Source organism: Bacillus rossius, chromosome 10, assembly GCF_032445375.1.
Source record: "Bacillus rossius redtenbacheri isolate Brsri chromosome 10, Brsri_v3, whole genome shotgun sequence".
Taxonomy (NCBI): Eukaryota; Metazoa; Arthropoda; class Insecta; order Phasmatodea; family Bacillidae; genus Bacillus; species Bacillus rossius.
Window position 1 is genome coordinate 12,404,410 of NC_086337.1, and position 71,222 is coordinate 12,475,631.

The window sequence follows — 71,222 nt, forward strand, 5'->3', positions numbered from 1 at the left end:
TTGTTGTACCCCTGGCTGCACTGCTGCAGCGGTGTCCAGGGGTTGACGCCAGCCTGGGCCATGTACTGGCCGAAAGTGGCGGGCGGTGGGTACCGGGGGGTCGGGGGGCCCAGGGATTCTGCCTGGGGGGGCCCTGGTGGCCTGAGAGGCCTGACTGTGGAGGCTGGGCTTGCTGCTGCTGTGCAGCCCGCCTGTTATCCCGCACGTCGCGGCGAGACTGTTGCTCGCGCCTCTTGCGGACGTCGGGGGGCAGGTGACGGCGAGTCTCCTTCTTATAGGCCTCGCAGCCTCTGTAATTCGCGCTATGCTGCTGTTTGCAGTGCGCGCATGTCTTATATTCTGGTTTGCCCCCATTAGGGCAGTCGGGGGCACGGTGTGGGCCGCTGCACCACCGGCACACTGGGGCTGCGTGGCAGGCCTTGCCAACGTGATTGTAGCGCTGGCAGACGCTGCATTGGGAGGGGCCTGAGAGGCGACGGTAGTCGTCGACACGCGCAAGCATGCCGGAAAACTCCTTGAGGGCGTAGATGCGCTCAGAGTCGCAGCTCTGAGGCACCTCAATCACGAGTGCATCGCACTTCTCGCGGCGCTGCAGGTTCTCCAGGAACCAGTGGTTCTGGACCGGCAGATTCTGGGCGCTGAATTCCTCCTGGAGAAATTCGGAAGGCGTGTGGCGGTGAACCCCGCGCAACACGAACTTCTTGGGTACCTCGTCCCTCTGAAGGAGGACCGAGTGTTGGGCACCGATGGCCTGCAGTGCTTTGACTGCCCTTTGGTAGTCTGGGACTGAGGCCACGTTAACCTGTATTTCGTCTCGCCCGCGGTTCTGACAAGTGAATTTTTCAGCCACTGCCTGTTTCAGGGCAGTGTACACACGCGGTTACTGGTGCCCCTGATCAAGGAACACGAACAGGGGCTTAATTCTGGGCGCCCGCTTGGCGGCCTCGGTCGGTGTTGGCTGCTGAGGGCGGGGGGCGGTGTACGCCTCGTCATCACTGCCCGCACCGGACACCTCCGCGTACAGGCGTTTTGCTCGCTTTCCAGCGGCGACTGTCCAGCTGCTGAATTCGTCACTTGTGCTCGGCCCGGAAGGGGCCTCGCCGACTGTCATTTCGACAGCTTCGCTTGTCATTTCGTCCTGGTCACCTGACACTTGGGTACACCCACTGACCGTCCCCCGGGGCTAGTTAGCCGGGTTCAGGCTAGGCTGCAGGGGATCTAACTCCCCGAATGTTCCCAAGCTCGTCTGACGTCACTTACGCTACTTACTCTTTACCGTTACTGCCTGTGCGCATTTAGCACACAGGCACCTTTCAAGATTGCTGGGTAGCACTAAGAAGTGCTAACCACAGCTTGGGCAGTGAGCGCTGTGCTGCACTAGAAGCGAGCCACAACTGAAGATCTGGTAGAACAGCTCCGGGACACGTCCGTCCTCGACCGAAGCGCAGCTGGAACTCCCCGAAAAACCAAAATCGGCGAGCAGCTTTTTTTTTTCCTAACCTAACTAAAACTAAGTGTATTTTGTTTGGGAGGGTCTGGGTTAGGGAAGACTCTAGGTGCGTCCCAGGCCGAAGCCTTTACGCCTATTCATGATGGGTTTAAGCCATGCAGACAAGGGAGCATGCATCGTGTGCTTGTTCGGGGATTGGCCAGCCATGGCTGCGATTGGCGCCATGACTAACTCCCCTATCTTAATACTAGACTATAACTAGATAAGTTTGGCCCAGGTAAAACCTCCATAGACAGAGGGAAAACCCTGGGCACTTTCATGTGGGATGCAAAATTTCATGCATTAATTACGAGCAGGTTGGTTACAGGAACAGAAGGATGGTTCAGGAAGAAGAGTTGGTCAGAGTAGAAAGAGTCTACCATGCGGGGGTTGGGCGCTTGGACGGTTGTGTCCGCTTGTGGTGTTTAGGGGCACTGGTTTTTTTTGGGGGCGACTTAGTCGTTTCCCCCCAGCTGCCAGCCAGCTGAAACTTTATACTATTTTGTATTCTAAATCTAAATGACATGTGTTGTAGCGCATGTGTGGGCATTAAATGTTTTAATTACGTTAATTATCCGCGAGCTGAGACAAGGGCCTTACTCCGGAGAAACTATAGCTTCAGGTCGCCTGTAGCCTGTCAATGGCTGTCGGCATTTAGAGAAATTAGTTCGTCCGTCATTGCTTAACACACTATACCAGCATCTACGCATCCAGAGCTACGAGTAATTAATTTAAATAGTGTATCCGCGAGTTGGCGCATCAGGAATCACTCAGGAAGAGGGCACAGCCCATGTCGCCTGTCGCCAGTAAGGGCAGTCGGTCGGTTAGGGAAACTACCCAATTCCTTCATCGCGAGCCCTGAGGCCCCAACTTACTACGCTTTAACTATCTACGAAGTTGTGTGCGCTTAGTGTTAGCTGTAGTGTGTGTAAGAACTGCCAGCATACTTGTGTGAAGTGCACTAGGATATCTGTGTAGTTTGAAATCGCGACTTGCCCTCGCTATGTTAAAGGATAGGGCAGAATTTTCTCGCCAGTCCGCAACCATTTGGTCGGGGTCTGGCTTTTTCGGTGAAGCGGCGCGACCTTAAACCGTCTCGGGGATTTTGGGTGGCGAGGTTGGTTCCCTCCCCCCACCCTGGCTTGAAAAGTACTGCTGTTGACCTGAAGAAGGAAGATGAAGATGGCGCAACGTCAGGCTTCCTTTCGCTCCGTGCGCCCGCAGTTCGAGCCGGTTTACTGTCTCGTCTGCCCACTTCTGTTTTAATTGTGGCTGCCTGGGCAGCTGTGGCTGGGCTGACGAGTGAAGTCGCCCGCCCCTGGGGGCGTTTGCACCCCTGGTTAATAATAACCCAGGAGTTCCCAAACTTTAAATGCGGGCCGCAAGGCTCAAGCACCCAACTCCAGCATGGTTGATTTTTCAGCCCCTCCAACTCTTCTTACCTGGACCCTTCTTCCCTCTTGTCCAGTAGTTACCTGCTTGCTTAATGCATGTTATTTGATCCCCGCATGAACCGGCCCAGGGTTTTCCCTGTGTCAATGCAGGTTTTACCTGGGTCACATTAGCTAGCTTTTAAGCTAGGCGACCAATGGGGCGTCAGTCATGGCGCCAATTGCAGCCATGGCTGGCCAGTAAACCCCAATAAGCACACGATGCACGCGCCTTTGACCTGCATGGTTAAAAACCTGCATGGTAGAGTGTATAGGCTTCGGCCTGAGACACACTTAGGTCCTCCCCTAACCTGGACCCTCCCCTACTTACTTAGAATTAACTAAGGCTAGGAAATAAAAAATTGAAGCTGCGTTGAGCGTGGCCGGGTGGCCGCGTAGGCGCGCTGTGATTGGCCGCAGGGTCCGGCCAATGACAGGTCACTACGGTGGTCGGTGCGCGAGTACCATTTTCGGTCGCTTAAACTTAATTATTTCATCCGGGTCATATTGTCCGAGGGATGAAACAAGTGGGTTTTGTTTTGTCGCACATTTATCGTAAAATGTTTGTGTAGTTCGAATGTAGAAATCGTGTAATGTCTTTATGTCCGTTTCCCTATGTAGAGCCTCGACTGGGCAGTATCTGGGGGCATCTGTGGCGATACGAATGCATCTGTTTTGTATTCGCTGTAATTTTAGTAAATGTGTTTTTGCTGCTGTGGCCCATACAGGGGCTGCATATGTAATTATGGGTCGAATGAGGGCAGTATACAGGGCCAAGCAATTGTACACAGTGCCTCCCAGGCGCCTAATCATTATTGGGTATAGTGAGCTCATTCGTCCATATGCTAGCCCGCACTTGGCATCTATATGGTTTCGCCATAGTAGTTTGCGGTCCATAATGACTCCTAGGTATTTAGCTGCGTCCTTGTGCGGTATATTTTCGCCAAACAAGGTAAGCTGTGGCCTGTTGTTTGGTTGCGGTAGATTTTTTCGTGTTAATACTACTACCTCAGATTTTGTGGTATTTATTTTAGTGCGCCATTTTGTGCACCACTGTTGCATTGTATCTAGCGCGGTTTGCAGTCTAGTCGTAGCTAGGCGCAAATTATGTGATCTGCTGTACAGAACCATGTCGTCTGCATAGCAGCCTAACTTCACGAGGCGGTGCTCTGGCTTGGGTATGTCGCTTACATACACATTAAATAAGACTGGGCCTAAAATGCTGCCTTGTGGTACACCAGCATTTATGCGCTTAAGTGTCGATTTAGTGCCTTCCGTGGTGACTCTAAATGTTCTATTGGCCAGGTATGATGCTATTAATTTTACGTAGCAGTCAGGGAAGCCTGTGTCATACAATTCGTATATTAAGCCTGCGTGAAAGACTCTGTCGAATGCTTTTTCAACATCTAGAAATGTAGCAATTACATAATCATCGACATTGTATGCGCTTGTTATTTCCTCAGTGAGGCGAACTAGTGGTTGTATTGTAGAGTGCGCTGCGCGGAAACCAAACTGCTCATTGGGCAGAATGTTGTGTTCGCGAATTTGTATATTTAGCCTGTGTAATATAATACGTTCGGCTACTTTTGACAGCGTACTTAATAGACTTATTGGTCTGTAGCTTTGCGGGAGGGATTTGTCTTTCCCTGGTTTATGAAAGAATATGACGTTTGCGTCTTTCCATTGCGTGGGGAAGTGCTGTAATACTAGTATTGCATTAATACACGCAGCTAGGTATTCCAGTGTTTCGTCTAGGAGTTGCTTTAAAACAATAGCTTGGATGCTATCATTTCCGGGGGCTTTACTGGGTTTCATTCGCTTAATGACCCTTTTAATTTCTTGTGCGAAGGTGGGAGCCGGTTCCACAATCACTGGTTGTTGTAATTTAGTGCGTAGTTCCCTGTATATGTGGGCAGTGAATTGCCTATCGCAAGGCTGGTTATGCAGCTGGAATGCAGTATACAGTGTCTGTACGAAGGCTTCTGCCTTGTCCGCTGGTTTAAAGGCGATTCCCGTGTCAGTTTGGAGGGGAGGAATTTTCTGTGACTTATTTAGTATGTGTTTCGTCATAGTCCAGGCGCTATTGTCCTGGATTTTAAGTTTAGAAATTTTTTTTCAAATGTGCGGTCGCGCCAGAGTTCTATTTCTTCCGATATTACTGTCTGTAATTCATTTATTCGGCGCTTGGTTTCGGCCTGTCTGTGTCTCGTGTACCGTCTACGTAGGCGGCTTTTTTGTGCTATTAATTGCGAGATGTATGCTGGCAGCTCGTCATGCTCTTACCTAATCTTTTTTTCTGGCATGCACGCGGTTATCCCGTCCTGTATTTTTGTTGTGAGGTCAGCTATCGCTGCCTCCAATTCATTGCCTGTTGTAATATTCAGCTCTGTCGCGTCAGGCAATGCATGGATTAAATGATGTTTGAAAGCCCCTCCAATCGGCGCGGTGATAGTCTTTAGTTTTGCGGGTCGTGTTGGTTTCTGTGTTCGCATTGTCAAATAGAATGTGAACTGGGAAGTTGTCTGAGGACATTTCATGTACCACTTTCAGCTCGAAACCTGTATTAAAAACCTTATTAATAACTATGTCCAGTATGTCAGGAAAACAATTTATTCGGCCTGTGTCATGAGTAGGCTCTGAGGGAGCATGCACATGGTAATTTCTGTTAAGTTGATGCGTATAGAGCAGTCTACCGTACGCTGTAGTGCGCCTGCAGTTCCACTCTATATGCTTAGCATTTATGTCCCCGATAGCCAGGAAACACGGACCTACATTGTATAAAGCCTCCAGGTCTGCCACGGTAAGTGATCGGCCTGGTTTAGCATATATGGATATTATTTTGACTTGTTGTCTATTAATGACCAGGTTAATGCCTACAGCTTCCAAGTTAGGGAACTGTGGGAGCTGGCATTCTGTATGTTTAATGCGCCTATGTACAGCTAAAGCTACGCCTCCACGTCTGGCGCCGTTATCCCGATTGTTCCTATAGATGACATAATTTAATATAGTAAGTCGGTCTGCCTGTTGCAAAAATGTTTCGTTAATTGCCGCGATATCAATTTTAAAGTTATTCAGGTGATAAATAAATTCTGATATTTTATTTATAATTCCACGTGCATTCCAGAAAAGGATTTTGTATAGACTATTAATATTGCCAGCCGATTGTGTTTGGTTCGGACCGGAATTATTTGCTGCCATTGAGGCGAGCAGTCAGGAGCTTTACGAAGCCTATTGTGGCCTGTATTTTATCTGGCAGCTCCATTTGCGGATTGCACCATATGGCCATGAGTTGGCACATTGGCATGATGGTCGCTGCCAGGTTGGGGTCTGACTTGAAGGTCTCAGATTTCTCCAAGACCTGCAGGAAGTCCTCCAGTACTGGTTGTTTTGGTGTGGGCGAGGGGGTGGGCTGGGGTGCCGATGACGTCCCAGAAGTGGCTTCGACTGCCATTGTGTCGGCAGGTGTTGGTGAGGCCTGCTGCGGCTGAGCAGGAGGGGCCTTCTGCGGCTCGCTGCGCGTTTTGGCCGGTGTCTGCGGCGCGGGAGGCGCAGGTGTGTTGCGTGGCTGGCGTGAGGCGGCAGACTGGCTTCGAATTGCAGCCCCTGCCCACGTGGTTGAACCTCTGGAAATTGCTACATTGGTTCGGTCCTTCCGGGTGACGGTAGTTTTCTACACGAATGTGCATACCCGCGAATTCGCGGATGGCAAGGATCTGATCGCTGTCGCAAGTCTGAGGGACTTCGACCACAAGCTTGTCGCATTTTTGTCGCGTGTGTCTGTTCTCCAGGAACCAGAAAGACTGAACGGGCAGTCGCATGTCCTGGAATGTTTCGGCCACGAATTCGGCTGGGGTCCCCCTGTGGACTTCCCTGAACACGAACTTATTAGGGATTTCGTCCTTCTGCAAGAGGACAGAAAATTGTGCACCGATGGCCTTAAGGGCCCTAATTGCCGACTGATATTCGGGCACACTCGCTGTCTGGATTTGGAGCTGGTCGCGGCTGCGGTTATACACTGTGAATTTGTCCTGAAGGGACTCCTTCAGGGCGCAGTAGATCGCCGGGTAATTGTGGGTGGCATCCACAATCGCGTACAGCGGCTTGATCTGGTTACATCCGGGTTTGGCCGCTGCCTATACGGGCTGGTTGGTCGCGGCTGCGGGCGCAGGAGGCGGAGGGCCCTCGAACTGGCCATCCATTGCCTCATGGTGCCGCTTGAGGCGCTTGTCCGGCACTGTTTGCCACTCGCCGTCGCCAGTGTCTCTCGGTATGGCCGCTGATGGTGTTGTCTCCATGTCGTCAGTCAGTGTCAGTGACAGCCTATCTGCACTTGCCTCACCCACTGACCGCGCACAGGTAACCTTTTGTGGGCTGTGGAGCACTAAAAAGTGCAAGCACAGCTTGTAACTCTCTTCAACTCTTCACTCCACACTGTGGCTTGAAGGTCTCGCAAAGCTGCTCGTCAGGACGTCCTCTCTCCTCGGAAGCCGGGCGCCGAATGTCGGCGAACAGCTATTTTTTTTTTCCTAGCCTAAGTTAATTCTAATTGTGTAGGGGAGGGTCCAGGTTAGGGGAGGACCAAAGTGTGTCTCAGGCCGAAGCCTATACACTCTACCATGCGGGTTTTTAACCATGCAGGACAAGGGCGCGTGAATCGTGTGCTATTGGGGTTTACTGGCCAGCCATGGCTGCAATTGGCGCCATGGCTGACGCCCCATTGGTCGCCTAGCTTAAAAGCTAGCTAATGTGACCCAGGTAAAACCTGCATAGACACAGGGAAAACCCTGGGCCGGTTCATGCGGGGATCAAATAACATGCATTAAGCAAGCAGGTAACTACTGGACAAGAGGAAGAAGGTTCCAGGTAAGAAGAGTTGGAGGGGCTGAAAAATCAACCATGCTGGAGTTGGGTGCTCGTGCCTTGCGGCCCGCATTTAAGGGTTGGGAACTCCTGGGTTATTATTAACCAGGGGCGCATGCGCCCCCAGGGGCGGGCGACTTCACTGGTCGGCCTAGCCACAGTTAAAACAGAAGTGGGCAGACGAGCCAGTAAACCGGCTCGAACTGCTGGCTCTCGGAGTGAAAGGCAGCCTGACATTGCACCATCTTCATCTTCCTTCTTCCAGTCAACAGCCAACGACCTTTCAAGCCAGGGTGGGGGTAAGTCGTTCAGGCGAATGAAGTATCTTGCGAGTCGGACCCTCTTGCCCCCCAAATTCCCGGGTCGGTTGAAGGTCGCGCCACCCAGGCTACCACTGGCTCCAACAGGGCCCCAACTTGAAGGCGCCGCCATCTCATCCTTCAGAATTCCGATGCTGTTCAGTTCCGTTGCGCGCGCGGCAGTCCACAGCTCCGCAAGTTCCAGCCCGCAGTTCGTCTATACTTCGCATCCAGGGCACATCGAACTCCCCTGCGGTGCTTTCGCCGACGAAGCTGCTTTCTGCCGCGCGCCGAGCTACATTCAGGCTATTTTTCTCCCCGACAGCCGTGATAACGACTCCACAGGCCGGCCATTGGTCCGCGGACTGCTATTGGTTATTCACAGCCACCCCAGCGAGATTGCAACACTCGAGCTGGGCTCCCGTATCCGCCACCCGCGGGACGCGGTTGGTAGCAGTTGGCGCTGCTAGGCCGCCCCCAGCACGCACACAAAACACACGCACTGCCAGCCTTCGGTTACCCAATAGGTCGCAGGGAACTCCCAGCCAACAGCCTGCGAGAGAGATGCGCACGCCCCGAGAGACGACCGCCGACGCGAGCAGCTATTTTTTTTTCCTGACCTAATTAAAACTATGTGTATTTGAGAGAGGTCTGGGTTAGGGAGAGACTCTAAGTGCGTCTCAGGCCGAAGCCTATACGCTCTATACATGCAGGGGTTAGCCATGCGGGAGAGGGAGCATGCATCGTGTGCTAGGAGGGGAATTGGCTAGCCATGGCAGCAATTGGCGCCATGACTAACCCCCTCCCTGACTATTCTAGACATGGGGGGTTGGGGGCTTGCACATTGCTGTGCGCATTGTTTGGGCAGTACTGGTTGTTTCGGGGGCGACTTTAGTTGTTTACCGCCTGGCTGCCAGCCAGCCAAGTGAAGTGAAAACAATTTAAATTTAACTATATGACCGCAGCTCCCAGGTTGCCCCAGTAGCCGCTGCCATGTATGCCCGACCCATTGTGCTGCCAGCCTGGGCATGTCAATCATTGGCTATTCCAATGCTGCTTATTTGCACCTCAGGGCGTGGTCAGACACACGGTCAAACACCTATAAACCATTAGTGAGTCTGCTCACTTATATAATTAAAAATACACATTTCTAAAAAATAATGGGTGAATTTGTAGCCTAAGCTACGCGGATACGCACTCCAATGTACTCGGCACAAAGCTGAAGGCATTATTGGCTTACCGTGTCGTGCATCTGTGTCTGTCGGGCCTCGCTGCTGGTTACAGCTCAGCTAGTGTAGTGGGAGTGGTAGGATCCGACCCATTATGCTGCCAGCCTGGGCATGTCAATCATTGGCTGGTCCAATGTTGCATATTTGCACCGCAGGACGTGGTCAGGCACATGGACGGAATCCTAGTAATTAATACTTAATATTATACTTAAAATAACTGCACCCACCATTGCTGCAGCATTCCACTCGTTGGCAAGGTCAGCTTCAACGGTGTGTATTTGCACTGGCAGCTGGCAGGCACAGCAATGTAGCACCTAATTGCTATTATTTAAATTAATCAAGCCCCTCGATTATTTAAATAAATTTTAAATTACGTTTGGAGCTGCCTTGTGTGAGTTTAAATAATTAAATTATTTAAGTAAGCCATGAGTTGAAATGAAACCTCGCAGGTTAAATGCCTATGCGAAAGCAGTAGCAGTAATTCAAAATCTCATGTCTTTCAGAAACACAACCAGCACTGGGGGTGAAGCCATCCAGGCGGGCCATGCCCATCAGTCATAGAGAGTTAGCCCTAGCACGTCAGGCAGTGAGAGCGCCGGCAACTAGTTTTGTTTGGAGGGGGCCGCGCGCTGATTGGCTGTCAGGCTCGGCCAATCAGGGTGGCGCCTCGCCCGCAGCTACGGCGCACGCTGCGCCAAGATTGATGCTAGCACTCTAGCAGTCAGCCTGGTCGGTCGAGCTCTCTCCTCACTAGCAACAAGATGCCAAACCCGCACCGAAAGAGGAGGGGAAACCACTGCGGCCACAAGCTTACCGAGCAGTGCGAACTTAGCCTAGAGGCAGACTGCGATAATGACTTGTCGCCGATGCGATCAGAGTGTGGTCGATTTGTCAGCTTCTTCGAGACGATCTACGAGGAACACATGCCCGCTGGCATCGGCTTCCCGGCCTTCTGCTGCACAATCAAGTGGGATGCACAGCAACGACAGCTCATTCCAGACGCCTGAGCCCACTACAGAGCTGCAGGACTGCAGCACACAGATGGACAAACCAGCAGGGCTCCGACACACCTCGTGTCAGACGCCCGCCCCAGCCAAGTGGAAACACTCTGGCACCCAAACCGCCGTTTTTACAGCAGAGAAAGGTACCAGCACTGCAACCACAACACCAGCCCCAAATCAACAGCAGCTGCACACGCCTCGAGACCGCCCAGTGGCGCCGCCCGCCCCAGTCAAGAAGAGGGAGGCGGCCGGCACTGCTGCGCGGGAACCAAGACAGCAACCTGCTGCAGAACATCGCCAGCAGCCTCCGCAACTGAAGAGAGTGCCCTGGCACTTTGTCGTCCTTCGGGGCGGCGGACGAGCTGGGGTACCGACCGAAGAAGTGGAGTCTGCACTGCACGAGGCCGGCCACAAACCGACCCAGTGTTGGCGCATACGCAGCAAGGCAACAGGGCGCCCCACCTGCCTTCACCGAGTGGCTTTTACTACACCTGAAGAAGCCACTCGACTCCTGGAGGCCGGCCTAGCCACCAAGGGCGCCCAGCTCGCAGCTGAACAAGCCCACACCAGACCGCAGCTCCCCAGGGCCTGGGGCCGCACCGAGCTGCAGTCTGCTCCGCGCGGCGCAGTGCTGCAGTTGGCAGAAATGTTGTTAACTGCGGTTCTGAGCCGCGCTAGGTACACACCGAGCCAGCCCCGTTAAAGGGGGGGGGGGGGGGACAGCAGCCCACGGTTAGGAACCTCGAAACACACACAACACACTTATATAACACAGTAAATCAGTCCAGCCTTTGCCCACACGCAAATAAATAAATCAACACTTTTTTTTTTAAACTAAATAAAATCAAAACAAACTGAGCAGCCAAGGCCAACTGCTCAGCTTCAATTAAAATTCACCCCCCCCTTCCGCCCTCCTTTGAATTTAAATTTTTTTTTAAACTAAAAGGGAGGGCTGGAGAACACACGAGTTTAGAGTAGAATCAACACACGAAATAAAAGTAGATTATTACAGGCCATTTGCAATATAACACAGCTTCGCAGCTTAGTAGAAATCAGTTAACAGAAAAGTCAAAACTTAATTCACATTACACAAAACAGGAGGTTAGGGGTGGCAGTAAGCGAACTGGTACTTCTAAAGAGTCGCGGGGTTCGATGCCAAGTTGCGGCATTCGGGCCCCGCGGCCCTCACTGGCGATGATGTTATCCGCTTATCAGACAGACGAGAGTCTGCTGGGGGGGTGCTTCATTTAGCACTGATACTGAGCGCCAGGATTGATTTTGGCAGTTTATACTTATGTGTATTATTTGGATCATAGTTTCCAAGGGAGGAAATATGCGGATTTAAGCTATTTACGCATTTATCGTAGAAATTTTGGGTTGTGCGGATATAAAAGTCTTGCAAAGTTTCTGTGTTAGTTTCACTGTGCAGGTTCTCTACTGGACAGTATATCGGGGCGTCTGCAGCGATTAGAATGAATCTATTCTGAACTCGCTGCAGTTTTATTAGATGGCAGTATGCTGCAGTAGCCCAGACTGGGGCTGCATACGTGATAATCGGGCGTATGAGAGCTTTGTAGAGCAGTAAGCCATTTTTAACTGTGCTGCCATGTCGCCTGCTCATTACAGGATATAATGTGCGCATTCTAACCTGAGCTTGGGTTTGTTTGATGTCAATGTGCTGTCTCCACAGGAGTTTCCTATCCATGTGGACACCTAGGTAATTAACTACGTCCTTGTGAGGGATTGGTTCATCAAATAGGCGTAGTTGCGGCCTGTTGTCGGCTGGCGAGAGGTTTTTGTGTGTAAACACAATCGCCTCAGACTTGGTCGTGTTTACTTTCATGCGCCAGGGTGTACACCACTGTTCGATTGCAGTGAGCGCAGCCTAGAGCCTGGTAGTGGCTAGTTGTAGGTTGTGAGACCCACCTATACAGTACAGTGTCGTCTGCATAGCAGCCTAGCTTGACTAGTCTATGTGCGGGGCGAGGCATGTCTCGCACATATATATTAAATAGTACAGGGCCTAGGATGCTGCCCTGTGGCACTCCGGCTTTAATTAATTTGAGATCAGAGGTTGCCCCTTCAGTTGACACTCTAAAGGTTCTGCCTGCTAGATAGGATGCTATAAGTTTAGTGTAGCAATCTGGGAAGTTTGCTTCATACATTTTATATATGAGCCCTGCATGAAAACCTATCAAAGGCCTTTTCTACATCGAGAAACGTAGCTACTACGTAGTCTTGGATGTTAAATGCGCTGGTTATCTCTTCAGTAAGACAGACCAGTTGATGGGTAGTCGAATGAACACTGCGAAAGCCAAATTGCTCATTTGGCAGTAAGTTCTGTTCGTGTGTGTGTGTACATTAAGTCTATGTAATATTATACTCTCTGCAACTTTAGACACAGTACTTAAGAGGCTTATTAGCCTGTAGTTCTCTGGCAGTGCTTTGTCCTTGCCGGGCTTGTTGAAGACTATTACTTAAGCTTCCTTCCACTGGGAGGGAAAATTTTCAGTCTGAGCATTGCATTAATGCATTCAGCCAGATATTCTAAGGCTTCGTCTGGGAGCTGTTTGAGAACAACTGCTTGTATGCCGTCGTTCCCAGGGGCTTTATGTGGCTTCATATTCTTGATAGCACACTTAATTTCTTGGGCCTGGGTGGGTAGAGGCTCAGAAATTGTGGGCTGGCGCAGTTTAGCGCGGAGTTCGCGGTAAATTTGCGCTGTGAAGGGCCTGTCACAATGCTGCTGATTGGGCTGGAATGGTGTTTCTAAGGTGCTTGCGAAAGCATGCGCCTTATCCTGGGGAAGAAAGGCAGGTCCATTATTTGTTTGGAGGGGTGGAATTTTATCTACTTTGTTCAAAATTCGCTTAGTTATCGTGCATGCACTTCCGTCCTGTACATTAAGCTTTGCGATTTTGGCTTCCCACTGGCTGCTTCGCCACAACGAGAGTTCATCTGAAATAGCAGTTTGAAGCTCATTGATTCTGCGTTTAATAATGTGTGTGCGTCGCCGTGTGTATTCGATGTGCAGTCTGTTCTTTTGCGATATCATATCGCATATGTAGGCTGGCAACTCGTCATGCACTAACTTAACCTCTTTTTCTGGGATGCACCGGCCAATTCCGTCCTGAATTTTCGCGGTAAAATTGGTTATAGCGGTTTCTAGATTATCGCTATTATTTATTTCATCAATCTCTGAAAGATTTAATGACAAAAAATTTTTAAAACCGACCCAATCTGCATTTTTGTAGTCCCTAACTTTGCGAGGTGGGTTTGATTCAACATTTTCGTCGTCAAAAATTAAGTGAATAGGGAAGTGGTCAGACGTTAAGTCGTGTACAACTTCGAGTTCGAATCCCGAGTTCACACGTTTATTAATGACGATGTCTAGTACATCGGGGAGAATTCCCACATGCCCTGTATCATGTGTGGGCTCTAAAGGAGCATGTATTTGGTAGTTGTGATTTTGTTGGTGATTATATAGGATTGTACCATTAGGTGTGGCTTGCCTGCTGTTCCACTCTCTGTGTTTTGCATTTATGTCTCCCAGGGGTTTTGCCGTGGGGGACCGAAGAAGCCCGGAGAGGCCCGTTGCTTGTTTGCGGCTGGGGCTGCATTGCAGCTTGCTTGTTTGCGCGCAAGTCGCGACGAGACTGCTGCTCGCGCTGCTTGCGCACCTGGGGCGGGATGTGCCTGCGGGTCTCTTTTTTGTACGCCTGGCAGCCCTTGTAATTGGCACAGTGCGCCTCGTGGAAGTGTGCGCACTTTTTGAAGTCGTGGTTGCCCCCGTTTGGGCAGTCGGGGGCGCGGTGTGGTCCGCTGCACCATCGGCACACTGGGGCCGCGTGGCAGGCCTTGCCAATGTGATTGTAGCGCTGGCAGACGCTACACTCGGAGGGGCCTGAGGGGCGACGGTAGTCGTCGACACGCACGAGCATGCCGGCAAACTCTTTCAGGGCGTAGATGCGCTGAGAGTCGCAGCTCTGAGGCACCTCGATGACAAGTGCATCGCACTTCTAACGTCGCTGCCGATTCTCCAAGAACCAGTGGTTCTGGACCGGCAGATTCTGGGCGCTGAATTGCTGAATTCCTCCTGGAGGAACTCAGAGGGAGTGTGGCGGTGCACTCCGTGCAGTACAAACTTCTTCTGTACTTCGTCTCTCTGGAGGACGGAGTGTTGGGCACCGATCGTCTGCAGAGCTTTGACTGCCCTGTGGTAGTCTGGTACAGACGCGACATTGACCTGGATTTCATCACGGCCGCGGTTTTGGCACGTGAATTTATTTTGTACTGCCTGTTTCAGGGCGGTGTATACCCGTGGGTACTGGTGCCCCTGGTCGAGGAACAAGAACAGGGGCTTGATGCGCGGCGCCCTCTTGGCGCTGTCGGTCGCGGTCGTGGTTGGTTGCTGAAGGCGGGGGGTGGGGCCCGCCTCGTCATCGCTGCTGCCCGCACCCGACACCTCCGTGTGCGGACGCTTGGCACGCTTGCCAGCGGCCACTGTCCAGCCGCTGGATTCGTCGCTGTTGCTCGGCCCTGAAGGGGCCTCGCTAACTGCCATCTCGACAGTATCACTCGTCATTGACCGTGGTCACCTGACGCTCGGGTCCACCCACTGACCGTCCCCCGGGGCTAGTTAGCCGGGTTCGGGCTAGGCTACAGGGATCTAACTCCCCGGGTGTTGCCGAGTTCGTTGGACGTCACACACTTACTCCTGGCGCAGCTTACTTTTACCGCCTGTGGGCATGTAGCACACAGGCACCTTTCAAGAACGCTGGGTAGCACTGAGAAGTGCTAACCACAGCTTAGGCGTCGACGATTTAGTATTTTTTTTCCTAACCTAACTAAAACTAAGTGTATTTTGTTTGGGAGGGGTCTGGGTTAGGAAAGCCTCTAGGTGCGTCCCAGGCCAAACCCTTATGCCTAATCATGCTGGGTTTATGCCATGCAGAAAGGGAGGCATGCATCGTGTGCTTTCCTCGGGGATTGGCCAGCCATGGCAGCAATTGGCGCCATGACTAACTCCCCTATCTTAATTCTAGACTAATTACTAGATAATTTGGGCCCAGGTAAAACCTCCATAGACAGAGGGAAAACCCTGGGCACTTTCATGAATATTAGCAGGCAGGTTGAGTACAGGAAAAGAAGGATGGTCCTGGAAGAAGAGTTGGGCAGATAGAAAAATTCTATTAAGCAATTTGGGAGCTTGGACCATTTGTCCGCATTTGTTTTGGTGGGCACTGGTCTTAAGGGGCAACATGTTGTTGTTCCCACCAAGCTGACTGTCAGCTCGCGTACCTAAAATAAGGAAGAAGTGTAATATGTTGTGTACGCACGATGTTGTTCATTGCATTAATTAACCGCGAGTATTGGCACTGGGTCGTACTCCGGAACAGACATAGCTTCAGGTCGCCTGTCGTCATGATGGCAGTCAGCAGTTAGAGACATTGCCTGATCCATCATTGCAAGACCCTAGCCGCAACATCTACGCTATGAAGCTACGAATAATTAATTTGTATTGTGTTACCCGCAAGTTGATGTGTCGGGACACACTCTGGAGAGGACATAGCTTCAGATCGCCTGTCGCCAGCAAAAGGCAGTCGGTCGGTTAGAGAAATTGCCCACTCCTTCATCGCGGGTCCCTAACAACTCCTACGCTTTATTTCTAACGGTTTTGTACGGGCTGTGTGAGAGCTTGATGTAAGTGTTTGAGCTGCCAGCAGGCTTGTGTATTGTGCCCAGCGACTTGGCCACCAATACAGTATAGCCACACTCTGCGCTGGACGGAATTCTCTGAACAGTCCGCAACCATTTGGTCGGGGTCCGGACTCTGGGCGTGCCTGAGACGCACTTAGGTCCCTCCCTAACCCGGACCCCTCCCAAACACACATAGTTTTTAGTTAGGTTAGGAAAAAAAAACATAAAAAAAAAAATAGTGCGCGATAACCGACCATCGTAGAGCGCTGTGATTGGCCGGACCCTCCGGCCAATCACAGCGCGCGCGCCCAGAGTCCGGACCCCGACATGTCTGTCGAAGCAAAGCAAAGCACACGATGCATGCCTCCCTTTCTGCATGGCTTAAACCCAGCATGATTAGGCGAAAGGGCTTCGGCCTGGGACGCACCTAGAGTCTTCCCTAACCCAGACCCCTCCCAAACAAAATACACTTAGTTTTAGTTAGGTTAGAAAAGAAAAAAAAATTGTGTGCGATAGGCCGGAAGGTCCGTCCAATCACAGTGCTCTACGGTGGTCGGTGCGCAAGTACAATTTTCGGTCGCTTAAATTTAGTTATTTCATCTGGATCATATTGTCCTAGTGAAGTAGTGATGAAACAAGTGGATTTTCATGTGTTGCACATTTGTCATAAAATGTCTGTGTGTTTCGGACATAATAATCATTCAGTGTTTCTGTGTTCGTTTCCCGATGGAGAGCCTCGACTGGGCAGTATCGAGGAGCGTCTGTGGCAATGCGAATGCATCTATTCTGTATTCGCTGTAGTTTTGCGAGGTGTGATTTAGCTGCTATAGCCCACACAGGGGCTGCATATGTAATTATTGGGCGGATGAGGGCGTTATAGAGCAGCAGTCCGTTTTTAACTGTGCCTCCGAGGCGCCTACTCATTACTGGGTACAATGCACACATTCTGCCATGTGCCTGTCCCTTCTTCGAATCTATGTGAATCCTGTATAGTAGTTTGCGGTCCATTTGAACACCTAAGTATTTAGCAACGTCTTTGTGGGGAATTTGGTCGCCGAACAGGTTTAATTCAGGCCTGCGATCGTGTGGTGGTAGATTTTTACGCGTGAAAATTACGGTTTAAGACTTTGTAGTGTTTATTTTTATTCGCAATTTTGTGCACCAGTCTTGCATGGAGCTGAGTGCGGTTTGTAGTCTGTTTGTGGCTAATTGTAGGTTATGTGATCGGCTGTTTATGACTGTGTCGTCCGCATAGCAGCCTAATTTTACGAGGCGGTGTGCGGGTTTTGGCATGTCGCTCACGTATATATTGAATAAAACAGGGCCTAAAATGCTGCCTTGTGGTACGCCTGCATTAATAGGTTTGATGTCTGATTTAAAGCCTTCAGTGGTGACTCTAAATGTCCTGTTGGCCAAGTATGATGTAATTAACTTGATGTAACAGTCAGGGAAGCCTGTTTCATACATTTTATAGATAAGGCCTGCGTGAAAAACTCGATCTAAGGCTTTTTCTACTTCCAGGAATGTAGCTACTACATAGTCCCGGACATTAAATGCGCTAGTTATTTCTTCCGTTAGGCGGACTAGCTGTTGTACAGTTGAGTGTGCACTACGGAAACTAAATTGCTCATTGGGCAGAATGTTGTTTTCTCGTATGTGTGTTTTAAGTCGGTTTAATAGTATACATTCTGCTACTTTAGAGAGTGTATTTAGTAAGCTAATTGGCCTGTAATTTTGCGGTAAGGATTTATCTTTCTCTGGGTTGTGAAATACTATAACATTTGCCTCTTTCCATTGTGTCGGAAAGTAGTGTAGTGTTAGCATTGCATTTATGCATGCAGCTAAGTATTCGAGTGTTTCGTCGGGAAGTTGTTTTAGGACGATAGCCTGTATACTATCATTCCCCGGGGCTTTCCTAGGTCGCATGCATTTAATCGCTCGCTTGACCTCTTGCGCGAGTGTAGGGACTGGTTCTGCCACTACAAGTTGTTGTAGTTTTAGGCGCAGTTCCCTGTAAATGTGGGCTATAAATCGCCTGTCGCACGGCTGATTGTGTGGCTGAAACGCAGTTTCAAGTGTGTTCGCAAAGGCCTCAGCCTTATCACGGGGTTGGAAGGCAATACCAGTGTCTGTTTGTAGTGGTGGTATTTTATCTGTTTTATTTAGGAGACGTCTGGTCATAGTCCAGGCACTATTGTCCTGGATTTTGAGCCTAGATATTTTTGCGTCCCATGTGCTCGCTCGCCAAAGGGCAATTTCGTCTGATATTACTATTCGTAATTTATTTATTCGGCGCTTTGTTTGGGCCGTTCTACGTCGTGTGTATTCGCGGCGCAGTCGACTTTTTTGTGTGATTAATTGGTCTATGTATGCTGGCAGCTCGTCATGCATTAACCTAATCTCCTTTTCTGTAATGCACCTGGTTATTCTGGTTTGAATTTTTGTTGTTAATTCAGTGATTGCTGCTTCGAGATTTTCACTGTCTGTTATATTTATTTCGGCCGCGTCCGGTAGATTATTTCGGAGATAATTTTGAAAACCCCCCCAGTCGGCTTTTTTATAATCTTTGATTTTACGAGGCGTGTTTGACTCTATGTTTGCGTCATCAAATACAATGTGTACCGGGAAGTGATCGGAAGACTTTTAATGTACAACTTCAAGTTCAAATCTGGTAGTTACTCTTTTATTAAGTGCAATATCTAAAATGTCAGGTCGCGTGTTTTGTCTACCAGGATCATGCGTGGGCTCTGAAGGAGCATATACATGATAGTTTCTATTTAATTGATGCATGTAGAGTAGCCTACCATTCGCTGTTTGGTACCTACAGTTCCACTCAATATGTTTTGCATTTATATCGCCGATAGCTAAGAACGAAGGGCATACATCAATTAGTAAATCTAGGTATGCTACTTCTAGTGATCTGCCTGGTCGCACTATGGGTTCCGCTACAGTGATTCGGGGTGGCGTAGATTTTGTGTCCATTTTCTTATTAATGTCTTCCATTGGGCTGTGTTTGCGTTTGATAGTTCCTGAAGTATAGAGTGTCGTCTGACTGCTGGTGGTCTGTTGACGATGGTGTGCTACTGTAGCTCTGGATTTGTTAGGTGTTACTATCTCTATTGCATCGTTTCCTGCATTTGTTCTTGCTGTTCGGGACCCTATGCCATTTCTGGGACCCTCGATGTGCAGAGGGGCAAATCCCACAGAGGGTGTGACACCAGCAATGGGGCCCGAGACTGACTGAATATTGTCTGTCCGAGCGCGACCTGTAACATATGTTCCGCTTGTCCCAGCCACTGACCTTTGTGTGGCTATGCCGAGGGAGCCTGACTCCGGCTGGGAGTCCACGGGTGTTGTTTGTTCTGTTTCTGTGTCTGCTCCCTTTGTTATCACCGCTAGGTTTCCCGGGAGCTTGTTTTCCTTTATAGACTTTATTGAAAAAACATTGGATTGTGTTACAGTTTTGCCTTTCATGAAGCAGTGATTTACCTTCGTTGTTGTTTGTCTGAGCTGTTGCTCTTTTCCAGTTGCAGTGTTGATAGTGCTGCGATAAACCCTAGTTGCCATGGTAGTTTTACCGCCTTGCACCATTGGGGGGGGGGGGGGGGCCTTCTTCATTTCTTTCCTGGACTCACGAACTCAATTTTACTATTTTTTTAAGTTATAAACTTTAAACTATTATTCCCTCCTCTTCTCTGCAACTCTTCTACTTCCCTCTTCGTTGTGCGTCGCTTCTCTTCTTTCTTCTGCTGCTGCTCTGCTCCTGGAAACCTCCACTCGCGGCCACTCCAGCAGGTCGAATAGTACTAAGCTAGAAAGTAGAAAGTCAGAAAGTGCGACTGCCTTGGTGTCGGGCTCAGATCAGTTGCTAATGCTGACAACACAGTCTGTGACATGTGCGTCGCGGAACTGATACTGTCATCATTGCCGTTGGCGAGCCCCCGGCCCGAGTGCCTGTCTTTGGCCTCCAACCAGGGGCTCGCTAAGAGTCCCAGGCCGCGTTCCGCCGCCCCTAACCTCTTGCTTTGTGTTTGTGTGGTATGTTTTGGCGTTTCGTGAATTGTTGGTTAATCCCTGTGCGGGGATTTAGCTTGATGTTTGAGAATGTGTGTGTGTGAGTGAGTGTTTGAGTGTGAGTGCTTGATTGAATGAGTTGAAATGTTTGAGTGGTGGTGGGTTGTGATTTATTATGAATTTGTGATTGTGCTGCGCTTCTAGGTCCCGCCGTGAGGCCCCCCCCCCCTCCCTGCCGCAAGAGCTGCACTCGATGGAGGAGGGGGGCGGGGGAGGGTACACCCCGCGCACCTGTGCTTCTACTGCTGGCGGTCGTTGCTGGTTGCGTATTTCATTTCGTGTAGGTCTGGTCGTCGTGTTGCGGCGCACAGGGGTAGCATATGCAGGGGGGGGGGCTCGGTAGGAGGGGCCAGCCAGGCCGGACCCCCCCCCCCCCCCGCCACCCCCACCCCGCGGGCCACTGTAAGGCTCAGCTGGCATGGTGTAGGCTGTGACCCCCCCCCCCTTATTCCCTCAGGTCTTGATTTGACCTTTATAAATGACTCTGGCCGGCCCGGTTTTGAAGCGAGTTGCCCGCGCCATAGCCGCAGCTGCCTGGAGTTGCGTCCGCGGCCGACTTGTGCTGTGGAGGGCACGCCTCGGCCGCCCTCGCGGGCACCTCACGTGGCACAGGAAAAGTAGCAGGGGTTCCAGTCCTTCGGGTCCTCCCCTACTGCGAGCCGGTCGCCGGGCCCCTGCGGCGGGGGACCGCCGTACCCTGTGCTCTTGCGTGTTGCGTTGTGTCGCCCTCTGTGTTGTTCTGTGTCTTGTCATTTTGTTGTCTGTCTTGTTACTACTTTCTTAGTCAGGGGCTGGTAGTCGTGGTCTGCGATAGGATACTTCCTCGTCTGGGTCGTAGTCTCCAAGCTCTCGCACCAGGGCGTTTCTGTGGGCCTCTGCGTTCCCGTAGAAGCGTGCGTTTTGGGTGACGATGGTGTGTGCAATGGTATGAATGGGGGTGATTTCGTGAAGTGTGGTGGTACGCGTGTATCGACTGCACCCAGTGATGAGTCGCAGTACTCTGTTCTGAGCTATCTGTACAGGCTTTATGACGTGGTGGGCTGCGTAGCCCCATGTTTCCACGCCATAAAGCATAGCTGGGCGGATGATGGCTTGGTATACGCGGGCCTTCGTCCGGATGGGCAGCGACCTCCCCTTCAGGAGGGGGTACAGCGCGCCCACTATCTGTCGGCACCGCGCAACATTGCCCTAGATGTGATTGTACCAGAGTAGCTTGGAGTCTATGGTGAGGCCCAGGTATTAAGCCGTCTTTGCCACAGGAATGGCGGTATCAAATAGTGTGAGAGGTGCGGGGGGCTGCGGCCTGCGACGGGTGAAGAGGACTGAGGCTGACTTTTCGGCATTGGCCTTAATTCGCCAGCGCTCCAGCCACTCCTCCAGGACGCGCAGGTGCTCCTGCATAGTGTCGCGGAGAACCCCGACGTCCCCCCCTGTGGCGTATATGGCAGTGTCGTCAGCGAATAGCTGTGTCGTGGTGGTAGGTGACGTTGGGATGTCTGCCACATACAGTGCGTACAGATAGGGACTGAGTCTTGCCCCCTGGGGCACTCCGCTCGTGATGGGCCTGGGCTCTGAGAGGGCCCTCTCCACCTTCACCCGAAAGGACCGTCCCGCTAAAAATCTGGCAACAAGGAGGACGTACCTTGGCGGGAACTGCCAGTCGAGAAACTTGGCGAGGAGGCCCTCGTGCCAGACCTTGTCGAAGGCCTTCTCAACGTCCAGGAACACTGCGAGCATGTGTTCTCTGGAGTTGAAGACCTGGGTGGCTGCTTCAGTGAGCCTGGCCAGCGGGTGAGCAGTGGAGTGCCCTTCCCGGAAACCGAACTGAAAGTCCGGGATCACTCCCAGCTCCACCGCGTGGCACTTCAGCCGAGTGAGGATCGTCATCTCAGCCAACTTGCTGAGCGCGCTCAGAAGGCTGATTGGCCTGCGGTTCTGCGGGAACACCGGGTCCTTCCCAGGCTTTGGCAGCGTGATGACGTGGGCCTGTTTCCAGGCCTGCGGAAAGTACCCGGTGCGCAGAATCGCCGTGAGCAGCGCCGCCAGGTAGGTCACCGCCTTGTCCGGGAGCTTTTTGAGCATCATGTTAGACACTCTGTCCGCCCCCGGAGACTTCCCCGGCGGCAGCCCCCTGAGCGCGTGCCTCACTTCGGCTGGAGTGACGTGCTCTTGCTCGTCGAGGGGCGGTGCTACCAGTCTGCTGAGCTGTCGGTGGACCCTCCCCTCTGTCTCGTCAGTGAAGTCGTCGTCCTGTGGGTCTTCGTTTGGCGTAAACTGTCGCTCTAATGTCTCTGCTATGGCCTCTGCCTTGTCCCCTGGAGAGTAGGCCATGCCGCGCACTCCGTGGATGGCGGGGATTGGCCGGCGTAGTGGGTCCCCCTTGAGTGACGCGGCTAGCCTCCACACCCCTCCTTTGTTGTTGTTCAGTGTGCGTAGTTTGTCCTCCCATTCAGTTACTCTGAGTCTTTGTGTCAGCTGTCTCAGTTTGGTCTTCAGTCGATTGTACGTATTTTTGCTTGCTGGCAGTCTAGTACATTGGTATTCGTGTCTCGCCGCGTTCTTGTGGCCTATCAGCATCTCCACTTCCGGGTGCTCCTCTCTGAGTCGCACCTGGGGTGGTGCCGATGTTGTGGCATTTCGTTCCGCCTGTTTGATTGTGGCCGTGAAGTATCCCACGGCCGCGTCTACGTCATTCTGAGTCGTTATGTCCGCCGTGGGATAGTCAATGTCATCCAGCAGCATCTCGTACATGGTCCAGTCAGTTCTGTGTATTAGTCTGGGCATTCTGTTGATTATTGCGTGCGTTTGCGTAGTCATTCCGCACAGTACCGGGTTGTGGTCGTTGTCCAGTTCACTGAGTGACGTCAAAGTGAAAGTGTGACTCGTGATGTTAGTGATTATTATGTCTAGTACGTCACCGAGTCCCCCCCGGTACGGGTAGTGCGTGGGGGTCTCGGGGGCCAGTACTGCGTAGCCATTTGTGGTAGCGTAGTCGTCCAGTCGTCAGCCCGCGATGTTTATGCTCCGGGAGTGCCAGTGGGTGTGTTTTGCGTTTAAGTCACCCGCTAGCACGAAAGTGTGGTAGTGGGACGTCAGTTCTGTCAAATCTGTGTCTTTCAGTGGCTTGTGTGGCGAGTGATACACCGCTGCCAGCAGCATTTCGCCCCCGGCTGCGGGGACAACCACAGCCAGGCTCTCCATGCTGCGCAGCTGCGGTCGCGGCGCCTGGTAATGTCGTAGTCCGTGCTCCACCAGCACCGCCACACCGCGCCCCGAGTCGTCCCTGTACGTGGTGTACCCGGTGAGGTTGGCGCGTCTTGTCTGTGTCATCACTGTCTCTGTGATTAGTGCCACTGCAATGCCGTACGTGTGTAGTATTTGTCCTAGTTCCCGGAGCTGTGTTCTTAGTCCGTTTGCGTTCCAGTAGAGTACGTTCAGCTGTCCACTGTTCCGCGTGTCTGTTTGTCCGTCAGTCTGTGTTGTGTCAGTCATCACTTGTTTGTGTAGTACTGTATCAGTGCGGTGAGAGCTAGTGTTGTCCTGTTTACGTCACTGTCTGCTTCCCTGATTTGTGTCATCAGGGGCTCAAAACAACGTATCAGTCGGGGGAGGTCCAGCTCAGCAATGATATGGAGCACTTCCGCCAGCAGTGACGTCTCCGTGCTGGCTGGCACGCCCGTGGTCGTCTGTGGCGTGCGCCGCTCGCGCCTCGTGAGAGCTGGGGCCAGCGCGCCCTCCAGACAGCCTGGCGCCGGCCGGCCCTCCGCTCTCTCGGCGCGCTCGCGCTCGGCGCAGGGGCTGTGGTGGGGGTGGGCCCCTCCGCGTGGCCGGCGAGCTCCGCCTCCGCGCGGGCCACGTGACCCGGCGGGCGGGAGGGGAGGGCGCTCGCTGCTCCCTCCGCGGCCTGTGTTGTCATGACGACCGCTCGGCCTAGCGTGGGCGGAGCGTGGTGGCGGGGAGGGGGGCAGCGAGGTTCCGCCCGCGGCCCGGTCACGTGGTCGACCTGCAGGGGGGAGGGGCCCTCTCGGCCGGCCGCGCGCCAAGCGTCTCCATGGCAATGGCCCGCTCCACAGGGTCAGGGGAAAGGGGAGAGCTGGCCTCCTCGGGCGGCGCGGTGGTGGGGATGGCGGCCATCGCTGTGCGCCGGAGTCAGCTGTGCAAGGGGAGCGTGGGAACTGGCAGGCCGGGCCTCCAGTCTCACTTGCCCCCGGCCCCCTCGACGACCCTGCCTCTCCCAAACACGTGGCCGTGTGTTGATATTGCATGCTCCCGCGCGCTGTTGCGTCTGCGAAGCTTCGCGGACTCTCGCCCTCATGTCTCGCCGGCTGAATTCTGCCCATCCCACTCGCATGCCCTTGTTGTGTTGTTGTTGGTGGTGGTCCTGACTCTGTCTCCTTTTCTTGCGCCGGTTTTCGCAGTCGTTGTGCCTTTTGCACCAGCGCCTGGTACACCGGACATTGTCTTATAGTTGGCCGGGTGGGGGCCCCCGCAGTTAGCACAGGTTGCTGGCTCCGTGCGCGGTTTCGTGCATTCAGCGGTCATATGTGACTTAGCGCATTTTAAACACATCGGTGGCATGTTGCAGCTGTTCCGTGTGTGCTACCACCGCTGACACCTTTGGCACTGCGGAAAGTCTGGTGTTATTGGCTGGTACAACTCAAAAGCGCACCGCAAGTGGCCCACCCTGCGCCTACTTAGGAGATCTTCTACCGGGTACCCTGTTGGAAGTCTGACTTTAAATAATGGCAGCCTGTCTTTTTCCTGGCCCGGGTTTAGGTCCCCCCTCCCTTTAGTAAACTGGTGGCAGTCCTCACTCATGAGCGCCTCCAGCAGCTCTTGTGTCGTGACGCACGGTGGCACGTGGCGTATGACCACGTGCACTTGCTTGTTGCGTACGGCCGGATGCCAGATTATTGGAATGTCTGTTTTTCGTAGTTCTGTGCTTAACTTGGCGTGGTCCTCCTGAGTCATGACTCGCATTCGTAGTTTGTTTCCTTGCGTCAGTGTCACAGTGTGTCCTGCCTTGCAGTGGTCTTTGAACAGTTGGTTGGCCTGCTGGTAACAGTTTGCGTTTTGAACTTCGAATTCGTACTTTGCGGCGCGTCTGGTCAGGTGGTCGCGTGTCTGCGTTGGTTGTGCTGTTGTTGTAGATGCGTCTGTGGCATCGCCTGAAGGGCTGCGTGCCACTTGCGGTTTCCGTTTCTTATTTCTTTGTCTTGTGATGCGCTTGGGCTCTTTGAAGTTGTCTTGGTCTGTCACTTGGTCGGGAGCCTGGTCGCTTGTCTGACGTGGTGTAGATTGTCTCGCCGGTGTCAACGTCTGTAGTGACGTGCTGCCGGAGCCGTCTGGCGGCGAGTCAGGGGTGTCCGGGGAGGAGAGGGGGCACCTGCGGGAGCACGAGCGGCCCGCGCTGGCGTCCCTCTGGCTGCTGGGGCCGGGGGTAGGGGTGACACACTGTACACTGTCCTGACCGCCGCTGGCCACGGGCAGCACGTCCTGTGTTGTCCCGTCCTCCCTGGCTGTGTTTGTGGTAGTTGTGGTCTGTTTGCTCAGGTCCCTGAGGGCTTGCGCGTCTTCCTCGTCTATCAGGAGTGTCAGTCCGTGCGTATCTTTTTTCTCCATGTCTGTGTTGGTCGGTGGATTTGGCGAGAAGGCGCACACGTCCACGTCTACACTGGAGGAGCTGCTGGAGGAGCTGTTAGGTGAGGTGCACGCCTTGAGTGGCGCGGTGGTTTCGAGGGACTGTTTCCCCTTGTTTGGTTTGCGTTGCGCGCTTCCTGGAAGGGAGCGTGACGCGCTCTGCTTGTTCTTACGCCCCATGTCTCCGGCTGATGTTTGTGCTACTCCTGGCGCCACGGACAGGAGCACGCGGTGCGGGGTTGGGGGGAGTCTGCGCACGCAGTCACGCTCTCATACACGCACATACGTATTCTGCACCGCCCTCGCACACCCTCTCGTGCATACACACACGTACTCTGGACAACACTCTCACGCACTCGTAACAATAATAATACACCCTCTCACGCTCACACTCGCACTCGCTCAACTTTTACTCACACACTCTCTCGCACACTCACACGTAACAATAACACACATTCATTCACACTCTCTCTCATTCACGCGCACTCTGTGGTTTCGTGAGCTACACAGGCCACCACGTGGCGTAACTGGTCATTCACGATACCGTGTGCTGACTTCCGCGGTGCCCTGGGGTTTTAACCCGTTGGTTGAGGGGGGGTAGGGGAGGCAGCCGTCTGCCTCGACCCTTCCGTCTTATGCCTTCCCCTCTTCTTCTCTCTTCGCGCACGAACGACACTGGAAAATCGCGACTGCTCAGCCCGGGTGCCTATGCAGAGCTGTTGGTGTCAGGCTCAGATCAGTTGCTAATGCTGACAACACAGTCTGCGACATGTGCGTCGCGGAACTGATACTGTCATCATTGCCGTTGGCGAGCCCCCGGCCCGAGTGCCTGTTTTTGGCCTCGAACCAGGGGCTCGCTAAGAGTCCCAGGCCGCGTTCGGCCGCCCCTAACCTCTTGTTGTGTGTTTGTGTGGTATGTTTTGGCGTTTCGTGAATTGTTTGTTAATCCCTGTGCGGAGATTTAGCTTGATGTTTGCTGTGATGTTTGAGAATGTGTGTGTGTGACAGTGAGTGTGTGAGTGAGTGTTTGAGTGTGAGTGTTTGATTGAATGAGTTGAAATGTTTGAGTGGTGGTGGATTGTGATTTATTATGAATTTGTGATTTTGCTGCGCTTCTAGGTCCCGTCGTGAGGGCCCCGCCCCCCCCCCCCCCCCCCCCCCCCCCCCCCGCTGGAAGAGCTGCACTCGAGCCTTCGCGGGGGGGGGGGGGTACACCCCGCGCATTCTACTGCTGGCGGTCGTTGCTGGTTGCATATTTCATTTCGTGTAGGTCTGGTCGTCGTGTTGCGGCGCACAGGGGTAGCATATGAAGGAGGGGGCTCGGTAGGAAGGGCCAGCCAGGCCGGCCCATCCCCCGCCTCACCCCCGCGGGCCAATATAAAGCTTAGCTGGCATGGTGTAGGCTGTGACCCCCCCCCCCCCCCTTATTACCTCAGGTCTTGATATGGCCTTTATAAATGACCCTGGCCGGCCCGGTTTTGAAGCGAGCCGCCCGCGTCATAGCCGCAGCTGCCTGGAGTTGCATCCGCGGCCGACTTGTGCTGTGGGGGGCACGCCTGGGCCGCCCTCGCGGGTACCTCACTTGGCACAGGAAAAGTAGCAGGGGTGCCCAGTCCTTCGGGTCCTCCCCTACCGCGTGCCAGCCGCCGGGGCCCCGCGGCGGGGAACAGCCGCCCCCCTGTGCTTTTGCGTGTTGCGTTATGTCGCCCTCTGTGTTCTGTGTCTTATCATGTTTGTTGTCTGTCCTGTTGCATCTTTCTTAGTCAGGGGCTGGTAGTCGTGGTCTGCGGTAGGATACTTCCTCGTCTGGGTCGTAGTCTCCAAGCTCTCGCACCAGGGCGTTTCTGTGGGCCTCTGCGTTCCCGTAGAAGTGTGCGTTTTGTGTGATAATGGTGTGTGCAATGGTATGAATGCGGGTGATCTCGTGAAGTGTGGTGGTACGCGTGTATCGACTGCACCCAGTGATAAGTCGCAGTACTCTGTTCTGAGCTATCTGTACAGGCTTTATGACGTGGTGGGCTGCGTAGCCCCATGTTTCCACGCCATAAAGTATAGCAGGGCGGATAATGGCTTGGTATACGCGGGCCTTCGTCCGGATGGGCAGCGACCTCCTCTTCAGGAGGGGGTACAGCGCACCCACCATCTGTCGGCACCGTGCTACCTTGCCCTGGATGTGATTGTACCATAGTAGCTTGGAGTCTATGGTGAGGCCCAGGTATTTGGCCGTCTTTGCCACAGGAATGGCGGTATCAAATAGTGTGAGAGGTGCGGGGGGCTGCGGCCTGCGACGGGTGAAGAGGACTGAGGCTGACTTTTCGGCATTGGCCTTAATTCGCCAGCGCTCCAGCCACTCTTCCAGGACGCGCAGGTGCTCCTGCATGGTGTCGCGGAGGACCCCGACGTCCCCCCCTGTGGCGTATATGGCAGTATCATCCGCGAATAGCTGCGTCGTGGTGGTAGGTGACGTTGGGATGTCTGCCACATACAGTACGTACAGATAGGGACTGAGTCTCGCCCCCTGGGGCACTCCGCTCGTGATGGGCCTGGGCTCTGAGAGGGCCCTCTCCACCTTCACCCGAAAGGACCGTCCCGCTAAAAATCTGGCAACAAGGAGGACGTACCTTGGCGGGAACTGCCAGTCGAGAAACTTGGCGAGGAGGCCCTCGTGCCAGACCTTGTCGAAGGCCTTCTCAACGTCCAGGAACACTGCGAGCATGTGTTCTCTGGAGTTGAAGACCTGGGTGGCTGCTTCAGTGAGCCTGGCCAGCGGGTGAGCAGTGGAGTGCCCTTCCCGGAAACCGAACTGAAAGTCCGGGATCACTCCCAGCTCCGCCGCGTGGCCCTTCAGCCGAGTGAGGATCGTCTTCTCAGCCAGTTTGCTGAGCGCGCTCAGGAGGCTGATTGGCCTGCGGTTCTGCGGGAACACCGGGTCCTTCCCAGGCTTTGGCAGCGTAATGACGTGGGCCTGTTTCCAGGCCTGCGGGAAGTACCCGATGCGCAGCATCGCCGTGAGCAGCGCCGCCAGGTAGGTCACCGCCTTGTCCGGGAGCTTTTTGAGCATCATGTTAGACACTCTGTCCGCCCCCGGCGACTTCCCCGGCGGCAGCCCCCTGAGCGCGTGCCTCACTTCGGCTGGAGTGACGTGCTCTTGTTCGTCGAGGGGCGGCGCTACCAGTCTGCTGAGCTGTCGGTGGACCCTCCCCTCTGTCTCGTCAGTGAAGTCGTCGTCCTGTGGGTCTTCGTTTGGCGTAAACTGTCGCTCTAATGTCTCTGCTATGGCCTCTGCCTTGTCCCCTGGAGAGTAGGCCATGCCGCGCACTCCGTGGATGGCGGGGATTGGCCGGCGTAGTGGGTCCCCCTTGAGTGACGCGGCTAGCCTCCACACCCCTCCTTTGTTGTTGTTCAGTGTGCGTAGTTTGTCCTCCCATTCAGTTACTCTGAGTCTTTGTGTCAGCTGTCTCAGTTTGGTCTTCAGTCGATTGTACGTATTTTTGCTTGCTGGCAGTCTAGTACGTTGGTATTCGTGTCTCGCCGCGTTCTTGTGGCCTATCAGTATCTCCACTTCTGGGTGCTCCTCTCTGAGTCGCACCCGGGGTGGTGCCGATGTTGTGGCATTTCGTTCCGCCTGTTTGATTGTGGCCGTGAAGCATCCCACGGCCGCGTCTACGTCATCCTGAGTCGTTATGTCCGCCGTGGGAGTCAATGTCATCCAGCAGCATCTTGTACATGGTCCAGTCAGTTCTGTGTATTAGTCTGGGCATTCTGTTGATTATTGCGTGCGTTTGCGTAGTCATTTCGCACAGTACCGGGTTGTGGTTGCTGTCCATTTTACTGAGTGACGTCAAAGTGAAAGTGTGACTCGTGATGTTAGTGATTATTATGTCTAGTACGTCACCGGGTCCTCCCCGGTACGGGTAGTGCGTGGGGGTCTCGAGGCCAGTACTGCGTAGCCATTTGTGGCAGCGTAGTCGTCCAGTCGTCCGCCCGCGGTGTTTATGCTCCGGGAGTGCCAGTGGGTGTGTTTTGCGTTTAAGTCACCCGCTAGCACGAAAGTGTGGTAGCGGGACGTCAGTTCTATCAAATCTGTGTCTTTCAGTGGCTTGTGTGGCGATTGATACACCGCTGCCAGCAGCATTTCGCCCCCGGCTGCGGGGACAACCACAGCCAGGCTCTCCATGCTGCGCAGCTGCGGTCGCGGCGCCTGGTAATGTCGTAGTCCGTGCTCCACCAGCACCGCCACACCGCGCCCCGAGTCGTCCCTGTTCGTGGTGTACCCGGGGAGGTTGGCGCGTCTTGTCTGTGTCATCACTGTCTCTGTGATTAGTGCCACTGCAATGCCGTACGTGTGTAGTACTTGTCCTAGTTCCCGGAGCTGTGTTCTTAGTCCGTTTGCGTTCCAGTAGAGTACGTTCAGCTGTCCATTGTTCCGCGTGTCTGTTTGTCCGTCAGTCTGTGTTGTGTCAGTCATCACTTGTTTGTGTAGTACTGTATCAGTGCGGTGAGAGCTAGTGTTGTCCTGTTTACGTCACTGTCTGCTTCCCTGATTTGTGTCATCAGGGGCTCAAAACAACACATCAGTCGGGGGAGGTCCAGCTCAGCAATGATCTGGAGCACTTCCGCCAGCAGTGACGTCTCCGTGCTGGCTGGCACGCCCGTGGTCGTCTGTGGCGCGCGCCGCTCGCGCCTCGTGAGAGCTGGGGCCAGCGCGCCCTCCAGACAGCCTGGCGCCGGCCGGCCCTCGCCTCTCTCGGCGCACTCGCGCTCTGCGCAGGGGCTGTGGTGGGGATGGGCCCCTTCGCGTGGCCGGCGAGCTCCGCCTCCGCGCGGGCCACGTGACCCGGAGGTCGGGTGGGGAGGGCGCTCGCTGCTCCCTCCGCGGCCTGTGTTGTCATGACGACCGTTCGGCCTAGCTTGTTCGGAGCGGGGTGGAGGGGAGGGGGGCAGCGAGGCTCCGCCCGCGGCCCGGTCACGTGGTCGACCTGCAGGGGGGAGGGGCCCTCTCGGCCTGCCGCGCGCCAAGCGTCTCCATGGCAATGGCCCGCTCCACAGGGTCAGGGGAAAGGGGAGAGCTGGCCTCCTCGGGCGGCGCGGTGGTGGGGATGGCGGCCATCGCTGTGCCCCGGAGTCCGCTGGGCAAGGGGAGCGGGGGGAACTGGCAGGCCGGGCCTCCAGTCTCACCCCCCCCCCCTACTCCGGCACCCTCGACGACCCTGTATCTCCCGAGCACGTGGCCGTGTGTTGACATTGCGTGCTCCTGCTCGCTGTTGCGTCTGCGAAGCTTCGCGGACTCTCGCCCTCATATCTCGCCGGCTGAATTCTGCCCATCCCACTCGCATGCCCTTGTTGTGTTGTTGTTGGTGGTGGTCCTGACTCTGTCGCCTTTTCTTGCGCCGGTTTTCGCAGTCGCTGTGCCTTTTGCACTAGCGCCTGGTACACCGGACATTGCTTATAGTTGGCCGGGTGGGGGCCCCTGCAGTTAGCACAGGTTGCTGGCTCCGTGCGCGGTTTCGTGCATTCAGCGGTCATATGTGACTTAGCGCATTTTACACATTTCGGTGGCATGTTGCAACCGTTCCTTGTGTGCTGCCACCGCTGGCACCTGTGGCACTGCGGAAAGTCTGGCGTTATTGGCTGGTATACCTCAAAAGCGCACCGCAAGTGGCCCATCCTGCGCCTACTTAAGAGCTCTTCTACCGGGTACCCTGTTGGCAGTCTGACTTTAAATAATGGCAGCCTGTCTTTTTCCTGGCCCGGGTTTAGGTCCCCCCTCCCTTTAGTAAATTGGTGGCAGTCTTCTGCCGGAATGTCCTCACTCGTGAGCGCCTCCAGCAGCTCTTTTGTCGTGACGCACGGTGGCACGTGGCGTATGACCACGTGCACTTGCTTGTTGCGTACGGCCGGGTGCCAGATTATTGGAATGTCCGTTTTTCGTAGTTCTGTGCTTAATTTGGCGTGGTCCTCCTGAGTCATGACTCGCATGCGTAGTTTCTTTCCTTGCGTCAGTGTCACAGTGTGTCCTGCCTTGCAGTGGTCTTTGAAGAGTTGGTTGGCCTGTTGGTAACAGTTTGCGTTTTGAACTTCGAATTCGTACTTTGCGGCCCGTCTGGTCATTTGGTCACGTGTCTGCTTTGGTTGAGCTGTTGTTGTAGATGCGTCTGTGGCATCGCCTGAAGGGCTGCGTGCCACTTGCGGTCTCCGTTTCTTATTTCTCTGTCTTATGATTCGCTTGGGCTCTTTGAAGCCCTCTTGGTCTGTCACTTGGTCGGGAGCCTGGTCGCTTGTCTGACGTGGTGTAGATTGTCCCGCCGGTGTCAGCGTCTGTAGTGACGTGCTGCCGGAGCCGTCTGGCGGCGAGTCAGGGGTGTCCGGGGAGGAGAGGGGGCGCCTGCGGGGGCGCGAGCGGCCCGCGCTGGCGTCCCTCTGGCTGCTGGGGCCGGGGTGTGGAGTGACACACTGTACACTGTCCTGACCGCCGCTGGCCACGGGCAGCACGTCCTGTGTTGTCCCGTCCTCCCTGGCTGTGTTTGTGGTAGTTGTGGTCTGTTTGCTCAGGTCTCTGAGGGCTTGCGCGTCTTCCTCGTTTATCAGGAGTGTCAGTGCGTGCGTGTGTTTTGTCTCCATGTCTGTGTTGGTCGGTGGATTTGGCGAGTAGGCGCACACGTCCACGTCTACACTGGAGGAGCTGTTTGGTGAGGTGCACGCCTTGAGTGGCGCGGTGATGTTGTGAGACTGTTTCCCCTTGTTTGTTGTGAGTTGCGCGCTTCCTGGAAGGGAGCATGACGTGCTCTGCTTGGACTTATGCCCCATGTCTCCGGCTGATGTTTGCGCTACTCCCGGCGCCACGGCCAGGAGCACGCGGTGCGGGGGTGGGGGGAGTCTGCGCACGCAGTCACGCTCTCATACACGCACACACTTATTCTGCACCGCCCTCGCACACCCTCCCGTGCACACACACACGTACTCTGGACAACACACTCACGCACTCGTAACAATAATATTACACTCTCTCACACTCACACTCGCACTCGCTCAACTTTTACTCACACACTCTCGCGCACTCTCACACGTAACAATAACACACATTCATTCACACTCTCTCTCATTCACGCGCACTCTGTGGTTTCGTGAGCTACACAGGCCACCACGTGGCGTAACTGGTCATTCACAATACCGTGTGCTGACTCCCGCGGTGCCCCGGGGTTTTAACCCGGTGGTTGAGGGGGGGTAGGGGAGGCAGCCGTCTGCCTCGACCCTTCCGTCTTATGCCTTCCCTTCTTCTTCTTTCTTCACGCACGAACGACACTGGAAAATCGCGACTACTCATCCCGGGTGCTTATGCAGAACTCTGTTGGTGTCGGGCGGAAAAACAGTTTTGTTTGGAGGCCCCCAGCGCCCCGACCAATCAGAGAGCTTCTAGGCCTGTGATTGGCCGGGGCCCCGCAGGCCCCCGCACGAGGTGTTCGGAGAGCTATTATATGTAATTTTAAAGTTATTTAAGACTTTTTTTGAAACTGAATCCATGTCGCTTTCGTTTTTTTAATATTTATAGTTTTAATTTAAACGAGGTTTTTTATGTTTACGTTGCTGTCTGTTCTGCCTCTACGTTTTGAAATTACAAGCGTGGTTGATTTAGCTGCATTAATTTTAATTCGCCACCGAGTGTAGTATTGCTCAAGTGCAGTTAGCTGCCTTTGGACGCATACCATGGCATATTTTAGGTTACCAGATTGTTTAATTATGGCTGTATCGTCCGCATACATCTGTACGTAGGCGTTTGCATGCGGTATGTCGGCTGTGTAAATATTATAGAAGAAAGGAGAGAGTGGGGAGCCTTGTGGCACTCCAGCTGTAAGTTCGCGAGTAGTCGATTTAGCCCCGTCCAGAGCAACATAAAAGTTACGACGCCATAGATAGTGGGCCACCAGGTATATATATGTGTCTGGAAAATTAAAGTTTATTAATTTTTGAATAAGACCCGGAATCCAGACTTTATCGAATGCTTTTTCTGCGTCGAGCATTGTCATTACTGTGTAGGCTTTAGATGGGTTATTAAATCCGTCGGTAGCATCTTCAACGATTTTAATTAAGGGGTGGATTGTTGAGTGACCTTTCCTGAAACCAAACTGAATGTCTGGAATCACGTCGTGTTCCTCTGCGTGTGTTTGAAGGCGCGAGAGTAAGGCTTTTTCAAAAATTTTACTCATACTGTTTAGAAGACTTATAGGTCGCCTGTTTTCTGGGATGGCTGGGTTTTTCCCTGGTTTAGGAATTGTGATTATTTTTGCAAGTTTCCAGGAATCGGGGTAAGTTTTGTGTGTTAGTATTGCATTGAATTTGCCAGTAAATATTCGAGTGCCTCTAGAGGGAGTTTTTTAAGTGTTTCGTAATTTATTGCGTCCGTGCCGCCTGATTTGTTGTTCGGACTGGCTTTAATTTGCTTTAAAAGTTCCCTTAACGTTATGGGTTCAGGAACAGACTGCGTGCCTGTTTGTAAAAAGTTATTTACCGCCTGTGTTGTTCTTAAAGTGAAGTTTCTGTCATTTACGTCTGTGTTCGGGGAGAATTGTTTCTCCTGTAGGTCTGCGACTGCGTTGGACTTGTCTTCTGCGATGTATTTAGCCCCGGTGGCTGTTATAATAGCTGGGGTTGAAATACATTTTTTGTTACCGCGGAGCCTGCGAGATAGTTTCCACATTTCCTGCGGTTTTGTGGCTACTTCGTTTATTAAGTTTCCGAATTGATTTATTTTTTCCTGTTTTAATTTGCGCTGTACGAGATTATTTAGTCTATTGTATTCGTTTCTGGCTTCTGGTGTGCGAAGTCTTTGCGCCCTGTTTCTGGCTTGTCGGCTTAGAGAAATGTGATAATCCAGATCGGGGTAGTGTTTTCGATTGAACTGCCTTTTTGTTTCGAAACGGGAGTGTTTTTAATAGCATTTTTTACTGTGTCCGTGAAAAGTTTCACGTGTGGATTTATTTCGTCAGGTGAAATTATTTCGGGGGGCTGATTTAGTGTGTCTATAAGTTCTTCCTTAAACCCTTCCCAATCTGTAATCTTAAGGTTATTATTAAAGAGTTGTATGTTGGATGTAGCATTAAAAGTTATTTGTGTTAGCACCGGTAAATGATCGGAGTTTATGTCATCTAAGGTTTCTGTATTCAGCTGAGCGTTTGGTATGTTTGTTAGGGCTATGTCTAAAATTTCTGGAGTGCCACCACTTACTGGATAGCATGTCGGGGAGTCAGGCGCAATAATGATGTAGTTTCCTGCTACCGCGTGGCCGTGTAGAATGTTCCCGTTGGCGTTTGTTTGGGTGCAGCTCCAGTCAGTGTGTTTGCTGTTTAAGTCTCCTGCTATAAAAAATTGATCTTCGACTTCCATTAATTTATTGAGGTCCTGTGGTGTGAGTGGGTCTTGTGGCGTCTTGTATACCGCGGACATGCAAACATGCAAATGATTATTACGGTTGTTTATGCTGGTGGCCTCAATGTGTTGTAGTCCATTTATAGTTATTGGGTGGTGGTGAATTCCGTGTTTTATTAGTATGGCTGTACCGCCGCTGCGGAGTGCGGGGCGGTCTGTTCTGTATATTGTGTAACCGCATATGTGCGCTCGCATGTGTGGTTTTAGAAAAGTTTCAGAGATTAAAGCGACATCGATCCCGTATACAAAAAGTAACTGTTCCAGTTCATAGATTTTATTTTGGAGGCCATGTGCATTAAATATTAGAACCTTTTAAGACTTCCCCGGGTTCTGTGCCATTTTAGGGTGTAGCGAGATTCTAGAGTGCAGACAATAATATGAACTGTTTTTCTTGTAGAGATGTCGCAGCTCGGATTATGTCGAAGTGTGGTTTCAGTTGTGCGATGAGCTGTGTAAAGTTACAGAGTTTAAGTATTTCCGCCAGCTCGAACATGTCACTAAAGGTGTTACCTTTCATTTTGTTTTGTGCTGGGGTGTGTGTGGTGCGTGGTTCTGTCACCGCTTGTGAGTATTTGCGTTCCGGTCGTGTCATCTCGGTGGTTGTTGTTTGTGGCTGCGTCTGTGGCTTGTTGACCACCTGGGCGCACGGCTGTGCGTGAGCGGGGTGGGTGGAGGGGAACTCTGCCTGGCTGCGCGTGTTTGGCGCCTGTTGTTGTTGTGTCTGGTGCTGTGGCTGTCCAGCTTTGCGCTGTGTTCTGCTTGTTACTAGTTTGAGGAACACTGGGCACTGCTTCCAGGCTGCAGTGGGGCCTCGCAACTTGCAATTGAAACAGAACTTGTCTGCATTTTGGTCTTTCTGGCAGTCCCCCCTAGTGTGATTTTCCCCACATCGTACGCATCGTGGTGGCTTAGTGCAGCGCGCTTGTGTGTGATCAAATTCGCCACAGCGTTTGCACTGGGCGATATCTTGTGGTCGGGCTTGGTATTTATGAATTGTGACTCTTGTGTAGTACAGAGTCCTGACATCCATTATGTTTTTTTTCCGTGGCTGCAATGGTCACGCTAAAAGTCCCTGAACGAGTCTGTGTGGGTTTCCCTGTTGCATCGTGTCGTGTGACCAGAAAGTTTCTGGTGTCAATGACTGTGAACCCCAGTTGTGTGAGTTCCGTGGCCAGTTCTGTCTCTGTGACCTCTGGGTATAGGCCCTTTATCACAACCTTCGTGTTCCGCTCTTCCGGGTGCGCGAATGTGTGGTGTGGAATGTCTTTTGCCTTGAGAAAAGTTAGTGCCATTGAGTAGCCCTCTCTGGACTCAAAGCTGAGCCGCAGTTCCCTACGCCGGGTGATGGTGTTTGAGAATCTTACTCTGTGTAGGGTTAGGTGTTCCGCAATCTGTTTGAGCTTTGTGGTGTCTCGAACCATGATAGGCACACCTTTGTGTCTGTTTTGGGTTGCCTGTGTCTGTGATCTTGCCGGTGCTGTGTCGTCTGGTATTTGATTTGCCAGATGACTGTAAATGTTGTCATGTGCAGGTATTCCCGACAGTCCTGCCGTCTGTGTGTGCGTTGCATCGTGTTTGGTTGTGTGCGCGTCTTCGTTGTTTCCCAGTTCTTTCGGTCGCCTGCTTTGGTGTCCCGTTGACCTGCTGCGCGGAACTTTTTTTCCAACCCCCGCCTGTTGATGTTCAGTATCCTGATCTCGAGGCTGTTTGGTGTTTGTGGTTTGTGTTTCCATGGCCGCGCTGGTCTGGACTGTGTTGTTGTTGGTCGCCATCCCTGTCGCGGTTCCGGTTCGCGGGCTATCCGACCCGCCGGTCGCCTAAAAACCTAAGGGCAGTGGTGGCTGACAAACACAGATCTGAACAGCGAAGCTAGGCCTTAGAGAGGCTGTCCTCTCTGCACCACTGCCTGCCGTGACTGCGGGTTGACCGATTTGTTTTTCCTAACCTAAATTAAAACTAAGTGTGTTTGGGAGGGGTCTGTATTAGGGACAGACTCTAAGTGCGTCTCAGGCCGAAGCCTATACGCTCTAATCATGCATGGGTAGCCATGTGGGAGAGGGTGCATGCATCGTGTGCTAGGAGGGGATTGGCCAGCCATGGCAGCGATTGGCGCCATGACTAACTCCCCTCACTGACTATTCTAGACTAAAACTAGATAAGTTGGGCCCAGGTAAAACCTGCATAGACACAGGGAAAACCCTGGGCACTTACATGCGGGATGCAAAATTCATGCATTAATTACATGCGGGTTGGCTACGGGAGTAGAAGGATGGCTCAGGAAGAAGAGTTGGAAGAGTAGAAAATATCTACTAAGCAAGGGCGGGCACTTGGACATTTCTGTCCGCATTTTGGTTTGGGCATGACTGGTTTCTAGGGGGCGACTTTCGTCGTTTCCCACCAGGCTGCCAGCCAGCCAGGTTAGCTGAAAGTGAGAAATGCAAATTTCAACTATAATTATAATTATATGGCCGCAGCACCCAGGTTGCCCCAGCTACCACGGCCATGTATGCCCGACACATTGTGCTGCCAGCCTGGGCATGTCAATCATTTTCTAGTCCAATGTTGCTTATTTGCACCGCAGGACGTGTTCAGACACATGGTCAGGCACCTATTAAACGACTGTGAGTCTGCTCACTTAATAATTAAAATTTGTGTATATTAAATAACATAATTATATGTCCGCAGCACCCAGGTTGCCCCAGTTGCCGCAGCCATGTATGCCGACACGTTGTGCTGCCAGCCTGGGCATGTCAATCATTGGCTAGTCCAATGTTGCTTATTTGCACCTCAGGACGTGGTCAGACACATGGTCAAACACCTATAAACCATTGGTGAGTCTGCTCACTTATAAAATTAAAAAATACGCATTTCTAAGAAAATAATGGGTAAATTTTGTAGCCGAAGCTACGTGGATACGCACTCCAATGTACTCGGCACAAAGCTGAAGGCATTATTGGCTTACCGTGTCGTGCGTCTGTGTCTGTCGGGCCTCGCTGCTGGGTTACAGCTCAGCTAGTGTATTGGAAGTGGTGGGATCCGACACAGTATGCTGCCAGCCTGGGCATGTCAATCATTGGCTGGTCCAGTGTTGCTTATTTGCACCGCAGGTCGTGGTCAGGCACATGGTCAGAATCCTATTAATTAATTCTTAATATTATACTTAAAAATAGTATGTTTAATTTTAAATTTGGAGCTGCCAGAATACGAGTGTCGATCTGCGCGGAATTTTCTCGCCAGTCCGCAACCGCAGTGTTGGGGTCTGGCCTCGGCCGCGCGCAGATGCGCTGTGATTGGCCGGAGCTACCGGCCAATCACAGGCCGCTATGGGGGTCGGTGCGCCAGGATGGATTTCGGGCGTTTGTATTTTTGCGCAACGTCTGGATCGTAGTTTCCAAGTGAGGAAACATGTGGGTTTAAATTGTTTGCACATTTATCATAGAAAGTTTGTGTTGTAGGAATGTAAAAGTCTTGCAGAGTTTCCGACTCGGTTTCCCTATGCAATGCTTCTACTGGGCAATGCCTCGGGGCATCGGTAGCAATTCGAATAGGGGAGACCGGGGCTAGTTGGCTACAGGGGTAAGTTGGCACAGTGCTAATAGTTCGAATAATTACCGACAGATAGCATAACGCTCTTGTATGTAGGATCACACAGACCAGGTCCCTAGATCCTGTTGTTTTCCGCCGCGAGTCTTCACTATTACAAACAGGAGACCATTTTCTTTACTTCTACGTTTGGTGAGTAAAAATTTTGTCTTACAAAGACTTGGATATAACTTTTATAATAAATTATATATTTTTAAAACAATATTTGTGTATAACATTATAACGTGCTAGTTTTAAGAAGCAATTACTAAAATAATGTAAATATATTCCAATTCTTTCGTTCACTCAAGTAAGTTTTAAAAGTTGCTGTGGGGCTAGTTGGCACATAGATGGCGGGGCATGTTGGCACATGTGCCAACATGCCCCGGACACTTTCTCGCGATTCTAGATCTTCCAAAACGAAACGCATTGTTATGAGTAAAAGGTATAAGCTAGCACTGGAATGAAATAGCATATTTTTTTGAAATTCAAACCATTACATACATTATTACAAGTAGGAAAGACAACAAAATATTATAGTTTTATTAATTGGATATCATTTTTTATTTTAGGCTTCAACATGCGCACCTACAAAAGAACAAGTAATAGATGCCAGACTTCCCAAGACGTTGTTTTAACAGCAGTAAAGAAAGTTAAACTCGAAGGGAAGTCCATCAGAAGCGTAGCAAAGGATTTTGGAATTCCATTTCGCTCTTTGGCTCGATATTGTAGCAAAGTAACTGAAGAAAAACTTATTGCTCCACAAGATACCCCACCTCTTACAATTGGCTACAAGAAACTGAGACAGGTAAGGGCTTTTTAAAAAAAATGTTATGTTGTCGACCTGAATAAATATATCAATTAGGAATTTAAAGATGCTTAATGGCTTGTGGTTGTTTTTTTCAGGTTTTTACAAACGAACAAGAGAATGAGTTTGCTGATTATTTGAAGAAAGCAGCTGATATTTATTATGGATTGTCACCAAAGGAAGTCAGGAAATTCGCATTTGAATATGCAGTGAGACTTAAGGTAAGGTTTCCTTCTTCTTGGGCTGACTGTGAAATGGCAGGTGCGGATTGGTTTTCTGCATTTTTAAAACGGCATCCTACACTTTCTATAAGAACACCTGAAGCGACCAGTCTTTCAAGGGCTACGTGTTTCAATCGCACTAATGTGAAAGCATTTTTCGACAATTTGAAAGACGTTATGAATAGATTGAAAATTGGGCCTGGAGATGTGTGGAACATGGACGAGACTGGTATCACTACAGTGCAAAGACCAGACAGAGTAGTTGCACGGAAAGGTTTTAAGCAAGTAGGTAAAATTACTTCTGCCGAAAGAGGAACTCTAGTTACTGTAGCTGTTGCAGTATCTGCGACAGGAAATCATGTGCCACCATATTTTGTTTTCCCTCGCGTCAATTTTCGTGAATATTTTCTGAAAGGAGCGCCTATAGGTAGTTCTGGAGATGCAAATGCTACCGGCTGGATGAAGGAAGCAAATTTCGTCAAATTTGCACATCACTTCGTAACAAATGTTAAGTGTTCCAAAGAAAACCCATGTCTGTTGCTACTTGACAATCACGACTCACATCTTTCAATTGAAGCATTGGACTACCTTAAAGATAAGGGGGTCACTGTCCTTTCTTTCCCTCCACACTGCAGCCATAAACTGCAACCATTAGACCGGAGTGTATTTGGCCCTTTAAAGAAATTTGTGAACAGTGCCTGTGATTCTTGGCTGGTGAACCATCCTGGGAAAACAATGACTATTTATGACATACCTGAAGTTGTAAATGCTGCTTTTTCTAGTGCGGTTACGCCGAGAAATATTTTATCTGGTTTCAGAGTAAGTGGGGTATCACCTTTCAACCCTGATGTCTTTAAGGATACAGATTATCTTGGTTGTTACGTAACAGACCGCCCAGCACCTGACGAAAATGATGTTGACAGTGGAGAATTGCCTAATTCAGACAACACTGTTCAATGTAGACCAAATGAACCTGTAATCATGGAAGCAGGCCCTTCAAATATGCTGATTGTACAACTAACTGAGGAAGAAGCTGATCAGGAAACGTCAATGGACGTAACGAGCAGGGGCTTACACGAAATCGCATCACAAGATAAGGAAATTGTAGTTGATTCTACGTGCAACATAAGCCCAGAAATGGTGAGACCATTTCCCAAAGCTGGTCCAAGGAAAAATAACCGGGTAAATAATAGGAAAAGGAAGAGTGAAGTGTTGACAGATACTCCAATAAGAAATGAATTAGCTAAAAAGAAATCAGATATTGATAAGAAGAAAGGAGCTAAGAAAAACTTGTTTGGAAGTTCGAAAGATACAGTTCAGAATCCACGCAAGTCTAAGGTGAAAATGTTATGCAAGAAAAAGAAAAACATATGTGTCAACACAGCAAACAGCAGAGCCAGTAGGGAGGATACATTATGTCTTCTTTGTTTAGGACCATATTCCAAAAGCCGGCCCGGTGAACAGTGGGTGCAGTGCGTCGGTTGCAAAATGTGGGCCCACGAAGATTGTTCGGATAATAGCGTGCAATTTTTGTGCCACAACTGTAAGAAATGTTAGAAGACTTTGGCTCATGTTGGATCAACCAGTTAAAATTTAGTATAAATATTTTCATGATCAGAATTGGCATTCTATTAACATTTTACTGTATGATAGGCTATACAGAGAAAAATACTGTAGGTAAAATTGCTAAGATTTTAAGATTTTGTATTATTAGCATTAAAAAATACGGAAATTGGATATATATATATATATATATATATATATATATATGTATACTTATATATATGCGCGCTAATGTATGTTATATATTTAGCTTAAATAAGCAACACATTCGTAATATTATCTATGATTGTATTTCCATAAATTTGTGATATCTGTTAAAAAAACTTGAAGGCAATCGATAAAATTTAGTAATGAAATAAAATAAAGATACATGCAAAAAAGTAATTAGTTGTAAAATTATTCTATATATCCCTGTATATATGTAGATATATGTAGCCTATACATATAGGCACATATATACACATATATGCTCAATTTTGTAATGTGTGCCAACATGCCCCTACGTGTGTGCCATCTTACCCCGTTCCAGGGGCAAGTTGGCACACAAGCAGTGGGACAGTTCATTATTAAATAAACCATTTTATGACTTTCAAACTGCGATTGTTGTGGCTCAAATATATTGCTGAAATGTAGATACTTGAACTGCCATAAAAAAATTTCACATTAACAACATTGAAAAAATTATATAAATGTTTTATTAAAAAGTGTGCCAACTAGCCCCGGGCTCCCCTACACCTGTTCTGAATTAGCTGTAATTTAATTAAGTGTGTAGGGGCAGCTGTTGCCCAGACAGGGGCTGCATAAGGTAAGTTAGCCAAATAAGGCCCGCCTAAGATTAATTGAATTTTCCCATTTTCCCATAAATCACAATATTATGAGAAAATATCTATAAAATACCTCTGTTTGTTGTGATCAGTATCACCTCTTCAAACTTTGACATTTTACCCTGTTTAATGACATTATTTTGTAAAACACAAATGTTTGAATAGTGGACTGATAAAACCACGTGTTCCAAATAAGGCCAATCAGGAGTACCATATAAGGCCCACTTATAATGAATTAATTAACTGCAAGTAAATAGTCTGTATGCCACTTTAAGCAAGGTTATGATAATTACAAGATAAACCACAAACAAAATTACAATTTACATGTACAAACATTGTAATAACATACAGGGTGGATAAAAATGTATCTGTACACAATTGAAAGCCCTGCACATTCTTCATCAACTGTTGTTATGCTAGTTTAAGCTAGGTTATGAATATGAATCATAACTTAAGTAAAGGCATACCACAATCATATTTAAAATGTAGGTAATCAAAATTCTAATTTTCAAAATCAGGACAGAGGAAAAAAAATGTTTTGTCCTCACGTGAAAGCCCTACACATTGTTCATGGACATACTGAAGACACTGTTGGCATAGTCGCATGTCCACCTGGCGATCCTAATCGCAAATATGACAATACCAACTCTCCTTAGATTGTTCTGTTGCATTTATTTTAGACTTTTTGTTGTTATTAGAGTTCCCAGGTCGTAGTTTCCCTGTCAGATTTTTATCCCCCTTTTCAAGTGTTTCTGTAGCCCTCTTTTTCAGAGTAGCACTGTATTTAGATATTTTCTTCTTTTGACGACCAGAATTTCCTGGTTCTTCAAACAAAGATTTCGTCACTTCAATAGTCTTGTAATTTAATTATTTCTTTCTGCTAACTGCCGTTTTTACTTTAATCTCAGGTGTATTCAAAATGTCCTGAAAAGTTGTTTTAAATTCATCTTCATCAGACTCAAGATCACTGCTCTAACTATCATGAAGAGAGATATCGTCACTCACTGAGGTTGATTCTCTTGAAGATCTGGTACTATAGGAGGAGATGGTGTTTTTTCTATAGGCATATGCTATTGGATAAGAACAAGATGGTAAAACAAGATTCAGTGATGAAGAAGCAGCTTGCGATTTTGGCAGTCTCTTAGATGGTGCGATGCTACTAGCTGCATTGCCTTCAAAATGTGATGTGGGTGCATCTGGAGCTGGAGCTGCATTGCCCTCAGGTGGTGCTATGGTCGTAGCTGCAGCTGCGTCATCTTCATATTGTGCTGTGAATGCATTTGGAGCTGGAACTGCATTGCACTCAGGTGGTGCTATGGTCGTAGCTGTAGCTGCATTGTCTTCAGCTCTATATGTGATCTCTGAAGGAGCAAAAGCTTCTTCTGGGATTATATTTGGATTGTAGGGAAAAATTCCTGTGGCTTTAAAGCCTGCGACAACATTTGCAGCCGAGGCAGCTTTTGGCCATACTTTTGTGAATATCTTCCCAAAATCATGCTTGGTAATTTTTCTATCGTGACTGTGTGTGGTGTTGTCCAGTAGAGCATCACTTCATTGTCCCAAAATGCCTCGAAAGGACGAAAGACAGCCTTGTCCATCGGTTGCAACTCATGAGTAGTATTACTTGGTAAGCAAAATAATGTTATGCCATAGTTATCAGCTGCTTCCACAATACCAGCATCTAAATGGGATTTTGCTACATCAAAAATAAGAACATTGCCTGGTGGCCTGTACTGCGAAAAGTGATGAACCCAATTTATGAAGGTGGCAGTTGTCATGTAACCTTTCACGGTCATTTCAATTGCTGTTCCACTAGGTAAGTTATCTTTCCATGCAGGGTTGCATCTTACACCTTTAAATATTACCATTGGTGGGATAACTTGTCCAATGGCATTTCCACAGGACACAATTTATACACTTTCGCCATGTTCTTGCATTATTAAATAAACATGCTTGGCTCCTTTTCTGGCAAATGTTTTCTGTTGCTTATGCAAGGTAAGTCTGCAACCTTTCTCATCCAAATTGAATATAAGCTGAGGCTTGTCAAAAATATCTAACCTAATCATTACTTCCTTCAATTTTTGAAAGTAATCATTCACGACAAACTTATTTAGTTTTGAAGCTCTGCCTGGGTTCATCGATTGGGCTTTTCGTTGGGCAACATCGGGATGTCTTCGCAAAAATAATTTCAACCACTTCCGCCCAGCACTTCCATGGGTGAAAGGAGCTTGAATTTTATTTGCTTCGCAAAATGAAAATACAGATTGCCAAACGATTTTTGCAGTTATATGCATCTCTATATCAGCTAGGCGGAAAATTATTTTACACAATTAATTTTCTTGATACACAGTAAGATATGATGGTCGACCTAGTTTCTAAGTCACTGTACCTGTGAGAAGATGATTTCTAAGGGTTCTTCTGGGAATTACGAATTCCTGGGCAGCACTCCTTACAGAAGAACCATCACTTACGGCCTTCATTGCTCGAGAAAATTGGTCCTCAGTCCACAATGCTCGTTTTTTCTTAACAGGCGCCATCTGAGGAAAAAATACAGAACACTGGGAAAAAAAATTTAAGTGAGCTACTAGCATTACTTATAAGTGAAACCATAATACATTTGTTTAAAAACTTTAATTTGACACATGAATGTTTTGCACTGTAGTCTTTAAAGTGTACTTTCAAAAATTATTGTAAACTTAATAAGGGCGTTTCCTAAGTTACTTGAAGTTAATTTTGCTGTAAATTTTCCCTGCGCCTCTACATGTTCACATTATGTCAACCCTCATCAGCTCCCAAGACTACGGCTAAGAGCCGCCCAAATCTATTCCCACTCTTTAAACTGCACACATCTTTGTAAAATTATGGCATGATTAACTGTGTTCTAAATAAGGCCCGGGTGGCCTTATTAGGCTCTGGTCAACTGGGCTTTATTTGGCTCCCGATAAATACCTACACAATCATATATTAACATTTAAATAACATCTGTTTGTATAGATTTTGCAATATTTATAATATGCAATTCTGAATGCCATTAAAATGACTATTAAAAATATGATAAAGGTTTGCCAAATACTATTATACATTTTCACGTGTAACCAAATATTTACATACCTGAAAATAAGAAGAAACGCCGTCCTTTGTGACAAACAACGAACACCTGCTCATACAATGGCGTGGTTGCATTGCTGCGGCGAACTAGTTTCTGGTCTGGTCGTTAGATGGCAGGAGCAATCAGTAGCAAAGCACATCCGTTACATCTTCTACACGTAGGGCCCGGAAATAATGGGTGGGCCTTATTTGGAACCGGGCCTTATTTGGCTTACGTACCTTATGTGATTATTGGGCGTATGAGAGCTTTGTACAGCAGTAGGCCGGTTTTAACCTTGCTGCACATCTCCTGCTCATTACTGGGTAGAGTGCACTAATTCTAGCCTGTGCTTGTGCTCGCTTAATGTCAATGTGAGTGCGCCAGAGTAGTTTCCTATCCATGTGTTCGCCTAGATATTTCACTACATCCTTGTGCGGTATTTGTTCGTCAAACAAACGTATTTGCGTCCTGTGTTCTGCAGGCGGGAGATGTTTGCGAGTAAACACAATAGCCTCTGATTTAGTTGTGTTTACTTTTATACGCCAAGTCGTGCACCATCTTTCGAACTCAGTGAGCGCGACTTGCAATCTGTTTGTAGCTAGTTGGAGGTTGTGGGACCTGCTATACAGCACTGTGTCATCTGCATAACAGCCCAGCTTTACCAGTCGGTGTGCGGGGCGTGGAATGTCACTGACATATATATTGAAGAGTACAGGGCCTAAAATGCTACCCTGTGGAACCTGCTCTTATTTGTTTAATGTCAGATAGAGCTCCTTCGGTAAATACTCTAAAGGTTCTGTCTGCTAAATAGGACGCGACTATTTTAATATAACAGTCCGGGTATCCTGTTTGGTAGAGTTTGTAGATTAGCCCCGCATGAAATACTCTGTCGAAGGCTTTCTCTACGTCTATAAACGTAGCGACTACGTAGTCTTGTACGTTAAATGCGCTTGTGATTTCCTCAGTAAGGCGCACTAGCTGATGTACTGTCGAATGCGTACTGCGAAAGCCGAACTGTTCATTCGGTAGTATGTTATTTTCGTGAATGTGCACATTAAGTCTGTGTAGTATGATACTCTCCACGACTTTAGACACAGTGCTTAGCAGACTGGTAGGTCTGTAATTCTGTGGCAGTGTTTTGTTTTTGCCTGGCTTGTGGAAGACTATAACTCGAGCCTCTTTCCACTGCGAGGGGAAAATATTTAACCTAAACATTGCATTGATGCATTCGGCTAGATATTCTAGTGTTTCGGCCGGGAGTTGTTTGAGAACAACAGCCGGTATGCCGTCATTTCCGGGAGCTTTTCGTGGCTTCATTTTTTTGATAGCACGCTTTATATCTTGTGCCTGTGTTAACAGAGGCGCAGAGAGTGTAGGTAGTCGCAGTTTAACGCGGAGTTCGCGGTAAATTTGCGCTGTGAATAGCCTATCGCAGGGCTGCATGTTGGGTTGGATTGCTGTTTCCAGTGTGTCAGCGAAAGCTTGTGCCTTGTCACAGGGCTGGAAAACTATGCCATTATTTGTTTCAAGGGGCGGGATTTTGTCTGATTTGTTTAGAATACGCTTCGTCATTGTCCAGGCGCTTCCGTCCTGGACATCGAGTCTCGCGATTTTAGTTTCCCACTGGCTGTTTCGCCAGAGTGAAATTTCGTCAGAAATGACAGTTTGTATTTCATTTATTCGGCGTTTCGTCTGCTGTGTGTATTCGCGCTGCAGTCGATTTTTTTGTGAAATAAAGCTGCGGATGTATTCTGGCAGCTCGTCGTGTGCTAACCTAACCTCCTTTTCCGGGATGCACTGGCTAATACCATCCTGGATTTTCTCAGTTAATTCTAATATCGCGGAATTTAAGTTGTCGCCATTCATGATGCTTATTTCTGCCGCATCTGGGATATTTATTGATAAATAATTTTTGAATTGTGCCAGTCCGCATTTTTATAGTCCCTTATTTTTCGTGGCTGGTTGGAGTCTACATTGGCATCATCGAAAATCAAGTGGACTGGGAAGTTGTCTGATGACATGTCATGTACAACCTCGAGTTCGAGTACCGTGTGTACACGTTTATTCAGAGCGATATCTAAAATATCAGGCATGCTATTCTGTCTGCCAGTGTCATGTGTAGGCTCTGAGGGAGCATGTACATGGTAGTTTCTGCTAAGTTGGTGGGTGTAGAGTAGTCTGCCGTTCGCTGTAGCGTGTCTGCAGTTCCACTCTATGTGTTTAGCGTTTATGTCGCCTATGGCGAGGAAGCTCGGGGGCGCCCCATACAAGGCGTCCAAGTCCGCCTCACTGAGGGACCTACCTAGTGGCGCATACATGGAGATTAATTTAATCTGTTGTCTATTAATAGTTAGATTGATACCTATAGCCTCAAGGTGTTGGAAATCTGGGAGCTGGCAAGCAGAATGCTTTACACTACTGAGGACAGCAAGGGCTACTCTACCGCCTCGTGCGTCTCGATCGCGCCTATAAATGACATAATTTAATATTGTCAGCCTGTCTGTCGGAGTCAGATGTGTTTCGTTTATCGCAGCTATTTTTATTTTATATTTATCCAGGTGGTTGATAAATTCCGGTAGTTTATTTTTAATGCCGCGTGCATTCCAGAAGAGGAGGGAATGTAACTTAGGACTAGTGGCTGCGTGTGTGCTGCAATTCGGTGCCGAATTATTGCTGGTCATTGACGACGACCCCAAAAAGCGCACACACGCAATCCATGGTGGCACGTATTTTGTCGGCCATGGATTTGGAGGTGTCTAGCCAGATGACTAGAACTTGGCACAGATGACCGATGGCACTCTGCAGTTGGGCGTTGCCTCTGATGGCCTCGTGGGAGTGGATGACCGCCTGGATGTCCGCGAGCTGCGGTGCCTGGGCGCTGGTGGACGGTGTCAGCTGGGCAGTTGGCAGCTCTGGTGCTGCATCGACTGCCATTGCTGCCACGGGTGCGGCCTGCGGCTGGGTGGGGGCTGGCGTTCTCTTCGCCGGTGTTGGAGCTGGCTTGGTGGCTGCCAGCATGTCCTGGGCGGGCTGTCGGGGCCTGTCCTGGGCGGGGCGCGGGGGCTTTCCTTGGCCATTTTTGTGGCCCGTGGGGTTCTTCTTGAACCCCTCCTTCCTCTGCCACGGGTTGTTGGCAAGCACTGGGTAGTCCAGCTCATTGTGGCTGGGCTCCCAGTGCTGCTGCAGGGGCGCAAACCGGCTCCTGCTGGCCTACGCCAGATAGTCGCCGAAGCACGGCGGCGGTGGGCCCCAGGGGTTGTGTCTTGGGGGGGCATGATGTTCCTGCGGTGCCTGCTGTTGGGGCTGGGGCTGGTTGGTGGCGCGCATGTTGTCGCGCATGTCACGGTGGGACTGCTGCTCCCGCTTTTTTTCGCTCTTGGGGGGGGGAAAGGTGCCTCCGTGTCTCCTTCTTGTACGCACTGCACCGTGCGGGCATTCAGTGGCACAGTGCGGGCCACTGCACCATCTGTAAACTGGTGCCGCGCTGCAGCCTTTGCCCACGTGGTTAAATCGTTGGCAGTTGCTGCACTGCGCAGGGCCCTTCGGTCGCCTGTAGTCGTCCACGCGAATCCGCATTCCAGCAAATTCGCGCAGAGCCTGTATTATGGCGGAGTCGCACGACTGCGGCACCTCAATGACGAGGGCGTCGCACTTCTCCCGCCTCCGCCTGTTCTCCAGGAACCATTGGTTTTGGACGGGCATGTTGGGCGCGGCGAACTCCTCTAGCAGAAAGTCCGTCGGTGTGTGGCGGTGTACGCCGCGCAGCACGAATTTCTTGGGCATTTCGTGCTGTTGCAGAAGCACCGAATGCTGCGCCCCAATGGCCTGAAGGGCCTTACTCGCGCGCGTGTAGTCCGCGATGGTGGCGGTGTGGACCATGAGTTCATCCTTCCCGCGGTTCGTACAGGTGAAGTGCTCGGTAAGGGTATTTTTGAGTGCATGGTACACTCGCGGGTATTGGTGCCCCTGGTCAAGGAACACATAGAGTGGCTTGACGCGAGGGGCCTTGGGCGCTGCCTAAGGTGGCTGTTTGGGGGGGGGGGGCGGGTCCCGCCTGCTCGGTCGAGGAAGAGGCCGCCATCTCGTGGTGCGACCTATTCGCCTTTTTCGTGGCGACTGTCTGCCAGTTGCCATTGGTTGCATCCTCCTGAGGGGAGGGCATTGAATCGTCCATCTCAGTCATTGTCAAGTCCGTGCCTCACACTCTTGCGCACCCACTGACCGTCCCCCGGGGCTAAGTTATCCGGGTTCAGGCTAGGCTGTAGGGGATCTAACTCCCCGGGTGTCACAGAGTTTGTTGATCGTCAATACCTTTGTACCTGTACCTTCACAGCACAACTGTTACCGCCTGTGCACACGAGGCACACAGGTACCTTTCAATGATCGTCTGCTGCCAGCCGTGATAGCACTGAGAAGTGCTATCAACAACTGAACAAGCTAGACCGCTGGAGCTGCTCTGGGACACGTCCGTCCTCTACCAAGGTGCTGCCGGAACTCGGGTTGATTTTTTTTTTTTCCTAACCTAACTAAAACTAAGTGTATTTTGTTTGGGAGGGTCTGGGTTAGGGAAGACTCTAGGTGCGTCCCAGGCCGAAGCCTTTACGCCTATTCATGCTGGGTTTAAGCCATGCAGACAAGGGAGCATGCATCGTGTGTGTGTGCATGACTAACTCCCCTTCTTAATACTAGACTATAACTAGATAAGTTGGGCCCAGGTAAAACCTCCATAGACAGAGGAAAAACCCTGGGCACTTTCATGCAACATGCAAAAAATTACATGCATTAATTACAAGCAGGTTGGTTTCAGGAACAGAAGGATGGTTCAGGAAGAAGAGTTGGTCAGAGTAGAAATAGTCTACCATGCGGGGGTTGGGCGCTTGGACAGTTGTGTCCGCTTGTGGTGTTTAGGGGCACTGGTTTTTTGGGGGCGACTTAGTCGTTTCCCCCCAGCTGCCAGCCAGCTGAAAATTAATACTATTTTGTATTCTAAAACTAAATGACATGTGTTGTAGCGCATGCGTGAGCATTAAATGTTTTTATTACGTTGATTACCCGCGAGCTGAGACAAGGGCCTTACTCCGGAGGAACTATAGCTTCAGGTCGCCTGTCGCCTGTCAATGGCTGTCGGCACATAGAGAAATTAGTTCGTCCGTCATTGCTTAACCCATTATCACAGCATCTACGCATCAATAGCTACGAATAATTAATTTAAATAGTGTGCCCGCAAGTTGATGTGTTGGGACACACTCTGGAGAGGACATAGCTTTAGATCGCCTGTCGCCAGCAAAAGGCAGTCGGCAGTTAGAGAAATTGCCCACTCCTTCATTGCGAATCCCTAACAGCAACTTCCTACGCTTATGTTCTACGAGTTTGTGTACTCTTAGATATTAGCTGTGATGTGTGTGACAGCTGCCAGCATACTTGTGTAAAGTGCTCTAGTGTTTTTGTGTAATTTGAAGGCGCGACCTGCCCTCGCTATGCTAAAGCATAGGGAAGAATTTTCTCGCCGGTCCGCAACCGTTTGGTCGGGGTACCGCTTTTTCGGATTTTCGTGTACGGCACATTTATCATAAAATGTTTGTGTGGTTCGGACGTAAAAATCACGTAATGTTTCTGTGTCCGTTTCCCGATGGAGAGCCTCGACTGGGCAGTATCTGGGGGCATCTGTGGCGATACAAATGCATCTGTTTTGTATTCGCTGTAATTTTAGTAAATGTGTTTTGGCTGCTGTGGCCCACACGGGGGCTGCATATGTAATTATGGGTCGAATGAGGGTGGTATACAGGGCAAAGCCATTGTACAAAGTGCCTCCCAGGCGCCTAATCATTACTGAGTAGAGTGAGCTCATTCTCCCATATGCTTGGCCGCGCTTGGTGTCTATATGGTTTCGCCATAGTAGTTTGCGGTCCATAATAACTCCTAGGTATGTAGCTGCGTCCTTGTGCGGTATATTTTCGCCAAACAAGGTAAGCTGTGGCCTGTTATTTGGTTGCGGTAGATTTTTTCGTATAAATACTACTACCTCATATTTTGTGGTATTTATTTTAGTGCGCCATTTTGTGCACCACTGTTGCATTGTATCTAGCCCGGTTTGCACTCTAGTCGTAGCTAGGCGCAAATTATGTGATCTGCTGTACAGAACCATGTCGTCTGCATAGCAGCCTAAGTTCACGAGGCGGTGCTCTTGCTTGGGTATGTCGCTTACATACACATTAAATAAGACAGGGCCTAAAATGCTGCCTTGTGCTACACCAGCATTTATGTGCTTAAGTGTGGATTTAGTGCCTTCAGCAGTGACTCTAATTGTTCTATTGGCCAGGTATGATGCTATTAATTTTACGTAACAGTCAGGAAAGCCTGTTTCATACATTTTGTATATTAAGCCTGCGTGGAAGACTCTGTCGAATGCTTTTTCAACATCTAGAAATGTAGCAATTACATAATCTTCGACATTGAATGCGCTAGTTATTTCCTCTGTGAGGCGAACTAGTGGCTGTATTGTGGAATGCGCTGCGCGAAAACCAAACTGCTCGTTGGGCAGGATGTTATGTTCACGTATGTGTATATTTAACCTATGTAATATAATACGTTCGGCTACTTTTGACAGTGTGCTTAATAAGCTTATTGGTCTGTAATTTTGCGGGAGGGTTTTATCTTTCTGTGGTTTGTGAAAGACAATTACATTTGCCTCTTTCCATTGCGTAGGGAAGTGTTGTAATACTAATATTGCATTAATACACGCAGCTAAGTATTCCAGCGTTTCGTCTGGGAGTTGTTTTAAAACAATAGCTTGGATGCTATCATTTCCGGGGGCTTTACTGGGTTTCATTCGCTTAATGACCCTTTTAATTTCTTGTGCGAAGGTGAATGTCGGTTCCACTAGCACTGGTTGTTGTAGTTTAGTGCGTAGTTCCCTATATATGTGGGTAGTGAATTGCCTATCGCAAGGCCTGTTGTGCGGCTGGAATGCAGTTTGCAGTGTTTTTACAAAGGCTTCTGCCTTGTCCGCGGGTTTGAAAGCTATTCCCGTGTCAGTTTGTAGGGAAGGAATTTTCTGTGATTTATTAAGTATGCGTTTCGTCATAGTCCAGGCGCTATTGTCCTGGATTTTGAGTTTAGAAATTTTATGTTCCCATGTGCTGGCGCGCCAGGGTTCTATTTCTTCCGATATTACTGTCTGTAATTCATTTATTCGGCGCTTGGTTTCGGCCTGTATGTGTCTCGTGTACCGTCTACGTAGGCGGCTTTTTTGTGCTATTAATTGCGAGATGTATGCTGGCAGCTCATCATGCTCTAACCTAATCTCCTTTTCTGGTATGCACACGGTTATCCCGTCTTGTATTTTTGTTGTGAGGTCAGCTATCGCTGCCTCCAATTCATCGCCTGTTGTAATATTAAGCTCTGTAGCGTCAGTCAAGGCATGTATTAAATGATTTTGAAAGCCCCTCCAATCGGCGCGGTGATAGTCTTTAGTTTTGCGGGGCGTGTTGGTTTCTGTGTTCGCATTGTCAAATAGAATGTGAACTGGGAAGTGGTCTGAGGACATTTCATGCACCACTTCCAGCTCGAAACCTGTATTAAAATGCTTATTAATAACTATGTCCAGTATGTCAGGGAAAGAATGTATTTGGCCTGTGTCATGAGTAGGCTCTGAGGGAGCATGCACATGGTAATTTCTGTTAAGTTGATGCGTATAGAGCAGTTTATTGTTCGCTGTAGTGCGCCTGCAGTTGCACTCTATATGCTTAGCATTTATGTCCCCGATAGCCAGGAAACACGGACCTACATTGAATAAAGCCTCCAGTTCTGCCACGGTAAGTGATCGGCCTGGTTTAGCATATATGGAAATTATTTTAACTTGTCTATTAATGACCAGGTAAATGCCTACAGCTTCTAAGTTAGGGAACTGTGGGAGCTGGCATTCTGTATGTTTAATTCGCCTATGCACAGCTATAGCAACGCCTCCGCCTCTGGCATCATTAGCCCTATCGTGCCTATAGATGACATAATTTAATATAGTAAGTCGTTCTGCCTGACGCAAAAATGTTTCGTTGATTGCCGCGATATCAATTTTATAATTATTTAAGTGATGAGTAAATTCTGATATTTTATTCTTAATTACACGTGCATTCCAGAAAAGGATTTTGTATATACTATTATTAGTGTTTCCGGCCGATTGCGTTTGGTACGGTCCGGAATTATTTGCTGCCATTGTGGCGAGCAGTGAGAAGTTTTACGAAGCCCATTGTGGCCTGTATTTTGTCTGGCAGCTCCGTTTGCGGGTTTCACCATATGGCCATGAGTTGGCACATTGGCATGATGGTCGCTGCCAGGTTGGGGTCTGACTTGAAGGTCTCAGATTTCTCCAAGACCTGCAGGAAGTCCTCCAGCACTGGTTGTTTTGGTGTGGGCGCGGGGGTGGGCTGGGGTGCCGATGACGTCCCTGGGGTGATATAAACTGCCATTGTGTCGGCAGGTGCATGTGAGGCCTGCTGCGGCTGTGCAGGGGGGCCTTCTGCGGCTTGCTGCGTGGTTGGGCCGGAGTCTGTGGTGCGGGAGGCGCATGTGTGTCGCGCGGCTTGCGTAAGGCACCCTTGCCATTTTTGTGGCCGCTCGGGTGCTTTTTGAAGTGTGGCGCGGGCTGGCCCTGGAACTGCCGGCGAGGCCTGTAGTCGTTGGCACAGACTGGCACAAGGGGCGCGAACCTGTTTTGTGCCTGTTGGGGTAAGCATTGCCTCATTTCGGGGGGCGCAGGGGGGCCCCAGGGGCAGTGCCTGGGTGGTGTCGGTGGGCCCGAGTACTGGCGCGGGTTGCCAGGTTGCTGGCCTGAGGGGCCTTTTGGCTGGGGCGGTGTTTTTGCTGCCGCTGCAGCACGCCGATTTGCCCTCATGTCGTATTTCGATTGCCGCTCTCGCTCGTGTCGCGTCTGTGGCGGAAGGTGACGGCGCGATTCAGCCTTGTAGACCGGGCAGCCCCGGCAGTTAAAAGCATGCTGCCCTTTGCAGATGGCGCAGCGTACGTATTCGCGGCTGCCCCCATGCGGGCAGTCTGGAGCGTGATGCGGGCCGCTGCACCAGCTGCAGACAGATTTGGAATTGCAGCCCTTGCCCACGTGGTTGAAGCGCTGGCAATTGCTGCATTGATTTGGCCCTTCCGGGTGGCGGTAGCTTTCAACACGGATACTCATACCCGCGAATTCCCGGATGGCAAGGATTTGGTTGCTGTCGCAAGTCTGAGGGACTTCGACTACGAGCTTATCGCATTTCTGACGCGAATACCGGTTTTCCAAGAACCAGAACGATTGCACGGGCAGCCGCATGTCTTGGAACGTTTCGGCGAGGAATTCGGCTGGGGTCTCCCTGTGGACACCCCTGAACAAGAATTTGCTTGGAATTTCGTCCTTTTGAAGTAGGACTGAAAACTGGGCGCCTATGGCCTGAAGGGCCCTGATTGCCAGTTGATACTCGGGCACGCTCGCGGTCTGTATCTGTAGCTGGTCGCGGCCACGGTTGTACACCGTGAACTTGTCCTGAAGGGACCCCTTCAAGGCGCGGTAAATTGTCGGGTAGTTGTGGGTGGCGTCCACGAGTGCGTACAACGGCTTGATTTGGTTCCGTCCGGGTTTGGTCGCTGCCTGTTGCGACTGTGCGGGCGCGGCGGGCGCTGAGGGCGCTGAGGGCGCTGCGGAGGGCGCGGGGGGTGAGGGGCCCCCGGCAACGCCTGTCATGTCGTCATGATTCCGTTTCGGACGCTTGCCCTGGACCGTTCGCCATGGGCAGTCGTCGCCTGAGATCATGGGAGCCGTCTCCGAAGTGTCCATTTCGGTGCTCCTTTAGTCCGTGTCCGTCGCTGCCTTTCGCACCGATTCACCCACTGACCGCAAGCGGCTAGGCCAAGGGGGACAGAGCTCCGGGTGTAATCAGTGTTGCTGGCACTGTTGAGTCTTAGTCAGTAGTCAACAGCAGCTTAAACCTTTTACCTGTGCGCACAGGGCGCACAGGAACTGTGTTCGGTGGCTGTGTAGCACTAATAAGTGCTAGCACAACGTGTTGATTCTCTTCGCACGTTACTCCAGTGCAGCTCCTTGAAGGTCTGGAAGGTCTGGCAGAGCAGCTCCGTCAGACGACTTCTCTCTACTCGGCAGCGCAGCTCGCAATCTTTTTCTTTCACTGTGTTTTTTTTTTTGGGGTTGACCGATTTTTTTTTCGCTAGCCTAAGTAGATTCTAAGTGTGTAGGGGAGGGTCCAGGTTAGGGGACGACCTAAGTGTGTCTATGGCCGAAGCCTATACCTACACTCTACCATGCGGGGTTTTAACCATGCAGGACAATGGCGTGTGCATCGTGTGCTTATTGGGGTTTACTGGCCAGCCATGGATGCGATTGGCGCCATGACTGACGCCCCATTGGTCACCTAGCTTAAAAGCTAGCTAATGTGACCCAGGTAAAACCTGCATAGACACAGGGAAAACCCTGGGCCGGTTCATGCGGGGATCAAATAACATGCATTAAGCAAGCAGGTAACTACTGGACAAGAGGAAGAAGGGTCCAGGTAAGAAGAGTTGGAGGGGCTGAAAAATCAACCATGCTGGAGTTGGGTGCTTGGGCCTTGCGGCCCGCATTTAAGGGTTGGGAACTCCTGGGTTATTATTAACCAGGGGCGCATGCGCCCCCAGGGGCGGGCGACTTCACTCGTCGGCCCAGCCACAGCTGCCCAGGACCGAATTTTTTTTTCCCCTAGCCTAAGTTAATTCTAAGTGTGTAGGGGAGGGTCCAGGTTAGGGGAGGACCTAAGTGTGTCTCAGGCCGAAGCCTATACACTCTACCATGCTGGTTTTTAACCATGCAGGACAAGGGCACGTGCATCATGTGCTATTATGGTTTACTGGCCAGCCATGGATGAAATTGGCGCCATGACTGACGCCCCATTGCTCGCCTAGCTTAAAACCTAGCTAATGTGACCCAGGTAAAACCTGCTACGACACAGGGAAAACCATGGGCCGGTTCATGCGGGGATAAAGTAACATGCATTAAGCAAGCAGGTAACTACTGGACAAGAGGAAGAAGGGTCCAGGTAAGAAGAGTTGGAGGGACCGAATTTATGTTTTTTTTTTTCCTAACCTAACTAAAACTAAGTGTATTTTGTTTGGGAGGGGTCTGGGTTAGGGAAGACTCTAGGTGCGTCCCAGGCCGAAGCCCTTACGCCTAATCACGCTGGGTTTAAGCCATGCAGAAAGGGAGGCATGCATCGTGTGCTTTGCTTGGGGATTGGCCAGCCATGGCAGCAATTGGCGCCATGACTAACTCTCCTATCTTAATTCTAGACTAATTACTAGATAAGTTGGGCCCAGGTAAAATCTCCATAGACAGAGGGAAAACCCTGGGCACTTTTATGCGGGATGCAAAAATATCATGCATTATTAGCAGGCAGGTTGAGTACAGGAAAAGACAGGATGGTCCTGGAAGAAGAGTTGGGCAGATAGAAAAATTCTAATAAGCAATTTGGGAGCTTGGACCTTTTGTTCGCATTTGTTTTGGTGGGTACTGGTCTTTAGGGCAACATGTTGTTTCCACCAAACTGCCAGTTAGCTCGCGTTACTAAAATAAGGGAGAAATGTAATATGTTGTGTACGCACGATGTTGTTCATTGCATTAATTAACCGCGAGTATTGGCACTGGGTCGTACTCCGGAACAGACATAGCTTCAGGTCGCCTGTCGCCAAGATGGCAGTCGGCAGTTAGAGAAATTGCCTGATCCGTCATTGAAAGACCCTAGCCGCAACATCTACGCTATGAAGCTACGAATAATTAATTTGTATTGTGTTACCCGCAAGTTGATGTGTCGGGACACACTCTGGAGAGGACATAGCTTCAGATCGCCTGTCGCCAGCAAAAGGCAGTCGGTCGGTTAGAGAAATTGCCCACTCCTTCATCGCGGGTCCCTAGCAACAACTCCTACGCTTTATTTCTAACGGTGTTGTACGGGCTGTGTGAGAGCTTGATGTAAGTGTTTGAGCTGCCAGCAGGCTCGTGTATTGTACCCAGCGGCATGGCCACCCATTACAGTATAGCCACACTCGGCGCTGGACGGAATTCTCTGAACAGTCCGCAACCATTTGGTCGGGGTCCGGACTCTGGGCGCGCTCGCGCGACAGAAAAGGATTCCGAGCTGCGCTGCCGAGGAGAGAGGACGTCTGACGGAGCTGCTCTGCCAGACCTTCCAGACCTTCAAGGAGCTGCACTGGAGTAACGTGTGAAGAGACTCGCCAAGTTGTGCTAGCACTTAGTAGTGCTACACAGCCACCAAACTCAGTCCCTGTGCGCCCAGTGCGCACAGGCGAAAGGTTTAATTTGCTGTTGACTTCTGACTGAGACTTACAGTGCCAGCAACACTGATTACACCCGGGGCTCTGTCCCCCTTGGCCTAGCCGCTTGCGGTCAGTGGGTGATTCGGTGCGAAAGGCAGCGACGGACAAAGACCACTTCAAACTCGAAATGGACACTTCCGAACAGGCTCTAATGACAGCAGGCGAGTGCGACAGTGACGGCCCATGGCAGACGAGCCAGGGCAAGCGTGTGAAAAGACACCACGAGGTCATGACAGGCCAGGCCGGGGGCCCCTCACCCCCCGCGCCCCCCGCAGCGCCCTCAGCGCCCACCGTGTGCGCAGCCCAGCACAGCCGCAATAGGCAGCGACCAAACCGAATCAAGCTGCTGTTCGTATTCATAGACAAAGGGCACAATTACCCAATGATCTACAGCGCCCTGAAGAACTCCCTTCAGGAGAAGTTCACAGTATATAATCGTGGACGCGACCAACTGCAAATCCAGACCGCGAGTGTGCCCGAGTACCACACAGCAATCAGGGCCCTTAAGGCAATTGACGCGCAGTACTCCGTCCTTCTCCAGAAGGACGAAATTCCGAAAAAATTCGTTTTCCGGGGAATCCACAGGGAAACCCCGAGCGAATTTCTTACCGAAGTGTTCGCATCCATGCAGCTGCCAGTTCAGTCGTTCTGTTTTCTGGACAACCGCCAAACCAGACAAAAATGTGACAAGCTCGTAGTCGAGGTCCCTCAGACCTGCGACACGGAAAAAATCCTCGCGATTCGCGAATTCGCGGGGATGCTCATTCGAGTTGAGGACTACCGCCACCCTGCGGGTCCCAATCAATTTAGCCATTGCCAGCGCTTCACGCACGTCGGCAGGGGCTGCGCGGCCAAACCAGTGTGCCGATGGTGCAGCGGACAACATCGCGCTTCCGACTGCCCCCACGGTGGCAACCGCGACCATGTAAAATGTGCAAACTGCGGCGGACCACACGCAGCAAACTACCGCGGCTGCTCCGAGTACAAGGCAGCATCCCGCCAACATCTTCCCGCGCAAATCCGGAAGGAACGAGAGCGCCAGTCTAAGCGGGCGATGCGTGACAACAGGCGAGCTGCGGCTGCCTCACAGCCACAGCCACAATATCCAGGCCCCTCTGGCCAGCATCCATGCCCTTCAGGCCACCAGGGACCACCGAGGCCCAACCCATGGGGCCCTCCCAGGCACCCGGAGCCACACTACTTCGGGCAATACCTGGCCCAAGCCGCGCACAATCGGTATGCTCCACTCGCGCAGGAGCCTAACTACAATGAGCTGGAGTTCCCAGTCATCGCCAACGACTACCGGCCGCGACGACCCTATCAAGGGCAACCAAAGCCGCACTTCAAGAAGCACCACAGCGGCCACAAATAGGTGGTGGTGCTTCTCAAACAAAAAAGAACACCGAGAGAAAGGAGCAGCAGGCCGCAGCAGCGGCCCCTGCCCCCTCTCCGCAACCAACTTCGCGGACCAAGCCACAAGCTGCCCCCGCCCCACCACCTGCCGAAACAATGGCAGTAGACGCGGCCCCAGGCCCATCGACCGAACCACAGGCCGTGCCACACAGTGAACCCGCACCTGCGCCAGACATGTCGCAGTTCCTCCAGGTCTTGGAACAGTCCGAGACCTTTAAGGCTGACCCAGTTCTGGCCGCGACCATCCTCCCTATGTGCCAACTCATGGCCATATGATGCAATCCCGCAACGGAGCTTAAAGAAAAAATCAGAGCCACAATGGGCTTTGTCCAGGTCATCACTGCTCGCCATAATGGCAGCAAATAATCAGGCACACGACACAACACAATCGACCAACAATACCAAATTACACAAAATCCTTTTCTGGAATGCAAATGGAATTAAAAATAAAATGGACGAATTTATTCATCACCTCGACAAATATAAAATAAATATTGCGGCAATAAATGAAACACACTTGCAACAATCCGATCGGTTCACAATTTTAAATTACGTCACATACAGATGCGATAGGCAAAATAATAGAGGAGGAGGCGTGGCCTTAGCGGTGCATAAGAGTATAAAACACTCAGAATGCCAGCTTCCTCCCTTTCCAAATTTAGAAGCAGTAGGAATAAATCTGGTAATAAACAGGCAGCAAATTAAATTAATTTCTATTTATGCGCGACCCGGCAGATCACTAGCAATAGCAGACCTAGATTTATTATTTGATGTAGGCCCTTCGTTTTTAGCTATCGGCGATATAAATGCGAAACATATAGAGTGGAACTGTAGGTACCAAACAGCGAATGATAGACTACTCTACATGCACCAATTAAATAGAAACTATCATGTCTATGCTCCCTCAGAGCTCACGCATGATTTTGGTAGACAAAACACACGACCAGATATTTTAGATATTGCACTTAATAAAAGAGTAAATTCCGGATTTGAACTTGAAGTTGTACATGAAATGTCTTCCGATCACTTTCCGGTACACATTGTATTTGATGATGCAAAAACAGAGTCAAACACGCCTCGTAAAATCAAAGATTATAAAAAAGCCGACTGGGGGGTTTTCAAAATTATCTCCGAAATAATCTACCGGACGCGGCCGAAATAAACATAACAGACAGTGAAAATCTAGAGGCAGCAATCACTAAATTAACAACAAAAATTCAAACCGGAGTAACCAGGTGCATTCCAGAAAAGGAGATTAGGTTAATGCATGACGAGCTGCCAGCATACATAGGCCAATTAATCACACAAAAAAGTCGACTGGGCCGCGAATACACACGACGTAGAACGGCCCAAACCAAGTGCCGAATAAATGAATTACGAATAGTAATATCAGACGAAATTGCCCTCTGGCGAGCGAGCAATTGGGACAAAAAAATATCTCGGCTCAAAATCCAGGACAACAGGGCCTGGACCATGACCAGACGTCTCCTAAATAAAACAGATAAAATACCACCACTACAAACAGACACTGGTATTGCCTTCCAACCTCGTGATAAGGCAGAAGCCTTCGCGAATACACTTGAAGCTGCGTTCCGGCCTCACAATCAGCCGTGCGACAGGCAATTCACTGCCCAAATATACAGGGAATTGCGCCTGAAACTACAACAACCTGTAGTTGCAGAACCAGTCCCTACACTAGCGCAAGAAGTCAAACGTATTATTAAACGCATGCGACCTAGAAAAGCCCCGGGGAATGATAGTATACAGGCTATCGTCCTAAAACAACTACCAGATGAAACACTCGAATACTTAGCAGCATGCATAAATGCTATGCTAACACTACACTTCTTTCCGACACAATGGAAAGAAGCTAATGTTATAGTATTTCATAAGCCAGGAAAAGATAAATCCTTGCCGCAAAACTAAAGGCCAATTAGCCTACTAAATACACTCTCTAAAGTAGCAGAATGTATATTATTGAACAGACTTAAAACACACATACGAGAAAATAACATATTGCCTGACGAGCAATTCGGTTTTTGTAGTGCACACTCGACTGTACAAGAGCTAGTCCGCCTAACGGAAGAAATAACTAGCGCATTTAATGTGCGGGATTATGTAGTAGCTACATTCCTGGATGTAGAAAAAGCCTTTGTTCGAGTCTTTCATGCAGGTCTAATCTATAAAATGTATGAAACAGGCTTCCCTGACTGTTACATTAAATTAATAACATCTTACTTAGCCAATAGGACATTTAGAGTCACAACAGAAGGCTCTAAATCAGACATAAAACCTATAAATGCAGGCGTGCCACAAGGCAGCATTTTAGGCCCTGTTTTATTTAATATATACGTGAGCGACATGCCAAAACCTGCACACCGCCTTGTAAAATTAGGCTGTTATGCGGACGACACAGTCCTATACAGCCGATCGCATAACCTACAATTAGCCACAAATAGGCTACAAACCGCACTGAGCTCCATGCAAGATTGGTGCACAAAATGACGCATAAAAATAAACACTACAAAGTCAGAAACTGTAATTTTCACGCGTAAAAATCTACCACCACACGATCGCAGGCCTGAATTAAACCTGTTCGGTGACCAAATTCCCCATAAAGACGTTGCTAAATACTTAGGTGTTCAAATGGACCGCAAACTACTATACAGGATTCACATAGATTCAAAGAAGGGACAGGCACATGGCAGAATGTGTGCATTGCGCCTCGGAGGCACAGCAAAAAACGGACTGCTGCTCTATAACGCCCTCATCCGCCCAATAATTACATATGCAGCCCCTGTGTGGGCTATAGCAGCTAAATCACACCTTGCAAAACTACAGCGAATACAGAACAGATGCATTCGCATTGCCACAGACGCTCCCCGATACTGCCCAGTCGAGGCTCTCCATCGGGAAACGAACACAGAAACATTACATGATTTTTACGTCCGAACCACACAGACATTTTATGACAAATGTGCAACACACGAAAATCCACTTGTTTCATCACTAGGACAATATGATCCAATTTAAATTAAGACAACAGCCCCTCCACGCTGAAGTCAGTCCCACACAACCTGTGAAGGAGTGGGTCCTCAAAATGGGGGTGAGTTTAAGGGAGGTTCTTAATGCGTGCCAGGCGGAAGGCCTATACGCTTTTCGTAATATCGTAAAATTTGGTCAGTAGCCTCCCCCGCTCGCGCGGGAGAGGCCACGGCGACCCGCGAGCATCTAGTGCGAGACCTATGAGACTGCAGGGGCGCGGCAATTAGCGTCCCGGCAGTCTAGGGGATGTAGGAAAGTTGGTTGGTTACAGGAAACCAGCGACGCACTGGAGGAAACCTGTAGCCCGAATGCAGAAAAGTTACCGCGCCCGTACTGTCCGGGAAAGTCAGGAGCGGGGAGTTAGATGGGGAAGGTTTGGAGCCGCTGCGATATGGACTTATATCGCAGTGGCTTGAGTTGGGGCCGGCTGGCCTGTAGGGGCGGCAGGCACGCCTGGTGTAACGTTGTGCGGGGCAAGCCACCGCTTCCTGCAACATGAAAGAGAACATAGACAATGTAATTTTATTTGACTCTTTTTTTTTTTTTTTTTTTTTGGTGAATTATTGGCCGCGAGTGAACCAGGCGCTGTGGGCGGCGTCTTTGGAGCAACTTTGGCTAGGGTAACACTATATGGGAGTGTGAGGGAAGTTCAAAGGGGGTAGATTAATATTATCATAAAATTATTGCGATTTATTTACAAGATAATTTAATTTAATTTAGGTATTATCACTGATAGGGATTGTATATGCGATTTTAGCACTAAAAGCACTCGTTGCACTCGCGGGCTAGGACGCGGGTGGGTGTGGGGAGGGATAGCTGTGAGGGCTGGCGCGCACTGTGGTCGGTGTCCTTGCTGCTCGCTGCACTGCTTCCTTCTGCACACGGAGAAGTGTAGTGGAAAGTCGGTTGCGGACGGTTCAGAGAATTTCTTCGTCTTGTAGGGTGATAGAAATGTTGCGGACGGTTCAGAGAATTTTGCTAGTAGTTTTTGATTCAAGTGTTTATAGTTTGTTTTAATTGTGTTTGATTAATTAAGATTCATTTGAAGTGTCTTTGAGTTGCCCATTTGATGTGGCCCTTGGAATGTTATTAGTATTAATTTAATAATATTTGTCAATTCTAGGTGCTGATATTTAATTTTTTATGCTTAGTGCGGCTCAGTTATACGAAGTAGAGGTGCTTGTATTGCAGTGGATTTCGCTGTTTCTCTAAGGTGGTTTCGGCACGAGCATGAATTTGGGCCTCTTGTGTTTCCGCCTAGTATTCTCGTCGTACTGTCCCAGGGCTCGAATGAGTGGGTTTTCATGTCCCTGGGTGCTTTTATAAAATTTGGCTGCTAATTTTTGCATGGTTTCGTTGACTGTATCTATGCCGAGTTCCTTGTGTAGGTGTTTGGTAGGGACATATCTAGGCACTTGTGCAATGCGCCTAATTGCCTTATTTTGTGCTACTTGCTGCTTTGCTGTGTGCTTTTTTGCAGCATATCCCCAGGCTGGGGCTGCATATGTGATAATTGGTTTTATACATGTAGTATAAAGTAGCGTGCCATTTTTGTGGGACAGAGAACTTTTGTGATTCAACAATGGGTAGAGCTCTGCCATCCGGGAGTAGGCTGCTGCGACTTTTTTGTTCGTGTGCGTGTTCCACGTTAGCTTTGCATCCATGTGTATTCCTAGATATTTCACGCATTTAGTGTAGGCAATTTTCTCTTCAAATAGCTGCATTCGTTGTACGTTGTCCGGGATTAGTCGCCTGGAGAAAATAATCGCTTCGGTCTTAGTTATATTAACTGCAGTTTTCCAATCGGTGAGCCATTTTTCAATTTTTGTAAGGGCCTCTTGTACCTTCCGGACTGCAAGGTAGGGCCTAGTGGAGCTAGCGAAGACCATCGTATCATCGGCGTAGCAGGCTGTGTGTGCTCTTTTAGGTTTAGGTAGGTCATGTACATATATGTTAAATAGGGTGGGGCCCAGAATGCTGCCCTGTGGAACCCCAGCTCGAATTGGTCTGCAGTTTGATTCTGCTCCCAGTAGGCTCGTGTTGAATGATCTGTTTTGTAGGTAGGATGCCAGCAGGCGAATGTAGCAGTCTTGCAGGTTAATAGTGTAGAGTTTGTATAGCAGGCCTTCGTGCCACACGCGATCAAATGCCTTCGCTATGTCCAGGAAGACTGCTGCGGTGTATTGCTTCTTGTTGAAGCCGGTGGTGATGTGCTCTGTGATCCTGACCAGTTGGTGTGTTGTAGAGTGGCGTGGTCGGAAGCCGAACTGTGCATCTGGTAACGTTTTGTGCTGTTCCAGGTGTGTGTTGAGTCGTGATATGATTATTTTCTCTGCTACCTTGGAAATGGTGCTTAGCAGGCTGATTGGGCGGTAATTTTGTGGGTCTGTAGCATCCTTACCAGGTTTGGGGAACAGTATTACTTTCGCCGTCTTCCAGGTTGTTGGCCAGCTACAGGTGGTGAGAATACCATTGATGCAGAGTGTAAGGGCATGGATTGCTGGTGGGCCCAGGTTCTTCAGCACTATGGCTTGTATGCCGTCTGCTCCGGGTGCTTTTTTTCGGCTTAAGAGTTTTAATTACTGCTGTAACTTCCCTAGTCGTGGTTAGGACGGGTTGGTCTAAGAGTGGGCTCGTTAATAGCTGCTGTAGTCGCTGCTGGACTGTGTCGGTGAGCTTCTGCGACGATGGTGCAGCGTTCGGGCAGAATGCTTGTTCTAATGTTGCTGCTAATAGGTCAGCCTTTGCCTGTGGTGTGAAGGCAATGGGTGTGGTAGGCTCATTGGTTTTGAGTGGTGGGACCGAGATCTACTTTCTTGTGAGGCCCTTAGTCATGTTCCAGAGACTATTAGATGCTGCGCAGAGGTCTTTAACTTTGTTGTCCCAGGTTTTGTTTCGGTGCAGCGTAGTTTCTTTTTTGATTTGTTTTTGCAGCTTGTTGACTTCTGTTTTATACATCTGTAGTTGGTGTCTCTGCCATAGGCGGCGTGCATGGTTGCGGGCGGTGATAAGCACAGTGATATGTTCTGGCAGTTCTAGTCCTGGATTGGGCGCTGGCTTCTTGCAGGGTATTGCGTGTTTGATAGCAGCTTGCAGAGAGGAGGTGAATTGTACTATGTATTGGTCAACTGCTTGTGCGGTGTTAGGCTGTTCTTGGATTGTGAGGTGGTTATTTAGGTGTGCATTCAACTTGTGCCAGTTTGCCTTGTCGTAGTTGGGCAAGGGTGTGGATTGCAGTCCTGCAGTGTGGGCGTTCTCTAGGAGGACAAGGACAGGGAGGTGGTCGGAATTTAATTCGTTAAGGACTTCTAGCTGGTAAATGAAGGAGGTATTTTGGTAAATAGTGATATCCAGAATATCAGGCTGTTGGTGTGCAGCATCGGGGATGTGGGTGGGGTGGTATGGGGCACAGACCATGTAAGGGTTTTTCTCTTGGTGCTTGTATAGGAGTCGGCCGTTCTGGGTGGTTCCGACGCAGTTCCAGGATGGGTGTTTGGCATTTAGGTCGCCAAGGGCGAGGAAGGTGCGGGAGCTTTTGGTGAGAGTGTCTAGGTCGGATTTTGTGATTGTTTTGCCAGGAGGGGCGTAGAGGGAGAGGATGGAGCATGGCTTGCCATTTACGAGCGTGGAAACGCCTACTGCCTCAATATTTCCCATATCTGGGAGTTGTATTTCATGGTGCTTTATTTGCTGGCTAATTATTATTGCAACACCGCCGCCATTATGCCAGTTGGTATGTGGGATAGGTGGGGGGGCCGCAGGGAGGGGCCGATCATTCCTATATATGTTGTAACCTGGGATGGTGATCTTTGCTGCTGGCGAAAGGTGTGTTTCTTGGACCGCAAGGACTTGTATTTTATGTTTTATTATGAAGTCTTTAAGTTCAGTGATTTTAGGACGAATGCTTCTGGCATTCCAAGTGGCTAGCTTGTTTAGTGGCATCTGCTGGTGATGTTTATTTCGGTGTGCTGCCATTTCCGATGATATTGAATATGCTCATGGCCAGTTCTGCTGCTAGTTTTATTTTGTGGACTTGCTGCACGGCCGGGTCGGCCCAAGCTGCAAGGAGGTTGCATAAGTCTACTGCGAATTTGTTTCCCGCCTCTGTGACTTGTACTTCTGATTGGGCGCGAAGCGTGTTATAAAGTATATTACTGTTCTGCACTGCTGTCGCTGCTTCCTCCGAGTTGCTTGCGGGAGGAGGAGGAGGAGGGAGCGGGAGCGAGATCTTCTGTGGCGCTGGCTGCGTGGTCAGTGCTGCGTTGGGCTGCATGTTGGCTGCTGCAGCTTGTGGGTTTGTAGGATGTGGTAGTCCTACATCTGCTGCAGTGTCCATGGCTTCAGCTCTCTGCAGCATGATGCCGTTCTTGGGTGCCAGGGGCCGTGCATCCTTTTGGATGTCCGCCAGGCGTTGCTGCAGCTGCGTACGCTGCAGTCTTTCAGGCGCTCTCGGCTGTGTCGGCGCTTGTTGCTGCTGCCTAGTGTTGTTATGTGTTTTTGGTTGGGCTTGTGCCTGGTGGTGTTGCTGCTGCAGCGGCGGCTGTTGTGTTTGCTGCTGCTGCTGCCTAGGGCCTCTGCGCGGGGGGCGGCGTTGCCAGTAGTCATTTGGTCGTGGAAAATTCTGTTCATATTCCTCTACAGTCAGGGACTCGTAGCGGTTAGTTTGCTGCACTGGTGGCTCATTGTATTGCTCAGTGTAGTATTGCTGCTCGTTGCTCTGTCGCCAGTGATTGTTCCTGCGGCGATTCTGGGGGTTTGCCACTCCCCTGGGTCTGGGTTTTGCTTTGCAGCTTGTTTGCGTGGCTGGTTGGTGCGTGGCTGCTGTTGCTGCTGATAGTGGGTTTGCTGCTGCTGCGGGAAGCGTTGGCGCAGCGCAGCAGTGTAAGTAGGGCACCCGCGGTAGGAGGCGGTGTGTGCAGCCTTGCAATTGGCACATTTCGGTTCTTTGGCCTTGCAATTTGCAGTTTTGTGCGGTCCTGCGCAGTAGCAGCAGACGGAATTGTATCCGCACTGCGGGGTGATGTGGCCAATTCTGCAGCAGTTGCCACACAGCAGGGGGCCTCTGGGGTGTCTGTAATCCTCTATCCTAATTTTCAGGCCGAGTATGTGAGTGATTTTTTTACCAATTCGCAGTCGCGCGGGACGTCCATTTGGTACATTTTAAGAGGCTCCCTGTACCTGTTGTACATTTGGTGAATAACCAGAACAGGGATGTTTTGTTGCTTCAAGTTATGTTCAATACGCCTGGTGTCTGTCCCCGCTGGGATGTCTTTAATTACAAACTTAAACGGCTTCTCTGAATTGAGCCGTGTCAAGAAGTATTCGTATGGGGCTAATTTAATAATGTTCAGTGCCGCATGTTAGTCGGGGATCGACATGAATGTGTACTGCGTCCCTCGTACTGTGTCATGAGCCTGGAATGTAATGTTAGCTGCCTGCAAGGCATCGTAGAGCTCTTCGTACGAGTGGTTGCGGTCGTGAAGCACCGTTATGGGAGCTGAGCGGAAGGGAGGGGGGAGGTGCTGGTCCTGCCCGCTATTGTTCTCGCTGAGTCCGGGCGCGTCGCCCGGGTCGCGTGCGTCATTCGCTGTAGCCTGCACGCGGTCTTGTTCGTCGCCTGCATGCTGTTGGAGACGTTTCGAATCATGTACCTGGGTGTTGTCAGAGTTTTTACGTTTGTGCGCCTGTGGGTCGCTAACAGTGTCCATTTCTTCTCTCTCAGGGTCGTACAACCCCGCCTGGGCCTGTTCAGGGCCCGGGTGCATTGCGGAAAGGGGGGGGTGCCTGAGGGGCAATTACGGTTCTCCTAAAAAAAGAAGGGAGAGATCCACCCACAGCCTCTGCACAGAGCTGTGCAGAGGTTAGGCCTAAGGCGCTAGCACCTTCGGTGGTTTCTCTCTTATTTAGGTCCCTATTCGTCGATGTTCGCGGTAGTTCAAAACTGGTATTAAAGGCTACTTGGCGGACTTTCGCTGCAGGAGCGGAGACTACATGTTCACCTACCTACTCTCTCTACTCGAATCCTCGTGCTCGACAATATGATCCGCCGCCGATCCATCATATTGCCATCCGGGGCAGTTAGTGTGTGCGAGACCAGAAACCGAAGTTTCTATAACTCGCTTAGTGCATTGTAAATCAGGTGCCACCCAAACTTTTGTAGAATCACTTGGATCAACGGGCGGGGCGCGTGTCTTGTGGGATAAGTTTGGCACACGGGCCTGTGTGTGCGCTGGTAGGTTGTGTAATCCTAAAAAAGTTACGTGTACCTAATTCGGCGGGGGAGAGAAGCTCCCCACCAGCTAGATCGGCTAACTGGCGTGATGTAGTGTCGTGTTGGTGTGCAATAGAGGCTTGTTGGTGTGCTGTAATTTCAAGTGACCTAGTTAAATTCGGGTGTGGCGTGTAGTGTAAAGCTGTGCAAGCCGCTCCTACGGACCCCTGGGAACACAGAAACATGCTAGGGTAGTTAGCCCATTATTGCATGTAACAAGGTAGTTCAGGCCGTCACTTCACACAGGCATATCATCGTGTGGTCGTGTTGGTGATACGGTAAAAGAAATTACATAGATTAGTAAACACCTGGCCGCCTTAAGGACCGAACTATTGCGTTCCAATATAGTTCGGTCAAAGTAAGGCTAAACCAGTATTGCTGTAGCTAGCCCCCAGGCTGTTGTCTTCTAAACCTGAAAAATAGAAAGTGAAATTAATAAATGAAGGTCGTCCTATTCTATTATTGTTCGAGCAGAGATGCCCTCGTCCAGTATTTTTATTTTTATTTATTTATTTAATTTTTTTTTGTTTATAATTTTTTTTAATTTTTTTTTTAATCTAGACTTAAAGCTACTATACAAGCCCCCGAGCCCTGCCCTGACAGGCATGCATGCCTCTCGGCCCGGATCCCCAGCGAGGGCTGGGGCAGCTCCCTCTACCAGTTCACCTGCATGATTCTGCCTTGACAAGGTGCTACGACATGTGTGTGGATTGTCGCGCGTGTTGTAGTGGTGTGGCTGTAAAATGTTACGTACCCCGGGGAAGGGAAAATTAATTAGGTGATGATGTATTTACGGAACTAGCTTTGGTAATTCAAAATCCCATGCCTTTCCGAAACGCGGCCGGCACTGGAGGTGAAGCCTGCCAGGCGGGTCTCGCCCTTCAGACATAGGGAGTCAGCCCTAACAACACAGGTAGTGAACCCGGAGGTAGGTTGTACAAACACCTGCGTGCTTCGGACCATTTTGAATTGTATAGGCAGTGTAAACTTTAAACTTTAAACTTTAAACTGTAGGCTCCGCGCGGTGTGAACACGCCCGGAGCTGGAGTGCGACTGCCTTGGTGTCGGGCGAAAAAACAGTTTTGTTTGAGGGCCCCCAGCGCCCCGACCAATCAGAGAGCTTCTAGGCCTGTGATTGGCCGGGGCCCCGCAGGCCCCCGCACGAGGTGTTCGGAGAGCTATTTTATGTAATTTAAAATTTATTGAAGACTTTTTTTAAAAACTGAATCCATGTCGCTTTCGTTTTGTAATAATTATTGTTTTAATTTAATCGAGGTTTTTTATGTTTTCGTTGCTCGGACGGGTCGTAAATCGCTATTGAATTTATGAGTGCGTTTTCGTGCTGTGGTAAATCTAGGTACATTTTATTATTATTCTTTGATATTATTTCGCGGATGTACGGAATTTTAAGTGCGTTGTGAATAGTTTCGTTACTCGTAAATCTATTACAGTCTAAAATGGCCCTTAGGAAATTATTCTGTTTAACTTGTAGCCGATTTATATGGTGATTTGCAGCATAGCCCCAGACCTCGCATCCATATAGCAACTGCGGGCGTACAATTTGAGTGTAAAGTTGGAGTTTTTTCCTGCGTGGTAAATTAGGTGCTTTTAACATTGGGTAAAGGCTTCTTAAGGATCCTGTTGCAATGTTTGTTGCTCGAGTAATGTGTTTGTTTGCTCCATAGTAATGTCCTGTCTAGCGTGAGTCCTAGATATTTTGCCTGTGAAACATTAGGAATAGGTTGGTGAAAAATTTCTAGTTCCCTGTCTGGTCTGCCTCTACGTTTTGAAATTACAAGCGTGGTTGATTTAGCTGCATTAATTTTAATTCGCCACCGAGTGTAGTATTGCTCAAGTGCAGTTAGCTGCCTTTGGACGCATACCATGGCATATTTTAGGTTACCAGATTGTTTAATTATGGCTGTATCGTCCGCATACATCTGTACGTAGGCGTTTGCATGCGGTATGTCGGCTGTGTAAATATTATAGAAGAAAGGAGAGAGTGGGGAGCCTTGTGGCACTCCAGCTGTAAGTTCGCGAGTAGTCGATTTAGCCCCGTCCAGAGCAACATAAAAGTTACGACGCCATAGATAGTGGGCCACCAGGTATATATATGTGTCTGGAAAATTAAAGTTTATTAATTTTTGAATAAGACCCGGAATCCAGACTTTATCGAATGCTTTTTCTGCGTCGAGCATTGTCATTACTGTGTAGGCTTTAGATGGGTTATTAAATCCGTCGGTAGCATCTTCAACGATTTTAATTAAGGGGTGGATTGTTGAGTGACCTTTCCTGAAACCAAACTGAATGTCTGGAATCACGTCGTGTTCCTCTGCGTGTGTTTGAAGGCGCGAGAGTAAGGCTTTTTCAAAAATTTTACTCATACTGTTTAGAAGACTTATAGGTCGCCTGTTTTCTGGGATGGCTGGGTTTTTCCCTGGTTTAGGAATTGTGATTATTTTTGCAAGTTTCCAGGAATCGGGGTAAGTTTTGTGTGTTAGTATTGCATTGAATATCGCCAGTAAATATTCCAGTGCCTCTAGAGGGAGTTTTTTAAGTGTTTCGTAATTTATTGCGTCCGTGCCGCCTGATTTGTTGTTCGGACTGGCTTTAATTAGCTTTAAAAGTTCCCTTAACGTTATGGGTTCAGGAACAGACTGCGTGCCTGTTTGTAAAAAGTTATTTACCGCCTGTGTTGTTGTTAAAGTGAAGTTTCTGTCGCCTACGTCTGTGTTCGGGGAGAATTGTTTCTCCAGTAGGTCTGCGACTGCGTTGGACTTGTCTGCTGCGATGTATTTAGCCCCGGTGGCTGTTATAATAGCTGGGGTTAAAATAAATTTTTTGTTACCGTAGAGCCTGCGAGATAGTTTCCACATTTCCTGCGGTTTTGTGGCTA

General features: G+C 49.9%; 1 protein-coding gene across 1 annotated transcript; it reads left to right on the forward strand.

Annotated features, from left to right (window-relative positions):
• Positions 1-39,208: 39,208 nt before the first annotated feature.
• On the forward strand, positions 39,209-43,384 carry LOC134536296 (uncharacterized). Its single transcript, XM_063376048.1, has 3 exons — positions 39,209-39,535; positions 39,634-40,638; positions 43,367-43,384. Exons 1-3 carry the CDS (start codon positions 39,308-39,310, stop codon positions 43,382-43,384), a joined length of 1,251 nt encoding a protein of 416 aa, XP_063232118.1. The 5' UTR covers positions 39,209-39,307.
• The last annotated feature ends 27,838 nt before the right edge of the window (positions 43,385-71,222 follow it).

Coding starts and splice junctions, on each gene's coding strand:
- LOC134536296 (XM_063376048.1), top strand. CDS start 39,308: ATGCGCACCTACAAAAGAACAAGTAATAGATGCCAGACTTCCCAAGAC. Junction 39,536..39,633: donor GCTACAAGAAACTGAGACAG/GTAAGGGCTTTT, acceptor TGTTTTTTTCAG/GTTTTTACAAACGAACAAGA.